Here is a 72089-nt window from a genome sequence, read left to right as displayed (position 1 = left end):
TATTCTACTGGGGCTATTAATTTAATTTCTTTTTAACTTTTGTATTATTGTATTTTATTGTTGTTAGCCGCCCTGAGTCCTTCGGGAGATAGGGCAGCATATAAGTCCCAATAATAAATAAATAAATAATTACTCGGATGTCATTACCTGTAGCCCATTCTATACTACTTGCAGGCTACTCCCTTACTACTTCTGATCATGTTTACACTTTTTATGGAGTTGTTACCCTTCCGAACAAAGCACTGGGCTATAATGAAGCATGTTGATTTGTAAATAAATTGTGGAGCTTATTTCAGGTCCAGAGGCATTCCTAGAAATAAGGGTGATACTGGAGGCTACTGTTTTGCTTTTCAGCATGCAAATGTTCGTGTCACTTAAATAGAATAAAAAGGTTCAGTGGGAAAGAGAATTTAATGGGCCCAAATCAGCAGGCATGTGGGTGTCCCTGGGCATTGTGCTGGAAATCTGGAAATGATATGATGCAGCTCAGAGCCAGAATGGTAACTGACCTATTTGTGTCTGTGTGATTGAAGAAATAGAAAAAAGTATACGCCATATATTTCAGTTTATCTAGAAAGACCATTTTTCCTCTTCTTTCTTCTGACTGTACAATTAACAAAGGAAACACTACCAAATTCAAAATGAATGTCTCGGTTAAGGGAACTTTGAGGGCAACCTCTCATACTGTTTTTTCTACCCAAGTAAACAAGAGATATTTGAATGGTTCCTCAGGGGATTGGAGAACGGTGTTGGTTAAGGTGTCCCAAGTGGACCATCCATCTTCTCCTCACCACTTCCCATCAATCTATTCTTCCAGTCAGAAGCTAAGAACTCAGATCTACATGCAAGGATAGCAAAAAGGCAAAAGATCACTAAGAACAAAGGTAAGGAAAAAAAACATAGAGATGTTGCCATTGGTTGTGATCTCCTAAACTCCAAACAGATCATCTGCTTACAAATTATTTCATGAAACATGGGATATTTTTATTTTTATTTTATTTATTTTATTTATTTTAATTCCATTTATATCCCGCCCTTCTCCGAAGACTCAGGGCGGCTTACAAGCTTAGCAGTAGCCTTCATTCTATGTATATGCCTGCTTATTAGGGCTTTCGCCCCCCCCCCCAGCGGCATTATTACAAAGTCAGCTTATTGCCCCCAACAATTTGGGTCCTCATTTTACCTGCCTCCGAAGGATGGAAGGCTGAGTCAACCTTGAGCCTGGTGGGACTCGAACCTGCACTAATTGTAGGCAACTGGTGTTACTTAAGGAGGCATTAGCCCACTGTTCCATCAAGGCTCTTATTTAATATCTCAAAATTATTTCTAAATTCTACATAGATAGGCATTTATTGTTGAATGTAAATTATGTACAAATCATTTTTTACTGGTTTTGTTCTAGTGGTTGTTGTTCATAACTGATTTTTTTTAATGCTCATTCACTATATCTTATCCTTGCAAGTTCATGTGAACTCCAATTCTCCTGGTTCTTTAAGACATATGGAAGAAAGGGAGACTTGTCCTTCCCCATTTGACATTTCTGTGTCCAATAAAAACAGAAGCAATTATATTTGTATTAATTTTTCACAACTCATATGCTGTACTTGAATTTTGTACCCGTGCACCTGGGATGATCATTCTTTTGATGACCAGACAGGGAATGCCTAGTAGCAAAAGTGTTTCAGAGCAGAGAAGGTTGTAAAGAGCATGCCTTTTATTTAGTTTTTATATTTACCCATCCTGCTTCAGACAAAATGGTTGCTGGGATATTTAGAAAGCAGAGAATATTAGGTATCCTCAAGTTGCTTTGGATGGCCTGGAGGTGATGGAAGAAGCTGATCTAGCTGATTAACTTAATGATGCATTAAAACACTTTATGGGGCAAACTATGATCACGGTTAATTTCCATCACAATAAAGTATTACAATACAGTGCAGCACAAAAGAACAAAAATTAGCATTAGGCATTGCAATATACTGAAAATTATTTTGAAATATGCTTATATTTGGTTCTTCCCAGAACCCCATTTGAATGCCTGCTGGTAGCTCAGGATCAGCTCAGGGATGAGAGGCGTTTTCTTTGTTGATTGAATCATAAAAGATTTTGAGCTGCAAAGCAATGACCACTTGGCCAATCTAACTTCCTGTTTTGTTAATCTATCTGCAGTATTGTGCAGTACATTTTTTTCACATTCCATGCTTCTGTCCAGATCTTGAGGTTTAATAACCCTGGAATTCAATGAGTTGTTGATGGTCAAATCTCTGATGTCTTCAATAGTATTAGGCTCCTGCCTTCTAGAGACCTTTCTTTCATTTATCACTGCCATCATTTTTGTATGTGTGGGCCTCCGGTTTTGCTTTTCTGTATGACAGCCTTTTCTAACCTCTTCTTATTTTATATATAACAAACACAATACATTTCATTTCTTCATGTACTTTCTGTGGAATCAAATCTCCCAGGCATTTTTCTTTATATTCTGTACAATTGAATATTGCCTTTACACATTTGGTGATTTGTACAAGGAAGCTTAAAGGACAGTTAAGGCATTTGTTTCAGTTATTCTTCCCTTGTCATTGTCATGTTAGGTGGTTAAAATCTGTAATCTATATGTCTATATGACCCTCCATTGGCTCTCTGATAATTTTGAATGGACGGTAATGTGTATTATAAAACAGAGGTGACAATTAAAATGGAAAAACAAATGACAAGCCAAGAGAATGGTCTAGAAAATAGCTACTTACTGTATTTATAAGAGTTTTGCTAAAGCCTTGGGAAAAAAAATCTTTAAAATGAAAAAGAACTTTTGAAGAGAGATCAAATCCTACAACATCTGAATCAAATAAAGACCAAAAATGTTAAAAGCATTAGGAAGGAGTACAGAGTTGGTTTGTTTGACCAAGGTTAAACTAAGATGTGTTTTCATAAAATTCCAGGAATCCTTTACAGATTTTTTGCTGACACCAGGACTGAAATATGGATTTGCATATTTGCATATGAATAAGGGATGGGCTATGGGAAGAAGAGATACTTACATGTAACCATATGGGGGTGAAGAATGAATAAGTTTGATTGTGCTTCTGAAGACTGAAAAACATTTCTTTAAATATCTTTTTTCTTTTTCTTATACCTTTCTCTTCTTTTTCTCTTTGCATTTTCTATTCCCTGTTTCTTTATTCTTCTTTTTTCCTGACTTTGTTGTTGTTGTTGTTGTTAGCTGCAAAGTCGTGTCCAACCCATCACGACCCCATGGACAACGTTCCTCCAGGCCTTCCTGTCCTCTACCATCTTCTGGAGTCCATTTAAGCTCACGCCTACTGCTTCAGTGACTCCCTCCAGCCACCTCATTCTCTGTCGTCCCCTTCTTCTCTTGCCCTCAATCTTTCCCAACATTAGGCTCTTCTCCAGTGAGTCCTTCCTTCTCATTAGTTGGCCAAAGTATTTGAGTTTCAGCTTCAGGATCTGGCCTTCTAAAGAGCAGTCAGGGTTGATCTCCTCTAGGACTGACCGGTTTGATCGCCTTGCAGTCCAAGGGACTCGCAGGAGTCTTCTCCAGCACCACAGTTCAAAGGCCTTCCTGAGTTTAATTTGCACTAAACTTTACTATTGTTATCACATTTTTCAATAACATTATTTTAAAAAGAGAAATTGTGTCAAATTAAAGTTTTGGCTCTATGATTTTTCCTGCAAAAATGTGTGTCTAGTTCCTATTATTTTATTAAAGATATATATCAGTGCCTATTCAAATACATTCTTGCCCTGCATTTCAAGGAGGCAAGTATTATAGTTTTTTCTTAACTTTTCCTATTATAGACCTTTTTATTTGACAAATGTAGATGCCACCTTGGCCAATTGATTACCAGTCATTCCTGAAATAATGCACCCAGCTTATAATAGATAAATATATGGTTTTCATGATTTTGATAGTATTAGATTCTTAATTGATGTCATGACTTTAACTCAATTAACAAGCACATCCATCTTTGCTATACTTTGGATGTTGAGAAAGTTGATCTGGTGCTTTGGAAGCATGTGAAGTGGCTATTATTATTTTTTATGAGTTCCCCAAATTATTTACTGAATTGATTTTTAACTCAAAATCACACATGATAATCTATTTTAGCCATTACTTTACTTAAAGCTATCTCATTGTACATATTATCTCTTTTTCTTCCTTTGAGTTTGACTTTAGGACTTTTTCCTTGTGTTATTAGACATTCTGATCATTAAGCACAGCAGAGACAGATGATCAGATTCGGCTGCGGGCAAGGTGATATATGTTTCATCAAGTCGGTATTGCCTCTGGTTGCTCAAGAAATTGAGTTGAATGTGATTTGATGTTATTGCATCTGACTAATAATTTTGACAAGGCTGGTGGAGTTGGCTGACTTCTAACTTCTTTCTTTCTCTTTGTATATAAGCGTTCCTAAAAATGTTCTGAACTGCTAACCTGTCCCTGATTTTGATACAAATGAAAAAAGAGAGATAGTCTCAGCTTCTTTTTTCTTTGAGGCATAATAAAGATTTATATTTGTAATAAAGATGAATTCTCAAGTATTGCTGTATTTCTCAAAAGATGTGCATTAGCTCCAAGAAGCCAGGCTACAAACCTCCAACTACTAAATTCTGCCTTGCTTCCCCTTTCCTCCCCTTTATTCAGAAAGACCTTATCTTCAGCGACTTCTTGGTTATGTTTACCTCCAAATACAATTAATCCACATCCAAGACATTTATTGTGTTTACCAGTGCGGAGGCATTTCACATAAAGGAAACCACCATGAATATTTGGCCTTTCAAGACTCATCTGTTTAATTGTTTTCATTCGGTACCAGCCTTCAAACATCTCTTGGATTAAATAGAGTGATCCGAGGTAATCATTTTTAAAATGGGTCATAGCAGAAAGCTATTCCAAGGAATGAGGCAATTTAGGAAAAGCATTAAGGAATGCCAAGCTGCGTTAATAATGGTATTCACAACACTCATGTTTAATGTTGCAGTCATGGTCCAGAATGGAAATATAAACTCTACTTACATGGTTAACTCTAGAGTTTAGGATGTTGATTAATCAAATCCCCAAGACTAAATCTAGAGGTCCCACAAATCCACCCTGAAAAAAAATATTAAAATGGTGTTTGGAAGAGACATGCAAAACCGCATCCAGTTCATATAGTATAATTAGGGGGGAAAGCAGAGATTATAATGCACAAAGGATATTTCAAAAGATTAAAGAATTGAGAATGTAAACAAATGTGTAGCTAACAAGCATGCATAATTCAAACAAAATAAAGATTGTAGTCTGTCTACTATAGCTGTTTGCCAGCTAAATTGGAGAAGCCTCCTGCTTCCTTAAATAGGCTGTCAGAATCAACTATCCATAAGGAAAACCAAGAGGTCCTTCCAGCCTGGAGATGAGGAAGTAATCTGGGCCTTTTGGAAACTCCCATTTCCATCATTCATTCTTTGATTCTTTGATTCTTTGATTCATTCATTCATTCATTCATTCATTCATTCATCCATGCTGCTTATCTCATTCTGAAAAGTGACTCATAGTTGCCTATTATCTGATTAGTGAAATATTAAGAAACAGCGTCTGACTGAAGAGGTTTCACTTTTCCTTCCTTTCATTTTCTTTCAGAGATTTTTAAACTATGGTATGCCAATGTTTTAATTTCTTGGAATGATTTCACCGAGCGCTGTGTGCTTCTCCCTTTTTGTTTACTTTTTGATATAAAAAAGTGGTCAAGACAATGCAATATACCAGGAAAAAATAAGTAGGTAGTATGAAAAGTTCTGACTTAATCAGGTGTTTTCAAAAGGATTAACAAATTGGAGAGGGAAGAAGCGTCGACAGAATTAATATAAACATCACATGAAAAATAAGCTCTTTGTTGATTGCAGGTTATTTCTTTCAAAAAATGCCACCTCTCAAACTTTGTTGTATCAAACAGTAATCCAGTATATTTTTTTGTGCATGTGCCTTTGATTCAGTGTTGACTCATGGCAACTGCCTGGACAAATCCTGGCAATTTTTTTGACTGCTCTTCAGAAATGGTTTGCCCTTGCTTTCTTCCTCAGGGTTTGTGTGTGTGTGCGTGTGTGGTCTCCCAGTTTCTAACCAAATGCTTTAACCACTACACCAAACTGACTCAAACCAGTAAACTAAAGTTTCCTAAACTGTAATGTTGTCACTTTGATTACTTTCAGGAGCAAGACAAAAGGGTCCTTAGAATAAAGAAGAATAATTTCTAATGAGCTGCAAAAAAAGGAAAAGCAATCTTGAGGAAAAGGTGTTGTGAAATTCTGTTACTGTAAATTCTGCACTAAATGTAGTTGTAGCATTCATTCCTTTGGCATTCAAGTCCAGAAGGATGCATCTTAAAAACAAAATTCCTCAGCTGAGTGAGTCATGGGTTTTAGTTTGTACAGATCTACTGAGTAGCTTTAACCTAAAGACTGTGTGATGCTAAACACTGTCAGTAGAGGGCCACAAAAGATAACGCATGCCTCTCAGTCTCAGTAAAAAGGCTTTTACCTAGCATCAAATATAATAGTAAGTTAGAATATAGTGCATGGAATAAAGCCCCCAAAGAAGAATTAAATGAGAGCATTATTAACTGGAAATTCAAAGAACTGGAGGGAAGGTGGCCCACATCTCTCTAGAACGCTTAGAAAAAAACACAACGGAGTCTTAAAATGTAGACAATCATCTGACTTGGCACAAAATCTGAATTAAATGAAGGAAGGGGGAATTGCAAGTGGTTCTTAACTCAAGGTAGAATTGAAATGCCCAAATGGCCCAAACTCTGATTCAAAATCCTCTATGGAGCTCTATCTTAGTTTATCCCCAAAATATCCATGAAATAAGTTGGGAAATAAAAAATTATTCAGTTAGCTCCATGACCAGGTGAAAACCTGAAGCAAGAACTCCCTGCCCCAGGTTCTTTTTTAAAAAAATCCCATTTATATCCCGCCCTTCTCCGAAGACTCAGGGCGGCTTACAGTCTAAGAAGCACAAATCAATGTGCTTAGCAATAGCCTTCATTCTATGTATATGCCTGCTTATTAGGGCTTTCAGCTCCCCCCCCCAAGCGGCATTATTACAAAGTCAGCTTATTGCCCCCAACAATCTAGGTCCTCATTTTACCTACCTCGGAAGGATGGAAGGCTGGGTCAACCTTGAGCCTGGTGGGACTCGAACCTGCACTAATTGCAGGCAGCTGGTGTTACTTAAGGAGGCATTAGCCCACTGCTCCACCAAGGCTCACTGATTTTATAATTCAACTGATTTTATAATTCTTGAATCAATATTGGGAACAAGTAGAGAGAGGTTATCTCTAGGAATAATACAAAGCACTTCCTACTAGTTCCAGGAAGAAGAAGCTGGTCACAAAGTGTCCAGAATAGTCCTAGCTAGAATGCACAGTGAAAAAAGGCGACCAAGTCGGCAGGAACATCTGCATAAATGAGTCAAAAAAACTATTACAGCAAAAAGACATGTTTCACACTATAAATGTTCTGCCAAAAAAGGACTGGCAATTTATTATAAACTGATTATAATGATTGCAAGAGACAGAGGGAGAGAGAGGGAGAGAGGGAGAGAATAATAATGAAATATTAAAATATTAGAAGTAGAAAACTAGTCTCAGGAGAACTCAGTGACCATTGCATGAGAATATAGAACACGGGTCGGCAACCCGTGGCTCCAGAGCCACATGCGGCTCTTTCAGCCCTCTCCTGCGGCTCCCAGTCCTCCGGCATGTGCAGTCCCCCCCAAAAAAAAGTGGGACTAAAAAAGTTCAACCAATCAATTCAAACTTCTCACAAAAAAAAAACTCGCGAAGTTTGAATTGATTGGTTGAACTTCTTTGGTTTGTGGGACTGCCCACAAACCTTTCTTTTTCAGACTCCACATGGCGGCAGCGGAGGAAGACACTGGAGGACTGCTGGAAAGGTGAGTGGGCCAATTTTCCATCTGCTGCGCCTTCCTCGGGCTCCCCTCCTCTGAACACACCAGATTCTCTTTCCACCCCACTCTTTTGCAGCAGGGCCGTTCGCCCGTTTTTCCACCTGCTGCGCCTTCCACAGGCTCCCCTCCTCCAAACACCACTGCCGTCTCACCCAACTCTCTCCTGACCTCACTGGGCAAAACAGTGGAGCCCAACGAAGTTGCAGCAGGTGGAAAAACGCCTGAACGGCCCTGCTGCGAAAGATTGGGGTGGAAAGAGAGTCGGGCGAGATGGCAGTGGTGTGTTTGGAAGAGGGGAGACCAACGAAGTTGCAGCAGGTGGAAAAACGCCTGAACGGCCCTGCCACGAAAGAGTGGGGTAGAAAGAGAGTCAGGTGAGACTGCAGTGGTGTGTTTGGAAGAGGGGAGACCAATGAAGTTGCAGCAGGTGGGAAAACACCCGAACGGCCCTGCCATGAAAGAGTGGGGTGGAAAGAGTCGGGCAAGACGGCAGCGGTGTGTTTGGGGGAGGGGAGCCCAACAAAGTTGCAGCAGGTGGAAAAAGGGCCGGACGGCCCTGCTGTGAAAGAGAGGGGTGGGGAGGGAGTTGGGCGACACAGCAGCAGTGTGGTCGGAAGAGGGGAGCCCGAGGAAGGCACAGCAGGTGGAAAAAGGGCCGGATGGCCCTGCTGCGAAAGAGTGGAGTGGGGAGGGAGTTGGGCGAGTCGGCAGCAGCCCTTTTTCCACCTGCTGCGCCTTCCTCGGGCTCCCCTCCTGCGAAAACGCTGCTGCCGTCTCTCATACCTTTCATTATTTTTTATGATGATGAGGGAATTGCAGGAAAAAGAGAGGGCCGGCGAGCTTGAAGCTTGCAGGAGGGAGGAGCCCTGCGATTGGATGGCTGGAGAGAAGCCGAGCAGGCAAACTTAAACAATGAAAGCAGAAGAGAGGAAGAGAAACAGCGGGTGGGGGGGAAGCTCCCCGTTTCATCTGGCACAAACTCTGTGCTCAAGCCAGAATGGGGACGGGGAGGAGGAGGAGGAAGAGCGGTGATTGACAAACTGCCAGCCAAACTGTTTGGGAGAGGGAGCGCAGGATGGAGAGGAGGGCAGCTTGCCTTGGAGAGGGAGGGAGGAGCCTTCCTCATCTGCCTTTTGTTCTCTCTTTCTCTGCCCTATTCCCCTCACTGCTCCGCCCTTCCTCCTCCTCCTCCCCCCCAAGTAAACTGCATGCAAAAATCCCACAAAAACCTTCAAATCCCGCAGCAAGCTGAGATAGGCAAGTCCGAGCAGCAGCCTCGGAAGATTTGCTGCAGCAGCTCCTTCTCCCCGTTGGCCTCTTCCTCCGCTTCCTCGGAGCAGTCTTTTCTAAGGGGAGGAGAAGCCAGGACGGCAGAGCCGTCCATACCAGAGCTGGATGGGGGCAGGGCCGGTGCATGTCTCACCTTAGGGCGGCTCTACTCTTCAAACAAGCCCTCTGTTGTGCACATGTGCGCACACATTTTGCAGCTCCCCAGGTTGTTGTTTTTTGAGGGAACTGGTTCTGAGTGGCTCTTTCACTGTTTCAGGTTGCCGACCCCTGATATAGAAGATATAAATAAACTCCAAAAATTATTCAAATTTATATTCTGAGGATTTTTACATTTATATTCTGAGGACATACATTGTAAATTTATTGCAGTGCTACTTGCCACTTATTATTATTATTTAAATTTACACACTATCCAACTTTCAACATTAATAAAACATTAAAAACAAGAAAGAATACCCATTTACAAAAAGGAGGAGTGAAGAGGGAAGTTGTTATGTACTGATATTGATCGTTAATGTGTTTTGGTTTAAATGAGTCTACAACTCATATATTTGAGCGGGAAAACCAGCTTTATATCTGATTGGTCGCCGCCTAGTGGTGGCATGTATAAATATCTGTCAGTCTGTCAGTTGAGTTCAGTTCTGTTATTCTTGCAATAAAACATGTTGCATTAGATCGGTCTGGTGAATGCCTTCAAGAACTCACTACGCAACAAAAAGAGTGACAAAAAACAGAACGAAACAAACCCACATATTGCTTTCTCAAACCATGACCACAAAATTTTGAGCCCAAAATTTCTGTTGCTAAGCAAGACGGTTGTTTAGTGAAATTTGCCCTATTTTATGACTTTTCTTGCCACAGCCGTTAAGCAAATCACTACACGGATTAGCTTACTAACATGGTTGTTAAGTGAATCTGGCTTCTCCATTGGCAAGAACATCGGATGTTCTTGATTTACATCAGGTCACAAAAGGCAATCACATAACCCTGGGACACTGCAACCGTCATAAATATGAGCCAGTTGCCAAGCATCCGAATTTTGTTCATGGGACCATGGGAGGCTGCAATGGTCATTAAGTGTGAAAAAACACTTTTTTATGTCACTTTTTCAGCGCTGTAACTTCGAATGGTCACTAAATGAATAGTTGTAAGTTGAGGACTACTTGAAATCCAAAGAGTGGCCTCACTTACTCATGTCAAAGGCCTGAGCAAGCAACTTGGTCTTCAACGACCTTTGAAACATAAGCAGGATGTGGACTATACGGATACTTGTGGAAACCTCATTCCAGAGAGCAGCCACTGCTACAGATGGTGTTTTTTAATCACAGGAATTAGCCAGGGAAATACTGTGGATGACATATGGTCCCTCAAACAGCTGGGCCTTATGCAATGTAGGACTTTATAAATAATGGCCAGTATCTTATCTGTCATCCAGAAGCAAACTGGACACCAGTATAGCTAGGGAATCAGAGGTGTTATATAATCATACTCCTTCATGGATTACTGCTTTGTCATGGCGAAGGGGCTTGCGTAATTCAATGAAGCTATGAGCTATGCCGTGCAGGGCCACCCAAGACGGACAGGTCATAGCAGAGAGTTCTGACAAAACGTGATCCACTGGAGAAGGAAATGGCAACCCACTCCAGTATCTTTGCCATGAAAACCCTATGGACAGTACCAAAAGGCAAAACGATATGACGCTGGAAGATGAGCCCCTCAGGTCGGAAGGCGTCCAATATGCTACTGGGGAAGAGCAGAGGGCTAGTACTAGTAGCGCCAGAAAGAATGAAGCGACTGGGCCAAAGCCGAAAGGACGCTCAGCTGTGGATGTGTCTGGTGGTGAAAGGAAAGTCCGATGCTGTAAAGATTTTCTCTCCATAGGAACCTGGAATGTAAGATCCATGAATCAAGGCAAGCTGGACGTGCTCAAACAAGAGATGACAAGACTGAACATCGACATCTTAGGAATCAGCGAACTAAAATGGACAGGAATGGGTGAATTTAATTCAGATGACCATCAGGTATACTACTGCGGGCAAGAATCCCTCAGAAGAAATGGAGTAGCCTTCATAGTCAATAAAAAAGTAGGAAAAGCAATACTGGGATACAATCCTCAAAATGACAGAATGATCTCAGTTCGAATCCAAGGCAAACCATTCAATATCACTGTAGTCCAAGTTTATGCCCCAACCACCAGTGCTGAAGAGGATGAAATTAACCGGTTCTATGAAGCCCTACAGCACCTTATAGAAGTAACACCCAAAAATGATGTCCTTATCATCATGGGAGATTGGAATGCTAAAGTAGGAAGCCAAAAGATAACTGGAATAACAGGCAAGTTTGGCCTTGGAGTACAAAATGAAGCTGGGCACAGGCTGATAGAATTTTGTCAAGAGAATACGATGGTCATAGCAAACACTCTTTTCCAACAACCCAAGAGACGGCTTTACACATGGACATCACCAGACGGTCAACACAAAAATCAGATTGACTATATGCTCTGCAGCCAAAGATGGAGAAGCTCTATACAGTCAGTAAAAACAAGACCAGGAGCTGACTGTGGCTCAGACCATGAGCTTCTTGTTGCAAAGTTTAGGCTTAAATTAAAGAAAGTAGGGAAAAGCGCTAGGCCAGTCAGGTATGAATTAAATCATATCCCTGTTGAATATACAGTAGAGTTGACAAATAGATTTAAAGAATTAGATCTGATAGACAGAGTGCCTGAAGAACTATGGACAGAGGTTCGCAACATTGTACAACAGGTAGCAACCAAAACCATCCCAAAGAAAAAGAAATGCAAGAAAGCAAAATGGCTGTCTGAGGAAGCTTTGCAAATAGCTGAGGAAAGGAGGGAAGCGAAAGGCAAGGGAGAAAAAGAAAGATATGCCCAATTAAATGCAGAATTCCAAAGAATAGCTAGAAGAGATAAGAATGCCTTCTTAAATGAACAATGCAAAGAAATAGAAGAAAACAATAGAATAGGGAGGACCAGAGATCTTTTCAAGAAAATTGGAGAGATGAAGGGAACGTTTCATGCAAAAATGGGCATGATAAAGGACCAAAATGGCAGGGACCTAACAGAGGCAGAAGAGATTAAGAAGAGGTGGCAAAATTACACAGAAGAACTATACAAGAATGAGCTTAATGTCCCTGATAATCACAGTGAGGTGGTCACTGACCTCGAGCCAGACATCCTAGAATGTGAAGTGAAGTGGGCCTTAGAAAAGCTGAGCAACAACAAAGCTAGTGGAGGTGACAGTATTCCAGCTGAGCTATTCAAAATCTTAAAAGACGATGCAGTAAAAGTGCTACACTCAATTTGCCAGCAAATTTGGAAAACTCAACAGTGGCCACAGGACTGGAAAAGATCAGTTTACATTCCAATTCCAAAGAAAGGCAGTGCCAAAGAATGTTCAAACTATCGCACCATTGCACTCATTTCTCATGCTAGTAAAGTTATGCTTAAAATTCTACAAGCTAGACTCCAGCAGTATGTGGATCGAGAATTACCAGAAGTACAGGCAGGATTTCGAAGAGGCAGAGGAACTAGAGATCAAATTGCTAACATACGCTGGATCATGGAGAAAGCTAGAGAGTTCCAGAAAAACATCTACTTCTGCTTCATTGACTATGCTAAAGCCTTTGATTGTGTGGATCATAACAAACTGTGGCAAGTCCTTAAAGAGATGGGCATACCAGACCATCTTATTTGTCTCTTGAGAAACCTATATGTGGGCCAAGAAGCAACAGTGAGAACTGGACACGGAACCACTGATTGGTTCAAAATTGGGAAAGGAGTCCGGCAAGGCTGTATACTGTCGCCTTGCCTATTTAACTTATATGCAGAGCACATCATGAGAAAGGCAGGGCTAGATGAATCAAAAGTTGGAATTAAGATTGCCGGAAGAAACATCAACAACCTAAGATATGCAGATGATACCACTCTAATGGCAGAAAGTGAAGAGGAACTAAAGAGCCTCTTGTTGCGAGTGAAGAAGGAGAGTGCAAAACTTGGGTTGAAACTAAACATTAAGAAAACCAAGATCATGGCATCTGGCCCTCTCAATTCCTGGCAAATAGATGGGGAAGAAATGGAGGTAGTGACAGATTTTATTTTCCTGGGCTCCAAGATCACTGCAGATGGGGACTGTAGCCAAGAAATTAAAAGACGCTTGCTCCTGGGGAGGAAAGCCATGGCAAATCTAGACAGCACACTAAAAAGCAGAGACATCACCCTGTCAACAAAAGTGCGTATAGTCAAGGCTATGGTCTTCCCAGTTGCAATGTATGGCAGTGAAAGCTGGACCATACAAAAGGCTGAGCGCCAAAGAATTGATGCCTTTGAACTATGGTGCTGTAGAAGACTCCTGCGAGTCCCTTGGACTGCAAGGCGATCAAACCGGTCAGTCCTAGAGGAGATCAATCCTGACTGCTCTTTAGAAGGCCAGATCCTGAAGCTAAAACTCAAATACTTTGGCCACCTAATGAGAAGGAAGGACTCACTGGAGAAGAGCCTAATGCTGGGAAAGATTGAGGGCAATAGAAGAAGGGGACGACAGAGAATGAGGTGGCTGGATGGAGTCACTGAAGCATTAGGTGTGAGCTTAAATGGACTCCAGAAGATGGTAGAGGACAGGAAGGCCTGGAGGAACATTGTCCATAGGGTCGCGATGGGTCGGACACGACTTCGCAGCTAACAACAACAACAACAATATAATCATACTGAGAGCATGCTCTTCACTGCCCACTGCTGCATTCTGGGGTCCATTTTGGGTGGTCTTCAAGAGCAGGTCCACTGAGAGCATAGTGTAATAGTTAAGCCTTTAGTCTTTTCTTTTTGTAGAATGTTTCTTACTCCTTACCCCCACCCTAAGCTTTGCTTCCCCCCCCCCCCGGTAACTGGGCTGCAGCCTTCCATCATTTTTATTTTCTAACAACGCATATGGGATCATCTGGATTGTAGAGGAATTCTTAGAAATCAAGATAATGCTTATTGGGGTCCCTAGGTTTAGTAGGAAGATCCAGTACACATAAGTATGTTCAGTTGGGGGCCAGCATAAACAGTGTTTGTGGCACTCTTGTCTTACTCAGAACAGAGCATGAAGATAGATTAAGGTGGGGATTTGGAAACTATAGCCCTCTGATGTTCAGTTTCAGCAGGGATCTTCAAACTTGGCCCTTTTATGACTTGTGGACTTCAACTCCCAGAATTCCTCAGCCAGGCACGCTGGCTGAGGAATTCTAGGAGTTGAAGTCCACAAGTCATAAAAGGGCCAAGTTTGAAGACCCCTGAATTACAGTAATATGGCCTGAAAAATTAGAAATAGTAGCTCAGCAGCAGCTGGTTGGCTGTGGGTTATTCACATCTCATTTAAAAGACTAATAATGATAAAATAATAATAATAATAATAATAATAATAATAATAATAATAATAATAATAATAATAATAATAATAATAATAATAATAATAATGTTGGAAGGGACCTTGGAGGTCATCTAGTCCAACCCCCTGCTCAGGCAGGAAACCTTATACCATTTCAGGCAAATGGCTGTCCAGTCTCTTCTTAAAAACCTCCAGTGTTGGAGCATTCACCTTCTCCACATATGATTTGATTGAGATCCCAGTTTTATGGTTTAGATCAGGGGTCCGCAACCCTTGATCTGTGGCCCGATGAGTGGCCACAGCCCGTTTGGAACCGGGTCACAGAAGTAGTGAACGAGTGTGTGTGCACGCAAAACCATCCCTTCTCCCCCACCCCCCACCCCCATGCCACCTCTGCTGGTCCACCGAGCAAGAAAGATTGGAGACTGCTGGTTTAGACCAGTGTTTTTCAACCACTGTTCCGCGGCACACTAGTGTGCCGCGAGATGTTGCCTGGTGTGCCGTGGGAAAAATTGAAAAGTAATTATAAAATACTTTCTTTGTGTTTATTTGATTCCTATTCAAGAGAATTACTTTATATATAGTCAATATAGGCACAGAGTTAAATTTTTTAACATTTTCTAATGGTGGAGTGCCTCGTGATTTTTTTCATGAAACAAGTGTGCCTTTGCCCAAAAAAGGTTGAAAAACACTGGTTTAGACAACAGTCCTTTTATTTTAGGCTAAAACAAAGGCTGATCAATTCCACTCAGCAACTAGGTGGGAAGCTTAAAGATTTCACACCATGCTACTTTATGCATGTGACTCTTTTTCTTTCCCTTTCTCCCCAATTGATTCTTTCTATATATTAAGGTCAAGTATTGTTATGAACAATATATGTGCTACTTTTGCAGATAGGACAAATAAAAGGGACCTAAAATGTTAAAACTGCAAAAACTGTTAAAATACAAAACCCATCAATGAATGAATGAACCTTTATTGTCAAAGTACAACCATGTATACATTGAGATTGGCTGAGCCTCCCTTTGTACCCCCACCCCTCAACTCACAGTGACAACAAACCCTCCATCTTATTACACCATGTGAACTAATTGCACAACACACCGGCCTCGCAAGTCAATTCTGCATAAAGTTTATTAAAAAAAAATCCCATTCAAAAGCCTAACAGCCCATGGATAAAAGCTATTTTTCAGCCTGTTGGTGCGGCTGGCTATACTCCTATATCTCTTACCCGATGGTAGGAGAGTAAAGAGATACCGTCCAGGGTGTGAGTCATCCCTGAGAATTTCCCTCACTCTTCCAAGGCAGTGAGCCCTGGCAATGTCATCCAGGTGGTGTCAGGGAACAGCCCACAATGTCTTGTGCTGTGCTCACCACCCTCTGTAATACTTTCCTATCCGCGGCTGTCAGACCAGCATACCAAACCACAATACCATACGAGAGGACGCTCTCTATAGTAGACTGGTAAAAGAGAGTCCTTAGCCATTGTTCTATCCTGTTCTTCTGCAAGACCCTGAGAAAGTGAAGCCTTTGTTGGGCCTTTCTAGCCACCTGGGTTGTATTAACTTTCCAGGTCAGATCTTCACAGAGGTAGACTCCCAGAAATTTAAAGGAGGAAACTCTCTCCACACAGTCCTCCCCGATGTAAAGTGGGGCAGGTTCCTCCTTTTTCCTCCGGAAGTCTAGCACCATCTCTTTCGTCTTGCCAATGTTCAGGTGCAAGTTGTTGTTACAACACCATATGGATAGTTTTTGTACCTCCGCCCTGTATGCTGTCTCATCCCCACCTGTAATAAGACCCACCACGGTCGTATCATCTGCGAACTTAATTATCGCAGTGGATGGGTCAGATGATACACAGTCAAATGTGTACAAAGAGTACAGGTAGAAGCTAAGCACACAGCCCTGTGGTGAGCCGGTGCAAAGCTTCAGTGGGGTAGACAAAGCAGACCCGACCCTCACTGTTCGTAACCGGTCCCTAAGAAAGTCTTGAATCCAATTGCAGATGGCGGGGGAGAATTTCAAGTCAGTCAGCCTCTCGATGAGAATGCTCAGCAAAATGGTGTTGAAAGCCGAGCTATAATCAACAAAAAGCATCCTGACATAACTTCCAGGTTTCTCAAGATGACTTGCTACAGAGTGTAAAGCAGTAGCTATGGCATCGTCTGTCGACCTATTCCCCCTATAGGCAAATTGATGTTTATCAAAATCCAGTGGGAGGCATGTCCTGAGATGTTGGAGAACCAATCTTTTGAAGCATTTCATGACTACAGACGTTAATGCAACAGGTCTGTAGTCATTCAGGCACTCAACTGCAGTTTTCTTTGGGACTGGGACAATGGTAGCTGCTTTCAAGCACGATGGTATACATGCCGTTTGCAAGGAGATGTTAAAAATCCTTGTCAGGATCCCTGCTAATTGGTCGGCACAATTCCTAACCACTATCCCCAGCACCCCATCTGGGCCTGTGGCTTTGCTGGGATTCACAGCCTTCAATACAGTTCTCACTTGGTCTTCAGATAGGGTGAGTTGCTGAAAATCAGAAGGCTGGCCAGCAGAGGCTACGGGGTCTGGTCTTTTTACCTCGTAGCGAGCGAAGAAGATATTCAGCTCCTCAGCCAACGAGGCATCGGTGTTAGCCATGCTCCTCGTACTGCCCTCGTAGTTGGTTAAGTGCTGCAGTCCCTGCCGTACTTGCCTCAGATTGTTGTCTGCTAGGTGGTTCTCCACCTTGTGTTTATATTGCTGTTTCGCCATCCTAATGCCTCTTCTAAGATTTGCCCTGGCCTCTCTGTATGTGTCCCTGTCCCCTGCCTTAAAGGCAGAATCCCGGGCTCTCAGGAGTGTTTGTATCTCTGAAGTCACCCAGGGTTTACACTTCCCGCACACTCTAATGCACTTTTCTGTCATTACAGTATCAGTGCATGATCTAATATAAGAGAGTACGGCATCTGTGTATGTATTCAGGTCTTGGTCTTCGAATACACTCCAGTCAGTGGTTTCAAAGCAGTCCTGCAACTGGCTGAGAGCACCCACTGGCCAGGTTTTGACCCTTTTTTTTTTATTGAAAAGTTTTAAAATACAATTTTCCTTTAAGAATCCCCCCTTCCCCCTCCCTCCTCCCCCCCTACCTCCCCCCCTCCCCCCTCCCCCCCCCGACTTCCCAGAGCTAAATACAAGGTATATATATAAAAAGCAATCATAAACAATCATATACTAACAACTATAAACTCTAAAATCCATCACTCTCTAGCTTATAGAGGATAAAACAAGCCTTAATAATATTGAATATGTATAAAAAGAAACTAAGATAAGAAAAGAAAAAAAAACGAAAGAAGACTTATTCAAATGCTACATAAAACTTCTTAACCCTATACTTGTTCTGGATAAACTCAATCCATTTTGCCCATTCCATAATATAGCGTTCTTGCGAATGATCTTTCAAATAGGCCGAAATCTTCGCCATCTCTGCCAGGTCTGAAACCTTTAAAGTCCACTCTTCTATAGTCGGCAATTCCTCTTTCTTCCAATATTGGCCTATCAAAAGTCTTGCCGCCGTGATTAAGTTCAACATTAACTTGGTGTCCACAACTGTAGCGTCTGCAATTATTCCCAACAAAAAAAGTTGCGGACAAAACTTTATCCTCTGTTTAAAAATCTTCTGCATATTCCACCAGACTTTTATCCAAAAAGCCTTAACCTTCTTACATGTCCACCATATGTGAAAATATGTTGCATCATCATCACCACACCTCCAACATTTAGGCTGATAGTTCGGATACATACTTGCAAGCTTTTTAGGATCTACCGTAAATGCCATCTATAAAACATTTTGTAAAAGTTCTCTCTTAAATTTTGAGCTTGAGTAAATTTCACGTTCCTCACCCAAATCTTTTCCCACGTGTCCATTGTGATAACTTCCTGGATGTTTTGGGCCCATTTTATCATACAGTCCTTAACAAGCTCTGTTTCTGAGTCAATCTCTATCAATGCAAGATATATCCGTTTGATATGTGCTGGTCCCTGGTTTCTAATTTGCTTTATCAAATTTTCATCAGTCATTGTAAATCCATTTTTCTGGTCTTCTTTCCACCTGGCCCGTAACTGAGTATATTGAAACCAATTTTGAACAACCTTCTCTTCTCGCAAGAGGCTATATGATTTCAAACACCAAACATTTCTTTCCAAGCTGAGGATCTCCTTGTACGTAGTCACATCATGTTTAAAGCCAGCATGTATATTTTCTATTGCGTGTTTTGGAATTGCCCACAATGGTATCTTGCAACTTAACTTATGTCTATACTTCTTCCAAACTCTCAGCAATGCCTGCCTTAAAATATGCACCCTAAACACATTGTCTACCTTCTTATCATACAACAAATATGCATGCCAGCCAAACAACAAATCATGGCCCTCAAGATTTAATAACCTCCCTTGCGTCAAATTAATCCAGTCACTTATTCCTACTAATGCAGCAGCTTCATAATATAATTTAAAATTAGGCAATTTAAGGCCACCTCTCTCACGAGTATCCTGCATAATCTTAAGTTTAACTCGTGGTTTTTTCCCTGTCCACACAAATTTATTGATACCTCGCTGCCATTCCTCCAGATTAGAATCTTTCTTAAGAATCGGTATCATTTGAAACAAAAATAAAAATTTAGGCAGGACATTCATTTTTACTGCTGCAATCCGTCCCAACAAAGACAATTGCAATTTTCCCCAACTCTCCAATTCTTTTTGAATTTTCCCCCATAGCTTTTCATAATTATTTTTATATAACTTTGTATTAGAGGGCGACAAAATCACCCCCAGATATTTAACCCTTTTAACAATCTCAAATCCAGTTAATCCTTCTAAGAGGGCCTTTTGCGGTGATGTCATATTTTTGGCCAAGATTTTTGTTTTTTGTACATTAACCTTAAATCCAGAAACCTTCCCATATTGTGTTATTATCTCCATCAGGTCCACAACAGAGTTCTCTGGCTGGGTCACTGTAACAACCAGATCGTCTGCGAATGCTCTCAATCTGTAGTCCTGATCTCCAATTTGAATCCCCTTAATTTTTTCCGAATTCCGAATTTTAACCAATAATATCTCTAATGTCAACACAAATAACAAGGGCGATAACGGACACCCTTGCCTTGTGCCCTTCTCAATATTACATGCTTCTGTCAAGCTATTATTAACTATAATTCGGGCAGTTTGTTTTTGATATAATGCCCTAATCGGTTGTAAAAAATTTTCCCCAAAATCCATTTTTTCTAAAACTTTCAACAAAAATTTCCAATTCAATTGATCAAAAGCTTTTTCAGCATCTAAAAAAATTAGCACCGCAGCAATCTGGTTGTTCCTTTCCAAAAACTCTAACACATCAACTATATGCCTCACATTATTTTTCATTTGCCTACCACTAATAAACCCCGTTTGATCCCCATGAATCACCTGTTGCAGAACCCTCATCAGTCTATTAGCCAAAACCTTAGCAAATATCTTGTAATCTGTGTTTAAAAGCGATATCGGTCTATAATTTTTAACTTGAGTAGCATCTTGGTCTTCCTTCGGAATCAAAGAAATAAAAGCTGTTCTCCAAGACGGTGGCACCTTTCCCCCCCTCTGAATTGTCTGGAACAGTTCCTTTAACGGTTTTATCATTTCTAATTGTAAATTTTTGTAATAGGCCGCAGTCAAGCCATCCGTACCTGGTGCTTTATCCACCTTCAATTCCTTAATTGCTGTAAAAATTTCCTCTTCTGTAATCAGTTGGTTAATCCCTTCTTTTTGTACTTGCGTAAGAGCCGGGATGCTAGCATTTTCCAGATATATATCAATGTCTTTTTCATTAATTTTCTCCTTAGCATATAATTTAGAATAAAAATCCACAAAAGCGTCCTTGATAAGGTCCTGTTGAAACACAACCCTTCCTTTGTGCTCAATCTTATCTATATTAGAAGCCCTTTGTTTTTTCCTCAATCTGTAAGCTAACCATCTACCTGGTTTATTTGCGTTGCAAAAAGTATTATGCCTGGCAAACCGCATATTGGTTGCCACTTGGTCAGCCATTAATTTATCAAATTGTCCTCTTAACAATTTAATAGCCTCCTTAATCTTCACATCCTCTAAGTTCAAAATCAAAGCCTTTTCTTTTTCCTTTATTTCGTTCTCCAGTTCTTTCCTCCTGGCTTCCACAACACGTCTATGTCTGTTATTCATATATATCAACACCCCTCTCATGTATGCCTTGCTAGCATCCCACACCATATCCATAGAGGTACCTTTGTTCATATTAGTTACAAAAAAATCCTTCATCCGCTGTTTGCATTCTTCCACATTTCTCTGATTTCTAAACAAATTCTCATTTACGCGCCACGAGCACCTATCTCTTTTCTCCTTATCAATCTCTAACCAAACTGGACTATGATCAGAGATAGTTCTTGCACAAATCTTCACCTTTTTAGTCCTCAAAAAAAAGTCATTAGTCACCAAAATAAAATCAATCCTCGAAAAAGGTTGATGTCTATCAGAATAAAAAGTATAATCCTTTTCCCGCAAGTATCTCTCACGCCAAATATCTCGCAATTCCAAGTCATCCTTCATTTCAAAAAAAGATTTAGGCAGTCTAGCATGACTTGGAATGCGCTTAAAAGCTCCAGCCTTATCCATCTGTACATCCAAAACACCATTCCAGTCCCCCATAAAAATAAAAGATTTGTAATCCAACTGAGTAAGTTTTGTATGAAGTAAACTAAAAAAGTCAGCCTGTTGTTGTTGTTGATTAGGGGCATACAGTCCAACTAAAAGCGTCTTTTTGCCTTCTAGCAACAAATCTATCAATACGTATCTTCCATGCTTGTCTGCTTCAATTAAGTCCGCTGTTATGGCACTTTTAACATAAACAACCACTCCATTTTTCTTATTCATTGCAGAGGCAACAAAGTGCGTGCCCAGTCTTGAGTTCAATAAAAACTTTTGGTCCATAACCCTAATATGCGTTTCTTACAAACATATAACATCTATCTTAAATTGTTTTAAATATTGAAAAACTTTCTTTCTCTTCTGTGGTGAATTTAGTCCATTAACATTCCAAGTCAAAAATTTAGTTGCCATGCATATCCTCCCAAAGCTCTTGAAGCACTGCTTTGATAGGACTATCTTCTTTAGGCCGTGCTCCTCCCACTGCTTGGCTATGAGTACGTTGTGAAGATTCTGAAGACTTTTGCTGGTCTTGTTCTTTTATTTTCTTTGCTCTTTTTAAAGCAGCACGCGTTACCCTTTGCTCTCTAGGATCATCCAAAGAAGTTATAGCTTGATCTCCTCCAGCACCGTTTTCCTCTGTTTCCTCCTCTTGATGTTCTCCTTCACCTTCTCCAGATCCCTTTGCAGCTTCCAGAAGTGTTAATGGGGTTGCTTTTAAAACAGTATTGTAGAAATCACGCGCTTGCTTCACAGTAATCAACCGATACCTTTTGCCTTCATACATCACCATCAGCCCATCTGGAATCTCCCATCTGAACCTTATATCTCGTTGCTTGAGCTCTTGAACAAGAAATGTGAAGTCTTTCCTTCTCCTTAAAATCTTTGGAGGGATTTCTTTTAAAACCAAGACTTCTTGATCAGCAATCACAACTTTAGCATCATAGGCAGCTTGTATAACTTCATCTCTAATTTCTCTTTTTGTAAAGTAAACCACATCTCTAGGCAACTTTCTCTGTCTGGCAATCCATGAGTTAACACGGAACACTTTATCCATAGCTGCTCTTATTTCAGATGCTGGCTGGTTCAACACCACTTCAAAAGCCTCAGAAACCAGCTGCTTTAAATCTTCCTTAATGTTCTCTTTTAAACCTCTGATTCTAACAGCAAACTGCATCTGGTAATATTGAGCAAGGCTTAACTCCCTTTCCATTTTGTCTCTTAAATTTTCATTCTCCCGTACTTTAACTTCTAATATTGCATTCTTTTGAGTCAGATCATCCACTTTTTCATCTAAATCCTCCACGCATTCCGCCACTTTATGCACTGAGGACAAAATGTCTACCTTCATCACGCTGCACTTCTGTTCCATCCTCTCTTCTAATCTCTCCTCCAGTTTCTCCAATTTCTCCTCCATCTGTGCAAATTTATCAGCCATTGATTGGTTAATTGATTCCAGAGTTACCTGGGCATGTTTATCCAGCGCATCTCGTAAATCCTTCGGTGTCAGTACATCAGGAGGATGCAGCGCCTGTAACGATGATTGTTGCACCGGAGAAGATCCACCACTCCGGAGAGTTTTAGGGGGAGGTTTAGCCGCCATCTTTTACTTTTCAATTGTGACGCACTTTCACTTAAAGTTTAAAAAGTCCATCAAGCTCGAGAGTATAATAAAATAATCCTCTTCACCTTTGCCTCTTGTACCGCTCTGCCTGCTCCTTTAATCCATAGTCCTTTCTTCAGGCAGGGGTGGTCGCAGACGGCTGGCTCTGCTCCAAGAAATCCGGAGCAGAGACGCTGGCCAGCTGGGAGCAACCCAGGCTTCGGGGGAGTTCAATCCTTCAGCCGCCCAAGCTCCAAGCTCAGGCGGCCCCGGAGAACTCTACCCCTACCTGGGGCCTCACCCCCTCCTCTTCTCCCGAGGAGGGGGCTTCTAATTCGCCCGAACAGCTGATCGGCGCTGTTTCGGGCGAAAAAACAACAGCTGAGCCGCGGGCAGCCCGGGAAGGCTGTCTCCGTCGCCGCGGAGCCACCGGAAGTCAGGTTTTGACCCTTTTTGTGACTGCCTGAGTTCTTTTCCTGAGAGGAACATACTTTGGGCACAACAGGAGTGAAAGATGGTCGGATGTACCTAGGTGAGGGAGAGGGAAAGCTCTGTATGCCTGTTTCAGATTGGAATACACATGGTCCAAAGTGTTCTTCCCTCTGGTGGAAACTTGCACATACTGTAGTTTTTTTGTTTTGTTTTTTAAATGCATTGTTTTTTTACTACTTGCTCTTGAAAGTACCATGCTTAGATTTTCTATCCTGCTGGGAAGCACAAAATTTGAAATTTGCTCCATCTGTTGACCTGGACTTTCCCATAAGGAACTTACTTTTGGGTTAGCTTTTACTGTTCATTCTTTGTCCCAGATAAATATATAGTCAAAACAAACCTTCTATTCATTGCTATGGCTTTGTGAATATTTGTTTTTCTGTGTGACTAAACACTACCAGCAAAGAAACTTTCCAGGTTCACAAAGTTTGCGCTTATTGAAACTTGATAGAAGTTTCATATGTTAATTATTTCTTTCTGAGCTTTTTTCTTAATTATTTCCTCCAGGGGTTTTTTTGCATTCATTGTCTACAATGTAATGCTTTTCTGCTAAGCTTTGAGTTGTCTTATGGAACTTATATAGACAAAACATTTACAGTTGTGGACAAATATTCTTTGCTGAAACTAATTCCTAATTCCTACTGATTCTTGTGGATTTGCATTGTCATTTTGTACATTTCCTCTGTTTAAAACATGTAGGAGTAAATGTTATTCATATATATTTGAATAATATAAATGTAATTTATTTATATTTGAAAAATACAGCATAGACTATACCATTTTGATATACCTTATGCTCAGTTTTAAGTCATGAGCAAAGCATGGTACTTTAAAAAGGTAAAGGTAAAGGTTCCCCCGCATATGCATGCTAGTCGTTTCCAACTCTAGAGGCTGGTGCTCATCTCCGTTTCAAAGCCGAAGAGCCAGCGCTTGTCCGAGAACGTCTCCGTGGTCATGTGGCCAGCATGACTAGACGCCCAAGGCGCACGGAACGCTGTTACCTTCCCACCATAGTGGTCCCTATTTTTCTACTTGCATTTTTACGTGCTTTCGAAAAAACAAAACATAAATACTAACACTGAGTGTATTGACTAGCTTTTTGAAGTTTAATTTAGAAAACCCTACATTTTCTCAAGGTTTAGGGTCCTTGCAATGACTCAGCAGTTAAAGACACTAAGTTTGTCAGCTGGAAAGCTGACAGTCTGGGTTTGAGACCGGAGTGCCACGTGATGGGGTGAGCTCCCGTTTCTTACCCAGCGCTAGCCCACCTAGCAGTTTGAAAGCATGCAAATGCAAGTAAATTAATAGGTACCACTTTGATAGAAAGGTAACGGAACTTCATGTGCCTTTGACGTACAACCATGCTGCCACATGACCACGGAAATTATCTTGAGACAATGATGACTTCCTCGGTCAAAAAACAGACATGAGCATCACCTCCTAGAGTCACACATGACTGACAGGGAAACCTTTACATTTTTACCTATGTCCTCAATTATCTCTTGTTGGAATCTTCCCCATTTATTCAAGACTTTCATGGCTTTGAAAACAGAGGCTTCTCATCCGTTTTGGTTCGAAAAGATCACAATGTGACAAAATTTTGTAAAACAACATGTTTGATAATTGGAATACATATTTCAAATTTATAGAATTGCAAATGAACAATGATTCAGAGTAGATATTAACTGAGCTACAAATATTCACAATAAAAATGCATACATAATTTTTCTTTGATCTGGGTGAGATGAGTGATATGGAAATGTGTTAAGTTGCTAACCTTACACAATTGCAATGTTTTATATAACGTTGTTATTCCTTTTGATGTAGTGTTTTTGTTTTTGTTTTAATCTCAGAAAAACAATTAGAATCATTTTGGAGTTGGGCAGTCCAGAAAACCGATAAACAGACTTTATACTTGAAATTGATAAACAATATAAATTTCAGATAGTGCAAAAAGCAAAAGATAAATGTGATTTAGTTCCTTTATTTGATCAAGAAATATGGGTTAAATTGACTGGAGCTAAAGTGACAACTATTTTTCATTTATTGCTTTGATCAATGTGTTTATGACACAGGAAATAAATATGAAGTAATTAAAGAATGTCAATAATGTTATGATGAAATGAGACTGGTAAGTCTATGTCTGGCACAGTCTTTGTCATTGACTCTTATATCACTGTTATATCGGAGCCAAAGATGATCTTATTTAGGAGTCTTGGAGCAACTGTCATTACAAACTGCTATTTTTTTGGGGGGGGGGTTGTAATTTAGGAGTTTCCCAGGTGCCTGAGTTGTGGGATTCTTTTTACCCTGAAACCTTAATTTTCCATTGCACAAACCAAATCATCATATAAGTTCCTTGCTTCCAATGCTTCCCACTGTTGACTGTCACGATTGTTTAAAAATGCCCGTTATAGATGCCAGAAAACAGAAGAATATTGAAAATAATCTCTCATGCGCAGTCATCTTTTTGCAGTTGTCCAAACTGCAACCTACTGAGCAGTCTTCTCTCTGCATCCTTATATTCAATGACTGCAACAGCTTGTGGTTTCAAAACTACGTTCCTGCTGTTACTGTCTTCAGCGTTTGAGAGTGTTTTATCTCAAAATGGAACAAGCTGGACTTAACAGCCTTAGCTAAGCAAAACTATGAGCGGGAGGAAGGAAAAGAAATGATAGTCCTACCTCTTTGTGTCTGGAAGAGAGCCAGACCATCTGCTTAATCCATGATCATATTAGCCAACAACTTCCTTTTTTACCTAGTAGTTGCTAGTAACATGCCCTATCAGGAATGAGGTATGTAGTACTCTGGGAGATTATCTTGTTTCTTCATGGCAGAGTTTCATGAAAAATTGCCAGTCTTCAGATTACATTTGGAGGAAGGGAAAGCAGATGATTTATTTGCAATAGGAATAGGAAGAGAGGAAAAGGCTAATACCACCCACCCCCCAAACCCACACACATCATAACTGGATTTCTCTCATAGTTCCAATATTTTTCCTCCTTTCTTTTTAAGAAAGCCCTTTCTTTTGCCTAATCATTTGACCTAGCTCCTTCTACATTCCTGAGCAGTAGCATGAAGAGTTCTGCCCATCCGTGAGAGGCAGGAGCAGAGAGCAAAACCAGTGTAAAAAACAGCAGACAGCAAAACCAAGTGTATGCATGCTTTGTCTGGGTTTTAAACATTAAAAAGCTCTCCTGAATATTCTTGCGCGGGGGGGGGGGGAGAGGGGAAACCAGGCGGAAAGTCTGTTTATCCCCAAAAGACAAAACTCTTCTGATCAATGATAAAAGGGCTGGAAATCCAACAGAACCTTGTAGGATTCTATAGTAATAGCCCAGATCCCAAGGCATGCAGAAAACCCAGTGCTGGGGAGAGTCTCAAGATCAGTTTACACTCCTTGTTTGGGGGGAAGAGGGAGGAGGCTAATCAGAGAAGACAGCCTGAAATTAGTCAGAAGGGCTGCTCATCCTGCCTCCCACGTACTGTTACAGAGAAAGTGCTTTCCTTGGAGGGAGAAGTGCAAGATAATTTCACAGGAAGGCCATCATCATGCTTTGAACCGGAAGCTCTGCTGTTGATCCTTGCCAGGCGACTCCTTGGAATCCCAAAGTTTCTGCAGAGTATAAAAGAGCAACTTCGGAGCTGTGTGTTTAGATTCCCATCCCATCCCACTCCACTCCCCGCCAGTTTGTCTATTGACAACTCTGGCAATAAAATCAAGATTGTATTTCTGATTTTGCCTTTTTTTTCTTCCCCTCCACCTCCACCACCCCACCCCAGGCCCTGCCTTCTGGAGCTGAGGAAGAAACAAAACAACGAAGTCTTCCTGGAATCTTGGCATACTTTGGGGACGGGTTTTTTTTCCCCCAGCACTGCAAGCAACTCGGTGGTAAGAAAATAGCAATGTTCTTTTCATGTTATTTCTCTGGCTGGGGATGCGTTTTTGCCAGATGAGTGTCAGATGTCAGATGTATTGATGTTGTTGGAAGTCTGCTTCTGTGTACTGAGTGCAAAAATTAAAATGGCAATGTATGCATTTAGCTGGAAGGATACCTCAGCAAGGACAGTGAGTAGTACCTTCATGGAAACCAACTTAAAGCAACTAAATACAAACTGTTAGCAGTGTAAAGAGGCATATATTTCTATAGCGAGCTTGAGTAAAAATAAATGTTTTTATAGTTTAGATTTAGAATGTTTATTTTCTTGGCTCTGCACATCCACAATTGTCTGCAAGACCATTTACAAGAAAATTACTTTGAGATTTCCTCTCATGCATGCATGTTAATACAGAATTCCATCCCAAGTAAGGGTGTGATTTTATGAATATTTTATGTATTGAAGAAGCTGTTTCAAAGAAAGCCAGGAAAGGAAAAGAGATTTATTCACTTTACATAGATGTATGAATTGGGAAGCAAGGAAGAATGCAATAGTTAATCGCCCACTATTTTCTTGAAACAAGTTTTGGTATAGTTGGTGATAAGCTTTGTCTATACTATTGGATAAAAGAGAGCTGGTGATAAATAAACCTTTCTCAATTAAACTGGAGGGAAAAGAGTGGGTTTTACTGTATATTGCGATTCTCTTGGGTATAATTCTCATAGAGTTCAATGAAATGTACTTGACAGTATGAGAGGGAAGAAGTTACACTTGGTGGAAAATGCAGTATTTTAGTTAAGTGCAAGGAAAAGGGAAGAGATGATGACAATATTGAAAGATGAGTACTAATTTATCAGGCACATATTAAGAAGTTGGTTTTGACTAATAAAACTCAAAAGGGCTTAGGGTTATGTGAAGTCATCTCTCCTGTTTTACATCTGTCCTGGTGATACGATTGGCAGAGGACGCTCTCTTGCTTCTGAGGTCAGAGACTTGGTTTTTTTGCATGCAGGAGAAGATCTTGTCCTCATTGCTCCTAGCTACAGAAGACCCTGTTCCCTTCGGAGTTGGGTTTGCCCTTCTTAGTATTTGGAATCCTATATAGGTATAGCTCTTTGCCAAGTTTGGAACTGTTAGATCATTTTATTACTATTATAATTTTCTATTAATGATAATTTTAATCTATAATCTTAACTGTTTTTATGCATTGCTTTGGTCTTCAATTGAGCTAGCTGCCTTGAGTGCTTCACACTCGGAAGAAAAAGTAATTATACAACCTTAATAAATGTAAACACATCTTCTCACTAGCCAAAAGGTTGCTATCCCATTTAATCAGCCATTGATTTTGAATGCCTTCAGGTTAATAGTCTTGAATTTACTTATTAGAAATACAGAGTTGCCTTTCTGCCTAGCATCCTCTTCGTTATCTTCTTCATCTCTTCTATTATTTATCTCTAGGAAGAAGCAGAAGCTAGTTTGATATACTGGTGAATAGCAGTATAGACTTATATACCCATTCACAGTGCTTTACAGCCCTCTCTAAGCAGTTTGCAGAGTCAGCATATTGCCCCCAACAATCTGGGTCCTCATTTTACCAAGGCTGAGTCAACCTTGAGCTGGTGAGATTCGAACTGCTGAATTGCTGGAAATTGGCAGTCAGCAGAAACAGCCTGCAATACTGCATTCTAACCACTGCGCCACCACGGCTCTGGTACTGAAGGTACTAATCCAGAAACCAGGACCTTCTGAGTTTAGTTCTGCCTTAAGCATGAAAGCCAGCTAGGTGACTTTGGATCAGTCCTTCTCTCTCAGCCCAACCCACCTCACAGTATTGTTGTTTTGGGCAAAATAGCAGAATGGAGTATGAGTTATTGATAAAAATTAGTGCAGGTTCGAGTCCCACCAGGCTCAAGGTTGACTCAGCCTTCCATCCTTCCGAGGTAGGTAAAATGAGGACCCAGATTGTTGGGGGCAATAAGTTGACTTTGTAATAATGCCACTTGGGGGCCCCCAAAAGCCCTAATAAGCAGGCATATACATAGAATGAAGGCTATTGCTAAGCACATTGGTTTGTGCTTAAATTGTAAGCCGCCCTGAGTCTTCGGAGAAGGGCGGGATATAAATGGGATTAAAAAAAATAAAATAAAATAAATAACTGTAAATAACTAAAAGAAATAAAACTAGGACAGCTTGGGGTTGTGCCTAGGGAAGGAAAAAGCTGATGCAAGTATGTAAATCAGGCATGTCAAACTGGCGGATGCGTCATGACGAAACCACGCCCACCCCATTGCCGGCAATGGGGAAGAAGTCGTGATACGTCGCGCGGCATCACGTGATGTCGCGAGTTTGACATGCCTGATGTAAATCATGGCAGTTGCATAGTGATGTCACACACATACATGGATGGCCATTAAGTTACTCCTAAGTTTTAACATGTATGGCATATGAAAGTTGCTTTCTCAAACAGTGTTGAACATAGCATGCAATATCCTTTGGGTAGCAAATTTCCGTTATTTGATTAAAAAAAGGATTTCCTTTGGTTCAAAGAATTATTCTCAGTAATTTTTTTTAGTAAGGGCTAAGAAATACAAAGGGACGTGGTGGCTCAGTGGGTTAGGACGCTGAGCTTGTCGATCAGAAGATCGGCAGTTTGGCGGGTCGAATACTGAGTGCCGCGTAACAGAGTGAGTGCCTGTTACTCGTCCCAGCTTCTGCCAACCTAGCAGTTTGAAAGCACGTAAAAATGCAAGTAGAAAAATAGGGACCACTACAGTGGGAAGGTAACAGCGCTCCGTGTGCCTTTGGCATCTAGTCATGCTGGCCACATTACCACGGAGACGTCCTCGGACAAGCGCTGGCTCTTCGGCTTTGAAACGGAGATGAGCACCAGCCTCTAGAGTTGGAAACAACTAGCACGCATGTGCGGGGGAACCTTTACCTTTTAAGAAATACTAATCTTTGAAACTTTAAAGATGTCATGCACATGGGGAACATGAGCTATGTAATTTCCTGTGACATTTCTACACAAAATAGAAAGTATACAGAATTATAATATGATCCATTCAAATCTAAAGCTAATTCTCACTCCTGGTTTTCTTTACCTCATTCTAGAGTTGGATTTAAAATTGCCAACAGAATTCTCTTTTATAATTGTCTACGGTATCCTATCAAAAACCTCTCTTAAGAATCACCATCTGCATGCAATTTTCCTAACTTCTTTAGAGAGAGACGATATTCCTTTAAAACTATATCTCTCTAGAGAAAAGAAACTCTTGCACAAATACTGCTCTCCAGCGTTCAAATATTTGTCCTGCACTGAAATGAAAACTCCCTAAGGATGCTGCCATTTTTAAAGTCAGTCTAATATTTAACCAGTCTTAATGCAAGATCCATTGCTAGCCAAGTCACATTTTAAATCAAAGACTTTTTCTCCTTGTTTTATTTTGGAAAATGTAGTGGTACCTTATCTGTGTGATTGGGTCACCGCTGATAAGTCTGATTGTTCCACAAAATAAAGATAGTTTCATATTACTAATTAGTTATTTTTTCATGTGCCATTATACCTTATCCTGTGTTATGATACAGTGTTCATCTATGGCAGGGGTGTCCAAACTTTTTTCAAAGAGGGCCAGATTGGATGAAGTGAACATGCTGGAGGGCCGAACATTTTTCCGAACATTATAACAACCTCAAAATTCAGAGCTGTTTTCGAACAGGTACAAAATTCTTGCATGAAAATACCCTTGGGCATATGTGTGTGGGGGGGGTTGCTCCCAGGAGGCCCCCTAAGCACGGCCGTCTGGAGGTGCGTCCTCCCTCCCCTCCAAAGCACACAGCAGCCCCCCGCCCTTCCCCGGACGTCGCCTTCGCCCAGGGGAGCCAGAGGGCTTCGGAGCCGGGGCAACTCCGGCGGCGAAGAAAGCGCGCCCTGATTCTCCCGGGCCAGGCCTGCCCCGCTGCTCCCTCACCTTCCTCCCTGCCGAGGAGGAAAGAACCAGCGTCGCACGCCCCAACCCGCTAGCCGTACCCCGGTAGCCTCCGCTGCCCGCACCGGGCTCAGCGCCTCGCTGGGAAGGAGGGGCGCTCCTGCCCCGCCCAGTGGAGCCGCGGCTTACCTGGGCCGCGACTGGAAGGCATTCTGCACATGCCCAGAGGCGCCACGCCCCTCCGCCAATGCGGGCGGCCCCTCTCTTGAAACCAAAAAGCAGCTCTCCCCAATTTCTGTAAGCCCCCCTCCCCCCACTGCCTTTCCCCTAAAGAACGCCACAGCCAGCTTTCCGTGCAGGAGCCTTGCGCCCCCCGCGCGCCGGCTCCCTCGCCCGGTCAACCCCTCCAGTCTTTCGCAGAAGAAATTGGCTGATAGATTTTGGTGGAAAGGACCCCCCACCCCTTGCCTCGCCTTGAGGCTGCTGAAGAGCCTCCAGCAATGACCCGACCTACTTCCCTCGCTTGCCTTCTCCAACTCCAAACTCGCTTGTCCTACGCTCGTCTTCCAAGTTTGGGCGGTGACGTCAGGATCGGGCTTCTGATGTGGCCCTCTCACCGCCCTCCCTCCTGTGGCAGATAGTCTTCTGCTTGCCGCCCTCAATCAGAAGGGAGGGCCGCATTTACACAGAGCAGGGAGGGCTGTTAGAGGGCCATATTAAACCACCCCCCGGGCCGCAAATGGCCCCCGGGCCGGACTTTGGACATGCCTGATCTATGGACTATCATAGAAATTTACGTGAACTGTCAATAAAAAATATACTGTAAATATAGCTATGGATATATGGATATAGCTACTGTATACTGTATATACTGTATTGCCAACCTAGCAGTTCGAAAGCACGTAAAAAATGCAAGTAGAAAAAAAGGGACCACTACGGTGGGAAGGTAACAGCATTCCGTGCGCCTTTGGCGTCTAGTCATGCCGGCCACATGACCACGGAGACGTCCTCGGACAAGCGCTGGCTCTTCGGCTTTGAAACAGAGATGAGCACCAGCCCCTAGAGTCGGAAACGACTAGCACACATGTGCGGGGGAACCTTTACCTTTACCTTTATAGCTACTGTATACATATAGATCAGGGGTCTTCAAACTCGGCCCTTTTATGACTCATGGACTTCAACTCCCAGAATTCCTCAGCCAGCATGCCTGGCTGAGAAATTCTGGGAGTTGAAGTCCATGAGTCATAAAAGGGCCGAGTTTGAAGACCCATGATATAGATGATATTGATACAGATGTAGATATATATCAGGGGTCTTCAAACGTGGCCCTTTTATGACTTGTGGACTTCAACTCCCAGAATTCCTCAGCCAGGCACGCTGCACATGGGAACAGTGGGGCACAATCCCAATTTATATCCCAAATTTGCATTCAGTTAGGTCATGCATATGGTCTTCATAGGACTTATCTCTTGTGACTAATGAACACATCTGTATTAAAATAGAGGGGGAACTTTTGCTGAACCACAGAAACATTTTTTTTGTAATAATAAAAGATTACCACTGAAGTTATGACATCTTCTTTGACAGCTATCTTTGCAGACCTTTAAAAATCTTTCATTTAAATTGTATTCTTAATAACCTCAGGCTTTTATCTCTCTTCTGTTTTCCTTTCTATCCTTCCTGTTGTTCCATAGCCACAAAAGTGACTCATTCAAAGTGACAGCACAGGAAATTGAACAGGGGAAAAAAAAAAACATAAGGCTTTTGAAGCTCAAAATCAACATAGGGACTTTTCCTTGTTTTTTATTCTATCCAACAGAAACGCCCATAGTTAAAATAACTAAGGATGTACTTATGCAAACAAGTAAACAAAATTATTTTAAGGATCTGAGCAAAGTTGAAAGAAAAGATTGTTAAAAGGTTTGAGAAAGCAAAATAACAAAGGAGTATTTATTACTAAAATAGATGGAGTTCATGCGTGTCTATGTTGAATGTATCTGTAAATGTACTGTATGTATGAATCACTCGTCTGTTTCACTTTTTTTGTGTCTTCAACACAGATTGCAATGAGCAGTGTGTCCGTACCTGGTAAATTTGAAAGGAGTTGGGTGAAAAGTGTATTTGCTTTATGTTTCCAAATGCCTATAGCCAAATACATATGTAGGTAGTCCTCGACCTACACCTGCAATTGAGCCCAAGATTTCTGTTGCTAAGTGAAACAGCTGTTAAGTAAATTTTTCCCCATTTTATGACCTTCCTTGCCATAGCTGTTAAGTGAATTAGTGCGGTTGTTAGTAGCACGGTGGTTAAGTGAATCTGGCTTCCCCATTGATTTTGCTTGTCAGTAAGTCATGAAAGGTGATCACATGACCCCGGGACACTGCAACCGTCATAAATATGAGTCAGATGCCAAGCATCTGAATTTTGATCACGTGACCCTGGGGCTGCTGCAACAGTTGTAAGTGTGAACAACTGTTATAAGTCACTTTTTCAGTGCCTTCTAACTTCGAACGGTCACTCAGTGAATGTTGTAAATTGAGGACTACTTGTATTAACTCCTTCAGAATTTAGCACACCATTCCAAAACAGCCAGGCAGGTATAATCTGATAAGTCACAACCATATTAACATTTGGGTAGTCTACTTATTTATCTGTGCTTTTAAAAAATGGCAAACTTGTGTTGTTTTACCTGAATAGCTTGTGTTTTGCTCTCCCTGTTTTGTAATTCAAGCTCAGACAACATTGATGCCTAGCAATTTTATTTTCTAAAAAGAACATGGATAAAAATATGCTGAAATTCTACCATAAAGGACCCAGAAGTCAACTGCAACAAATGCAGAAGGTGTTCAGGATTAAGGTCTAAAACTGTGGCCCGCTTATTAAATATTTCTTTTTTTCCAAAAAAATTATTAATTTTCTATTATTACATTTGATTAGTGTTTAATAAACATCATGTTGTCTGGGTTGATTTGTTTGCTCAATAAAGCAAGTTGCATTCTTAGTCTCTACCCCCCTTTTTCCAACCATGCTTGAAAATATTCTGTATCTTCTTTCTCTTTGATCCTCAATGTAAGTCTGTCCATTTCAGCACAGTCCAATATCTTCTTGATTATCTCTTCGTCTAGTGGTGTTTCTTCATTCTTCCAGTGCTAAGCAAATACAATCCTGCTGTTTATTAAATATTTCTAAAGAGAGCATTGCAGATAATTATTTCCCCAATTTGTTTTTAAATTGGATCAAGACATGCAGTTCACAGCGCAGATTGACTTGCTATTCTTTATCATGATTCTGTCCTTTGAAGATATTAGCAGGATAAGATAATCTGAAATGGGTAATGGGTTTGTGAAATCAAAGCACCAGAAAAGCTAGTTTGGGTAGAGCTTGGTTTCGTGTGAGCAAAGCCACGGTCCTAATCTCCCACTCGACTCTTCCTCTCAATGCATTTTCCCCACTCCTTATAGCAAATCTGTATCCTGAAACTGGACTGTGAACTGCAAAGTGCATAAATCATCTGCAAACAAGATTTGTAATTCAAAACAAAGCCAGCAACCATCTGCGAAGGTTCTCAGCCATCCAGATCATGGTTGCTCCAAAGGGCCCGGGAAAGGATAATATTTCTCATATCCTTTCTGGATTTTAAAAGAGCGTAAGATCTGCAGAGCACATTAATCTTAATTCAGTTGGAGGTCTGAACTCACGAGTCCCTTTGTCAGTTTTTCAGCATTGCCAGGTTGTAATACAGGTGGTCCTCAACTTACAACACTTTGTTGAGTGACTGTTCGAAGTTACAATGGTGTTGAAAAAAGGGACTTAAGACCATTTTTCACACTTACGAACATTGCAGTATCCCCATGGTCACGTGATTTACATTCGGATGATTGACAACTGGTTCATATTGATGACGGTTGCAGTGCCCCGGGATCACGTGATCCCCTTTTGTGATCTTCTGATAAAGCAAAGTCAATGGGGAAGCCAGATTCACTTAACAAACACATTATTGACTTAACAACTGCGGTGATTCACTTAACATTTGTGGCAAGCAGAGTCGTAAAATGAGGCAAAACTCACTTAACAAATGTCTCACTTAGCAACATAAATTCTGGGCTCAATTGTGGTCCTAAATCGAGGATTGCCTGTGGTTCATGCGAAGGCAGAAAACTACTAGAGGAAAACTGGCTTCCACTTTTGTTTTCATAAAGCACAGATGTGAAAAAGGCATGTGTTTTAAAATTATTCAAGGAATGTTCAGCACAAGTTTTATTTTTAACAATGGATTACACAAGACAAGGAAGAAGGGAACCACAAAGAGTAATTAATCTTGGGAGGCTTCAGTCCCTGCTTCTGCATTTCCCAGGTGGTTCAATAGATCAAATAGCTGAGATTGGGAAACAAATGGAAGATTTAAAACAAAATGTAGGCCCTCTGCAAACTGAAACAGGTGATTCTAAAATACTACATTTCAGGAATTCCCATTCCCCCGCCCCATTTCCTTTTGCTCCATTTCCCATAATAAGATTGCATTTAAAAGTGTTTCATTTATTACTCAACTTTTACATAAAGAGTGATTTTTTTCTTTTTCTTTTTTATGAAAGAAGCCTTCCATGAAACCTAGTTTCAGGTTGAATCTACCGCATTAATATTGCGTAAGCACTTCACAGTCTTTGCTGCTTACTAATGTCTTATAATTATATACTACTGGTTTCTATGATGCAGGCTAATGATGATCACTGCAGTCTTTCTTTCATAATCCTGAGTCTTCCAGGGCATCTTTTGCAATACAGATTGAAGCTATGATTTAATATTAGGCTGCTATAAAATAATAAGGTATTGCATTAATAATTGGCTTGAACTATTTCCAGATTAAGTGCTTAGGAATGCTTGTTACAGAGCGTTTTCTTGCGGAAATTTTCCCCAACTCCCTTGAAACCAACTGATTTCTATGAAATGGGAAAGGATTTCACATTACAGTCTGGCTTGTGAGGTGTAGACATTTGATCAAAACATTAATTGTGTGACTAGACTCAATTTTCAGGAAACAATGAGCAGATTTAAGATGATAAAACGTTTGAAGAAAAAAAGATGGCAATGTTTTCATAAAAGTTAATATTATAATTTCACCGGGGGCCAAACTGCCTTTCGTGATGATTTTACTTTCTCTTCTGGAGCTATTCCTTCCCATGCCCCTGTTTCTCAAACACATGGAACAGATTTTGAAGACATACTTTCAAGAAAAAAAGCGGGGGGGAATGTACCTTTTTGGGCAATTTCACTTCTAGGCATTTGTCAAAAAGAATTTCATCTACACATTAACAGTCTACCGATTTGCAGATAGTGCAGTTCTAATAACCTTTCAAAATCTCCATGTTATGCCATCAAACAGTGTAGAGTTCTGCAAATTATGGATAAAACCCATTCAGCATGATAATTTGATCAAAGCTGGGCAAAAATAAGTGCAATTGAATATGTAAGAGTTGCATTTAGTGAGATGGGCGGCTATATAAATGTGATTAATAAACGCACAATATGTGTTATTATGGGTAATATGTTATTGAACATAATAACATAGTCATATTAAAGTTCCAAAGATATAAAAACCTTAGTATGCTTCTAGCAAATTTGCAAAAATACCCAACTAAAAAAGGATACTCTCAATCTAATAACTAATAATATTGGATTCCTTGGAAAAAAAAGAAATGTTCCATTGCTCTCCTTCCAAACTGGGCTTAATTCTTTCTATTAGAAAATGTATTCATAGAGCACACCAATATCTCAGAAATGTTTGAGTTGATTCTAAACTTCTTTATTATCAAATAGATTGTTTTGATTTATTTATTTTTTTGTTTAAGCATACAGGAGACAGACAGATAGTGTCTCCATTATTTAAGAATAATTATTTTTTGTCTCTTGACATTTGGCCAAGGTTACAGATACAGGTTTCATGAGGACAAATGGAAAGTACTAGGAAAGTAATCCTGGTTAAAGATAAGCATTTTTTTGTCCTGTTGATGGGTGGAAAAAGGAGAAAAAGCAGCAGACACTTTTCCTCACATACTTTTGTGGAACAGATTTCTGAAGTACTAATATCATATGAAAGTACGTCAGATTCCTAGCAACGCATATTTTATGTCAGAGACTTTCACAGACCTCTAGAGCAGGGGTCCCCGATCCTTGGTCCACAGCCCAGTGCCAGGCGGTTAAGCGCACGAAACTGCATTTGTGCAAGTGGTGCATGCATGCAAAACCATCCCTCTCCCCCCCCCCATCGCCACCACTGCTGGTGCCGCAGGACCACAGACCACGAAATGATGGAGACCACTACCCTTGATATTCCTAATGTGAGATGGTTATTTGATTATTTATTTATTTAGATTTATGTACCACTCATCTCATCTAGAGATGATCATGAGATGGTAGTAATTTTGTTATAGTGAGTTTCCCCAGTCAGTAGCCTGGTTGTTGCATTCTGGACCAACTGGAGGTTCTGAGTCATTTTCAAAACCCAACCGCATCAAGCGTGTTGCAGTAGTGATCAAAAACAGCTTCCCCAATCCAGACTCTTCTTGCTTCTAGCCCATGAGTGTGGTAGTCCTATATTGCCTCTGATTGATTGATTGATTATTGATTCTGTGCCATCAAGTCAGTGTCAGCTCTAGCAACCACATAGATAGATCTTCTCCAGAATTGTCTTTCCTAATCTGACCTTTCACGTCTTTCTGGATGGAAGCAAGGGTGCACTCATTACTACTGTAATTGCCAATTGCTGCTGGTTGTCCTCTTCTTCTCTTTCCTTCCCGCTTTTCTAGCATCATGGATTTATCCAAAGAGCTATGTCTGCACAGAACATATCCAAAATTGGACCATTTGTGCCTCAAGTGAGGATTCTGAATTGACTTGTTTGTTGATTCATTTGTTGTTATCTCAGTTGTCTATGGTATGCTAAGGAGTCTTCTCCAACACCGAAGTCTTAAAGCTTAATACTCTTTCTGTTCTGCTTCTTCAAAGTCTTTTTGACTGAATCTCACAGGGAAAAACATTGCCTGCACAATTCTGATCTTTGCAAGTATAGAGGCATCCCTGAATCTTTTCCCAGGCCTGTTTTATGAAGTGCTAGTCTGGGCTATATTTCATAACTGCTGATTCCTTTATACTTGATAGTTGACCCTAAAAGAAAAAGAAAAAGCTGTCCATGCTGTCTTCATTACCAATTAAGATGTATATGGCTGCCCATATTAAGCAACTCTGGTGACTTACAATAATCATAGCACTAATAAATAACAATAAAAACAATGATAAGTCTGGCTGCTGTACCTGTAGTCATTAATTTGGTCTTTTTTTTTACATTTAAACTTAATCTCATTTTCTCCCCCCCCCCTTAAATTGGGCTCCTTATACAACTCTTAACTGGTATTAAATAAGTATATCTCCCCCTTTATTCAGGGAAGATGTAAATGCATTAAAATGTATTTAAACAATAGACTATGTTATGCATTACTTTGGAGGGAAGGGACTGGGGGAATTAAAACAGAGGTACCACATAGGTACAATAGGAATTAGCAGTGAGGAGAGGAATTTTCATGCCAATATAATGCTTTGCCAACTCCAGGACAAATGGAGAGCACCCAGCAGAGGGGAAGGGCCCACAGGAAAGAGGGCAAAGATTTCTCTCAAATGCTGCAAGTATAATGGGACTTTTGCATAGTCCAGGGGTAGGCAACCTCGGCTCTTTTATGACTCATGGACTCATGCTGACTCAGGAACTCTGGGAGTTGAAGTCCATGAGTCATAAAAGAGCCGAGGTTGCCTACCCCTGGCATAGTCATATTAGTGCAAATAAATAAATAAACAAACAAATGCATAATTCATCACAAATTATCAACAATCGATCAGGCCAAATATAATGAAGAAAAATGATCTTTTATAGTCATGAGTCACATTAGGAAAGATAAGAAAATTCAGCATAAACAGAGAAACTGATGCTAATTCAACCCATTCAATTTGTCAAGAGTTACCTTACCATAACCCATTTCTATAGGTTCGGTACAGAAGTTTTTCAACTTCCCCTCAGAATGAGCAATATTTTGGAGTTAAGCTTCAACAACTCTTGCGTTCAGGCCTCTGCATTAACACAGGCATTGTAATAGAGTCTTTGTATCCAGGCCCTTTTTTCTCTTTGCCTGGTGCAGGGGTAGGCAACCTCTGCTCTTTTATGACTCATGGACTTCAACTCCCAGAATTCTTGAGTCAGCATAGCTGACTCAGGAATTCTGGGAGTTGAAGTCCATGAGTCATAAAAGAACCGAGGTTGCCTACCCCTGGCCTGGTGGATGATGACGATGTGAATTGAACTGTAATACCTATAAGATTTTTTTTCTTGGCAGTGCAGGGAAGGATGCTTCAAAGCTCTCTTCTTCCTTGTCTTCTGTACTGAAGTTTATTTTCTTTTGCTTGTTTAGAAAAGATGAGCAGAAGGAGGATCCATATGTTTGTAGCTGCCATCTTGTATCTTCTCTCCCAATTTGTCCCTTGTGATGGGACTGCAGCTTCAGAGAATGAAGAATATGCAGAGATTATTGGTAAGTGCTCTTTTATTTATTCTCACAAAGCTACAGTGCAGAGAAATAAAATGTCTTGGTTTAACAGGGCATATTTAATTGCTAATTGTTGTATGTGTTTTCAAGATAAATGGGCAATAATATTTCCAGCCCCAATTGAATTCCACTGGTCATCATTAATGAGCCTGTTCTGTCTTAATTTGCAATTAGTCTGCAATTTCATCCATTTATAGGTATGATTTCGAATGTACTTTTCACCAAATACCCTTTTTAGAAGCAAACCTAATTTCAAAACATATTTTATCTAAATTAAAAGTGTAAATTCATTATGGCAATTTATTTAACGTATGAAATTCAAAGAGGATGTAAATACAGAGGAAATGTTTTAAAAAGGCAATGCAGTTAAAAACAAAAGAGTTCTCATCTTTGGCATTAAAATATAATCCTGCTCACTATTTCAATATTTGGAGTTGCCTAGACCGTTACTTTTACTGTCAAATTTTGTTTGACCGAAAAAAGAAAGAACATTATGCAAGCTGTGAAAAGAAAATCGCTGTCATGTATATATACCAGGGGTCCAAAGAGTATCTGAAAAAGGTATTACTTGTTACTTTACTATTTATTAGTTACAAAGCAAATACGACAAAAAATAAGAGGCCTACTACTCAATTGCTCTGAGAATAAATCTACCGGTATATAAGCCCCAATACCTTGTATGGAATATAAACTTTAAAAAAATTCCTAGGAATACACAGATTTGAATAGTAAGGAAGATCCTGATGTATTAATTACGTCCAGTAACCTTTCTCTTGAAAGACGCATTTCCTGAATGGAATGAGTCATAGCCATTGAAATACCCCTTTCTTGTAAAGGGTGAAAGTCAATAACTTATTAGTATTACTGCTTGGGGATTCAGCTTGTCTAGCAGGAAAAGCTTTTCGCAGGCGTGGGTGGGTGGGTGGGTGGGTGGCAAGTTGTCAAATCCAGCTTACGATAGGGACAAAAAAGAGAGTCATTTTCTCTCAATGCGACAAGCTGTTTTGCCTTGATAATGCTCATCAACAAGAATAATTTGAATAAAGCCTCGTGACAAACTGTATAAATAGAATATATAGACGTGAAGCATTTCACTTGGGAGACAACAGAACAATCATCCATAGGAAAGAGTACTGAATATTCTCCCTTGTCGAGCCAGCTTATCATAAATAGGTGATTGTTTAGTTAAAATTGTAGAATTAGAGAGTTGTCATATTCTGCAAAGACATTTGATTGGGGTGATGGAAAAAATACACTGTGCGAAACGTATGTGCACAAGGCTCATTTTAGCAGGAGTAAGAAATAAGGAGAGTCACTTTGGTGCAGTGGGGAAGGTATTGGCCTAGAAACCAGGAGACTGTGAGTTCTAGTCCTGTCTTAGACATAAAACTTGGCTGGGTGACCTTGGACTATTCATTCTCTCTCAGCCCAACCCCTCAACCCGGGTTTGCAGTTGTTGGAGAAATAGAAGGAAGGAGTAGTAGGTATGTTCACCACCTTGAATTATTTGTAAAAATAATACAAGTGGGATATAAACAAACACACATACTATAAGTTTCAGTCTTCCTTATGCCAAAGTCAGTTAGGTGATGTTGGATCATCCCCATCTCTCAGTTCAAGGAAAAAGCAATAACAAACCACTTTAAAAATAAGATGACAACTATCCTGACTGATTTGAAGACATAGACATAGTAAGGTAAAGGTAAAGGTTCCCCCGCACATGCGTGCTAGTCGTTTCTGACTCTAGGGGCCGGTGCTCATCTCCGTTTCAAAGCCGAAGAGCCAGCGCTTGTCCGAGGACGTCTCCGTGGTCATGTGGCCAGCATGACTAGACGCCAGAGGCGCACGGAACGCTGTTACCTTCCCACCGTAGTGGTCCCTATTTTTCTACTTGCATTTTTACGTGCTTTCGAACTGCTAGGTTGGCAGAAGCTGGGACGAGTAGAAGAATGCAATTTTCAAGGGTAATAAATTCCTTTAATTCATATTTCAATGAAAAAAATACTGAACCTCTTAAGTGAAACATCATTTTTTAAAATATATTCTTCTCCATATTCTATTTAACTTTCTTTAAATATTTCTGTATATTTAAAAAAAACTCAGCCCAGTGCAAAAATGGGATAAGCACAAGATGGAAAAAATGAGGAGCAAAAATTGAGTGATTTAGCCCTCAATTGAATAGAATTTTCTGGGATAAATATCCCAATATTTAGGTTAAGTTAGGTTAGGTTTTGTTGTGCTATGCTATGCTATGCTATGCTATGCTATGCTATGCTATGCTATGCTATGCTATGCTATGCTATGCTATGCTATGCTATACACTGGTATCTGTATTGCTCTTTTGCAATAAACTTAACTTGGCTTAGCCTAAGTTTTACCAGAACTTTATCTAGCTTCAATGGACAATTAGTAAAATGATCCAAATTACTTTTCTCGTTGAATTACACATCTCTTGGAAAAGGTTAAGAACACAGGAGTATTAAAAAAATAAACAAACTTTAAATATAATACACTTTACATTTAGTGTAAATTAAATCACATTTAATATTTTGCCTTGCTAGTTCTCAGTTCTTTGTTCTTGTCATACCTATATATCGGTGTCTGATCCTTGCCATGCCACTTAAAACCAAGGCACAAGTTCAGTCTTATAGAAACAAATGAAATCTGGTTTTATGCATTGGGGGGGGGACTGGAACCAAAACATTTTTCAGTTCTTCAGAAAATATTGTATGAAATTTTTATTCCCCACTTTTCCCAGAATTGTGGGAAATGATAAGAGGAGTTTATTCCATTATATCCAGTTTATGGCTGTTATTCTAGTTTCTACTGAAATCAGAGGACAAGTTGGGCATTCATTTCAACAGCAGGAACATTCAACAAGCATAGGCTGTATTCTGGATTTCTTAGAAAGTGTATCATTCTGAGTGTGGCTTCCACAATTGCTCCTCCATTAGAATTCTTGGTGTGCCCCTATTCCATTCTGGAAAATCATTCTGGAAGAATGGGAACAAGAGAAGAGACACATGTGTAAAAAAAGATCTCATCTCCCTTTCACAAATTGAATCCTTTCTTGGATTTCCACCTAATCATGAATAACAGGGACCTTTCTCTTAATGGCCACAGGTTAATTTCCAAGGCACTGGAGGCATTAACAAACCCACATAAATATAAAAATATGATTTTTATGCTATCAGTAACTTCCTTATTTTTGCTTTTTGTGTTTACTTTTTGTTTATTTTTGCAACCCTTTTCCTATTAGCCATAGGTCCGCTGTAAGAGAAAAGCAAATAGGAATTGAAACAAGCTAGTGTAACATGTAACCACGGGTTTACTTTAAACTCCTACTGAAGAGCAAGACGTGAATGCCATTTGTACTTGGCTGAAAGTACCATCTATCTTGGCAACTCCATCTTTCAAGATTGGGGTTTTTAAAAGAAATTTGCAGGCAATGAAGAGGCTGACCTACCAATTTTAACTCTAGTTAGCCAGAGGTTTTTGTGGATAGTCTGTTCCCAGGCTGCTGTTTCTTTCAATTGTCTGCTTTTGTCCATCTCCCCCACATTTTTGTCTCTGCCTTACTTTCTTCTTGCCATATTCACTGCAAACATTTTGTATTGCAATCCTGTGGTTGCTGATGAGGCATCCCAAGCAGCGCAGGATATGTTGTGTGTTCCTCTCCAAGGACCACAAGGGCAGTCTGACTTTATTACTACCTCCCAGCTGCTGTGGAAATCTCCTTAGGAGAAGGGTGTGTGTGCATATTGTCCTCTTGTTGAAACTAATGTAGTTGAGCTCATGATGGGGAAGTGTCACGTATAGAGGAAAAAGTTCAAATATACACCCTCACTTCTATCCTGTTTGAATGAGCCCAGCAAAGTATGAGATGCAGTGGTGTGTTTCCTGTGGAATTTCTGCAACTCAACAAATATCTTTACTAGAGAGAAGAAGTCCAATCTCGGTATATTTTTATTACCAAGGAAATACTGACCTCTTGAATCTCCCATGTCTTTAGAAGTCTTTGATTCCAAAAAGGAAATCTTTAATGTTTGAAATAGAAACAAAGACAGCTGCACTTCACACAGTATATAAATAATGACCAACACAATGGGAAAACTAGGATGTTGGGTTTTTGGTGTGTTTTTTTTGTTGTTGTTTTTTTGTCATTCCCAGAGCTGCTAAGATAAGATCTATTCTTTATGCCTTAGGGTGCCAACAAACTAGTCTAAATATAGTTTTGGATGAAAGATTGGGACAGCTTCTATCAAAATGGTAAAATTAAACTCCAGTGTTTTGACATATTTGTTCCATTATATTACCACAGAGTTACGCTTCTGAATTCTTTGAGAAAAAATACAACACCGGGAAATTAAAAGAAAAAGTCTAATTTGTACGCACAGTTTTTACTATCTGAAGATACCTTAGTGAGGCAGAGGGAAGCTGCTTTTTCCATTTTTTTTCTTTCCCTGAACATAAAGCAGAAGGAAAATAAGATGCCAAGATATGCCAAGAATCAAACAAAAGAACAAATTCTCAGATGAAAAGAACGGTTAATTCTCTTCCTTCTGTGTAAACTATTATGCTCGTAAAAGTGAATGGAAGCTTCCGAATGTGTTAACTATTGAAAACACCAAATGTCGTAGGAAATGCAATATATTTCTAAGAGGCCACAAAAGCTCTTGAGAATAAAATAACTTGTTTTTGATTTGAGTTCATTCGGCTCAGGTTGGGCTGTCTGCTAAACTACAAATAGCCTTTTGATGTATAGAAAACAAATTTTCCACTAGAGAACAGTATCGTTGGATTCCACTCTGAGAGTTATAAAAATGCGGCATGTTTTGCAGTAGTAATGATGTAAAATCAATGACTTTGCCAGACTGATAGGGCAGGTTCCCACGACTTAAGACATACGGGAACCCATCCAATGTGTCTTGCCCATTGCCATGTCATTAAAATAATAAGTGTCATAAGGGACAAACCCAAGCTAACTGGGGTAAGCCACAAAAAGTTGATTCAACAATCCTACTCAATATGCAAAACAGATGCAACATCCACTCACCCCATATGCACACACAGGCATTTTCACAGGAATATAGTGAATCCAGATTTAATTGTGCTTTCGGGTTTTTAATGTCATTGCTGAGATTTTTTTAAAGAATAAGACACTCCTTTTTCCCAATTATACATGATAGATATCGCTAAGCTCCCATTGTTCTTGACTTCCTTCTCCCTGCCCTTCTTCTCTTTGGGGCACTGAAATGCATCCCATTCTTTCTACTAAACAATTGATACTCTTTTTCTCCTGATCAGAGAAGAGGGAGGCATTGCAGCCACAGACGAAGCACCAGCTTTAGGCCTTCCCGATCTGGCCTGGCCCTTTTTTATGTATATTCTTTTATTTTCTGGTTCTATCCTCATGGCCAGACAGGAATGATCTAAATTGATGGCAACTGTGCAAGGAAGAAAATAATTAGAATGAACTGCTGGGGACCGTCCTAGGATGGGATCGGGGGGGGGGGAATAATTTAAGAGGAACTTGTTTGGCAAAAGCAACAATATTTGGTTTGCATCCAAGATCAGATTAGTCTTGCCCTGAAATATGCAGAGCCCTGATTAAGGCTCCTATCTTATTGGGAGGGTGTGCAGTCTGAATTCAGCATTGTCCAGGCATAATAATGCAAGTAATTCAAAGGACTTTGCTATAAAAAAAGAGCAACAGCCATAAGACTTAGATTGTATACCCTCCATAGTGCTTTACAGTGGTTTACATTACAGTGTCAGCCTATTGCCCCCAACAATCTGCTCCTCATGTTACCGCCCTCAAAAGGATGGAAGGTTGAGTCAACCTTGAGCCCTGTCAGGATCAAACTCCAGGCTGTGGGCAGAGTTACGGTATTTTTTATTTATTTTATTTTAATTCCATTTATATCCCGCCCTTCTCCGAAGACTCAGGGCGGCTTACAAGCTTAGCAGTAGCCTTCATTCTATGTATATGCCTGCTTATTAGGGCTTTCGCGCCCCCCCAAGCGGCATTATTACAAAGTCAGCTTATTGCCCCCAACAATCTGGATCCTCATTTTACCTACCTCGGAAGGATGGAAGGCTGAGTCAATCTTGAGCCTGGTGGGATGCGAACCTGCACTAATTGCAGGCAGCTGGTGTTACTTAAGGAGGCATTAGCCCACTGCTCCACCAAGGCTCTGTTAGCTTGCAATACTGCATTCCAACCACTGCGCCAATAGGGCTTCTCCTATACGGCAACACCAAATTAAAAACCATTGAGATGCCTCACACAACCATTGAACAGCATGTCTTGTTTCTAAAATCCTGGTCTTATCCCCTGTGGAAAAAGTCAGTTTGAGAGAGTCAGGACCATCTGGATCTCAGATGCCACAACACAGGTTTTCCCGAATTTTACTAAATCACATTGTTTCACAAAGGTGACCCAGAGTATGCCGACACTAATAGGACAGAAAGAAGCGATGGCTTTATGGGTGTTCTTTGGGGATTGGGAAGCCTAGCCGATGAAATTTCAGCTTGGATCCTGCTCGGGGGAAATCCCTGATATCAAAGTTTGGCAGAGTTCCTAGCTTATTCCACTGTCTGATTTCTGGACTTTCCCCCATTTCACCAGCTGGCAAAGGCTACCACACCTCACTGCTCTTTCCCTGGACTCCTCAGCTGCTAGCTGCCAATTTTATCTTTCTCACATGGGCCACATGGAGCTCCTACGCCCACATTCTCCCATGGTGAGTTGATTCATTGACTCCAGGAGAGGGAAAAGAGAAGAAAGACCGTTGCAGGATTTTGAGCACTGGGTGCAAAATGCCACTTGGGAACAGTTAACTTCAAAAAACTGGGGAAGATTTCTTGCTCTTAAACTTCATAGGAAAAGAACCAAAAAACTAAAATATTTCTGTCCACAGATGTGCACACATGAATATCTTTTCCAGATTTTGCATTTGCACTAAAAGGCTGCTAAGCAGTTTGAAGAAAGAAAGAAAAAAGGTGACTTCAATGATATCCTTTAAAAGAATAGGATCTTTAAACACTGATTACATCTTATGTCATCTTAAAAAAAATCTGTATCATACGTATTAAGATGTGGTAATTTATCATTTGTAATCTTCAAAGGAAATGAATAAATGAACAGTGTGTCTCACACTACAGTTTTGCAACTTCCAGGGAATTAATGGCTCTTTGATGTGCAATTTCTAGGCAGATGCTGCCCCCTAGTGATTAATTATGCTTCTTTAAGGCTCAATAATACATACTCAAATAGTTGAATGAAGCTATTTGTCTATATAGGGATGTATAGTTAAAATACTGTATTTTAATGTTAAGAGTTTAATATTGAACTTCATAATTTACTACATTTATTTAATTTCATTGTGAGTTACAGAGTGACAGTAAAGATATTCTATTCCATAATAATATAATATGAATTTATATAGATAATGCATGCTATATGTAATATAAGTATAAGGTCTTTTTTCATGCTAACTTGCAAGTGAAAAATTATTGTACCAATGAACCTACTTTTCAGCAGTTTGTTCGTGGTCAGTGATATTTTTGTTTCTTTTTATAATTACTGTACATCCTACGGTAATAAGCATAGTAATTATACTTTCAGCAGAGAGGAAAATAAGTATTTTTTTTTTAAAATAAACAAGGTTGAAAGGAGTACATGTTCCTTGAATTGACAAAAGAAAAAGCTTATAGTGCACACAATAGTTATATAAAGAAACCATAGTAAGAAGAATTGCCTTGGTGGAGCAGTGGGCTAATGCCTCCTTAAGTAACACCAGCTGCCTGCAATTAGTGCAGGTTCGAGTCTCACCAGGCTCAAGGTTGACTCAGCCTTCCATCCTTCCGAGGTAGGTAAAATGAGGACCCAGATTGTTGGGGGCAATTAAGCTGACTTTGTAATAATGCCGCTTGGGGGGGGGGGAAAGCCCTAATAAGCAGGCATATACATAGAATGAAGGCTATTGCTAAGCTCATTGTGCTTTAGATTGTAAGCCACCCTGAGTCTTAGGAGAAGGGCGGGATATAAATGGGATTTAAAAAAAATAGACCTGCCATCCAGGCAAAGAGGCTTTAGGCTCAAAAAGCTTACATCTCTCCCAGTGTATGGCCAGCAGTTTTAAGCAAATAAAGATAAGGTATCTTTATTTTTCCAGTGTTCTTGAAAAACTATATTGGAACTAGCAACTAATATATGTATTTATGGGATAGGCCAGGGGTCGGCAACCTAAAAAAGAAAAAGAGCCACTGGGAACCGGTTCCATCACAAATTAAAAAAAGAGGGAGCCGCGTGCGTGTGTCCATGCACGCGCATGCGCAAAAAGGTTTTTTGCGCATGCGCGGACGCACGCGGCTGCCATTTTTTTAAAAATGAGATGGAACCGGTTCCCGGTTGCCCGATGGCGACGGCCCGTCTGCAAAGCGGCAGCTTTCTGAAAGAGCTTCCTGAAAGAGCGGCACCGCTGCCCGTTCGCGCGGAGGTACGCGCGCACCTCCCCAAAGGTTTGGGGAGGTGCGCGCGCACCTCCGGTCGTTCAGAGAGGTGCGCGCGCACCTCTCGGAATGGGCAGGGGCGCCGCTCTTTGCGGAAGCTGCCGCGGCCCGTCTGCTAAGCTGCCGCTTTCGGCAGCTTCACAGACGGGCCGCGGCGGGCTTCCTGAAAGAGCGGCACCGCTGCCCATTCGCGCGGAGGTGCGCGTGCACCTCCGGTCGTTCAGAGAGGTGCGCGCGCACCTCTCGGAATGGGCAGGGGCGCCGCTCTTTGCGGAAGCTGCCGCGGCCCGTCTGCTAAGCTGCCGCTTTCGGCAGCTTCACAGACGGGCCGCGGCGGGCTTCCTGAAAGAGCGGCACCGCTGCCCATTCGCGCGGAGGTACGCGCGCACCTCCGGTCGTTCGGAGAGGTGCGCGCGCACCTCTCGGAATGGGCAGGGGCGCCGCTCTTTGCGGAAGCTGCCGCGGTCCGTCTGCTAAGCTGCCGCTTTCGGCAGCTTCACAGACGGGCCGCGGCGGGCTTCCTGAAAGAGCGGCACCGCTGCCCATTCGCGCGGAGGTACGCGCGCACCTCTCCAAAGGTTTGGGGAGGTGCGCGCGCACCTCCGCCCATTCGGGGAGGTGCGCGTGCACCTCTCCAAACGGGCGGTGCCACTCTCCATTTGGAGAGGTGCGCGCGCACCACTGCCCGTTGGAAGAGGTGCGCGCGCACCGGGCGGCTGGGAGCCGCAAGAGACGGCTCAAAGAGCCGCATGCGGCTCCGGAGCCGCAGGTTGCCGACCTGTGGGATAGGCATAGTGAAGGACTTTGCAAACTCTAGCATATGCAGCCTCCCTCAACAGCTAATATAAGTGCTGTTACAAATTGGGGTGAGGAGGGCTTCTACATGCAAGACTGACTGGCTGATAGTACTGTTCTCTACTTTATCCTGCAAGTAAGCTGGCAACTGGCTGGTCCAGGCAAAGCCCAGAGTGAATTTTTACTCGGTTCTTACTTTAGATGGGTAATCTTGTGGCATTTTTTTTAAAAAAGCTGGAGTATTATCAGAATGGGTTTCTAGTTTGTCTGGACAAAGGGGCAGAAGGTCAGGATTTTCATCTGCTTCTATCAAGAGCAAATTCTGTTCTAAAGTAAATGTGGAGGAAGGAATAAATAAAATTCAGATTGCAGACAAAATGCCAGACTAAGCAAGTGCTTTCTTTCCACTAAATAAACTTAAATCTAGATTTTAGAAAATTCAAGAGTTTATACATCCAGTGGAAAAGTTTTACTTTATGAAGCCTCAAGTTTCTATATGAAGTACAGTTATAAGTTAATTATTTATGGTTGTTTTATTCCCAGGGTGATCACTAATTTGATTTTAGGGCATAATGGTACTCCATACATAAAGAATGAAAACCAGTTTGATGCAGTGGTTAGGGTACCAAGTTATAAACTAGGAGGCATCCAATCCTACCGTAGAAATGAAACCAAATGGGTCACTTTGGGTCAATCACTCTCTTTTAGATCCAAGAAGGAGGCAAGGATAAATAAAATTTTACTAAACAAAAATAGAAAGAGGAAGGAGTACTGTGTTGTTCAGGTATTATTTATCAAAATAATAAATGGATTTTTAAAAAATCTACAGTGTCTAGTCCAGGCAGTCATCAGAAGTCAACACTGACTTGAAGATGCACACACACAAACACAAACTGAAATGTAGTGTTGGACCAAGCAGGAATATTTTACAGATATTTTCATTCTACCTCTTGGAAACAGAACTGAATATATATGATACATAATGTTTAGATTCCTTCAAATACCTTTGCCTGTTACATTGTTCAATTTATATCAGGGTACACAGTATGCGAACTACTGTTATCTGCCTTCTTTCAGGTCTCAATTCATCCCCACTCATACTAGGCATGTCGATCTGTGCCTTGAAAGCTGATTCTGGTCCCTGCAAAGCCCTGCACACCCGCTATCATTTCAACATTCTTACCCGCCACTGTGAAAGTTTTAACTTTGGTGGATGTCAAGGCAATGAAAACAACTTTCTAACCTTAGAAGAATGTCAAGAAGCATGTGTCATAAAAGGTCAGTATATACCTTGCTACAATTCTTTGTTGTCTTTTTTTTCAAAAGAAACACTTCTTTTTAAGACTCACACAAAAGCCAGTTCTTTGGATAACTTATCAGATTGTTATCCTGTGTACTACCTGCAGAGTATACAAATATATACAGTACATGATCGGGAGGGAAGTATTTATGACCTAGTGTAGAATTTTAACAAAGTGAGAAAGGTTTTACTTGTGTGTGTGTGTTGATTATACAGTCCCAGTCACAATCATTACTTTTTGACTGTCCCCTCTTCCTTATACGGACCTCTGGGTGCAGAAGAATAAGTCATATAATATATATATAATAATAATATATAATTATCTGTCCGTCTTTCTATCTAGAATAGAATAGAAACTTTATTGTCACTTTGCATGTACACTAATTGGTATACATTAAAATGAAATTTCATTGCATTCAATTCTCAAAGGGTAACCACCTCCGTTACACACTACATAAATATGACAAAAATAAATAAATAAATACAGAATTATGCCTATACCCCCATATATTATATGACACAGAGAAACAACACAATCTAGTTCGGGTTATGTATACATGTGCATGGTGAGAAAAACGAATCTTGCGAGTTTACCAGACGGATGGCATAGGGAACAAAGCTGTTACAGAATTAATTGGGTAGTCCTGCTAGAAATACTTCGAAACCTCCTCCCAGAAGGCAGCAACAGAAACAGGGTGTGTGGGGTCTCTAACAATGCTTTGAGCTCTAAGCACATAGTGCTTATAAGCAGCATCCTGACTACCAGGGAGCGAGCTTCCTATGATCTTCTTGGCTGTCCTTACCAATCTCTGTATGGACTTTCTAGCTGAGACTCTGCTGCCACCAAACCTGACAGTGATGCAGTTTGTTAAAATGCTCTCAATTGTGCCTCTGTAAAAAGTGGCCAGGGTAGTAGGAGAGAGATGTGCTCTCCTCATCCCACGCAGGAAATGCACACACTGGTTTGCGCTCTTCACTAAGGATGAGGTGTGGAGAGACCAATTCAGATTGTTAGTTATCTGCACCCCCAGGTACTTAATACTGTGGACCACCTCGACAGCTGCGTCCTTGATACTGAGTGGAGTATGACTATCCCAGCTCTTTCTAAAATCTACAATGATCTCCATTGTTTTATCAACATTTAGAACCAGGTTACTTTTATTGCACCAGTCCACCAGAGCATTCACCTCTTCCCTATAAGCATCTTCACTGTCATCCCGGATTCTTTCTTTCTTTCTTTCTTTCTTTCTTTCTTTCTTTCTTTCTTTCTTTCTTTCTTTCTTTCTTTCTTTCTTTCTTTCTTTCTTTCTTTCTTTCTTTCTTTCTTTCTTTCTTTCTTTCTTTCTTTTTATTCTTCAACATCCAGAGGTCTGTATAAGGCAGAGGGGGCATGAAAAAAGTAATGATTGTGACTGGGACCTTATAGTCAACACCTTGCCACATTTTTACATGCATTGTACGATCACAGAAGCCAGATTGACTTTTTTGACCCCAGAAAACATGTTCATGATATCCCCAAGGAAACATAAAACATTGACTGCACATTGGAATAAAAATTATTTCAGACATTTCCAAAAGGTGAAAAATGAAGGAAATTCAAGTGTTTAGGTGTTATCGTGGAAAAAAAGTATTTCCCTCTAACAGTAGATTCAAGAATAGTTACCGCTATATTATTGTCAGATTGTATTTTTGAAATTAAGTTTTAAAAAAAAACAGAACTACAAAGCAGGCAAGGATAGTGTCATTTTAAAAAAAACTTGTTATGATTTAGGGTAGATATATTTCATCCTGTTCTGTATATGCAGCAGTAGGGGCAGGGAATCTTGCAATGAGGAGCTGGATATTGCTTATTGCTTGTATTGGGGGCTGTATATCTGTTCTAGGGTAGTCTTAGGAAACATAAGACTCTAGGAAACAGCCTTGCACCAAATTAGATCAATGATCCAACTTGCCCTATTCTTGTAGTTTCCCAAAGTATCAGTGATTACAGCCGTCCCTGGAGACATCACAAATTAAATTTGGTGCCATGTGCATGTGAAACACCCTTGTACACCTGAACTCTGGTACCTCTTGGAATTAAAAATAGATCAAAGATAAACATAAAACTTTGAAAAAGTATTTTGAATAGTAAGCTCCATATCTCATTTTCACAGGCAAAATCAACATTAACTCCTATGTATCCATCACCCTACCCCACATTACCACAGATATACATTTGGTGCTGTAGACCAGGCATGTCACACTCGCAACGTCACGTGACATATCACGACTTTTTCCCCATTGCCAACAATGGGGTGGGCACGGTTTCGGTGTGACATATCCGGCCTGCAGGCCGGCAGTTTGACATGCCTGCTGGTAGGCAATTTCCATGTTTTAAATTTCAGTCAGTACTAACACTACACACATAAAGCAGATGTTATCCAAGTTTAGTAATACAAGCCTTCCTCAGATATATTGTAGGTTTGGTTCCATAATGAAGCAAATATTGCAATAAAGCAAATCACAAATGTTTTGGTTTCTCAGTGTATATAAATGTGATGTTTACATTGTACTATGGTCTATTAAGTGTGCAAAAGAAAGCCAATATACATAGTTTAATTAAAAAATACTTCATTGCTAAAAAATGCTAATCATCTGAGCCTTCAGCAAGTCGCAATCTTTTTGCTGGTGAAGGGTCTTGTAAAAAAAAAAGTGCACTAACTGTGTAATAAAGTTATGCCCGTATATACTAAAAGTCCAAGTGGGAAATATACCTTATAACCAAGAAGTTAATTCAGCGCGGGGGTTTAGTTATTCCACAGTTTCCAGCAGAGAAAAGTCCTATCAAATAGCTGGCTGATTCAGAGAATCCCAAGGAGCAACTTTTAATAAATTTTTCTGCCAGAAAAAACAAATCTTACTTATTCAGTCAAGGCAAGTGAAAGCACAGCAGTGGGCAAGTATAATAAACATCCTGAATTTATATGCTGATCTAGAGAAGCTAAACCAGTCAGGGCCCCAGGTGCATGTTTAAGGGTGCGTAGTAGATGCAGCATAAGGTGAAGTGTTTAATTCAAACATAACAAAAGCCAGATGAAGAAATAAGATCCCGGTCTCCAAGGGAGAAAGGATTGCCCCTTAACCTTAATCTCCAAGAAAATTCAAAGTCCTCTTAACATGAGAAGGAAGGTTACATCATGCAAACGAGGAAGTTATGTTACAGAACCTTTCATTTAAAGAATTTTGACTGGTGGGGTCCAGAAAAAGGGCCTTCTCTTTCATTGTCCCCATATTCTGGAATATTCTCCCTTTAGAAGTGAGGTGGGCCGTCAGTCTCCTGGCATTTTGAAGGAGTTTGAAGACCTGGCTCGGCCAACTCGAATGCGGCTCACTGACAGCAAGCAATCCTGGGGATGATTGGCACCTTGACATCTCCGCCCCCCCCCCACACACACACCTTTTAACGTCTAACTCAGGGGTCCCCAACCTTGGCGACTTTAAGACTTGTGGACTTCAATTCCCAGAATTCCTCAGCCAGCAAATCCACAAGTCTTAAAATTGCCAAGGTTAGGGACCCCTGGTCTAACTTATTTTATTCTTTTTTTTTTAATTTGGCTCTTCTTATTGATGCACTGTATTTTTATGCGGCTTTTATGCTTTTAACTATATACCGCCCAGAGTCACCCTGTAAGATGGGCAGTACCTAAACTTGACAGATAATAAATAAAAATACCCATGGAAAACAAAACTGCATGGAGCCCCTCTGAATTTGGAACTGAAAAAGGATGCCATAGTAACATTTTCTGATGCATCTGTAAAATGAATAATTGTACACTTATAAGGTTTGAAAAAGAATCATGATTATAAGGTGTTCTGCAACATGTACAATTTGTAATCTCTTTCGAGTTTGTTTGGTTACTAGAACCCAGGGTATTGCCTCTTGCTTGTCTAGTTGCTGAAATTAGTTTAGATGCTTTGTGTACATTTCTTATATCAGGCTTCATCATTTTCAGCCAAGTTTGTTGCTACTATCTTTCAATCATCTCAGCCTGCCCAACCAGATTGAACTGAGTTGACATGTTACAAGTGTCATCTATTAAAGAGTTTTATTTTATAGAACCCAGGAACTCCGTGGCTGTGGCTGTCCTGTTGAACAGCATTTCCTCCCAATCGCTGAGATTCAGATGGCTCTGATCCTCCTGGCCTTTAGACCTAGTTCTTCCTCCTGGTACTGAGCTAGGATGTTGCACAGGCCATTGATATGTGATTTGTGAATTATTGTCCCCAGCACTATACATGTGTCTTTCTTTCTTGATTTTTATTCTGATTTTTTAAAAAAATCGTAATAATAATAATAATAATAATAATAACAACAACAACAAGAGAATTGGAAGGGACCTTGGAGGTCATCTAGTCCAACCCCCTGCTCAGGCAGGAAACCCTATACCATTTCAGACAAATGGTTGTCCAGTCTCTTCTTAAAAACTTCCAGTGTTGGAGCTCTCACCGCTTCTGGAGCCAAGTTGTTAAACTATGTTAAAGTATATTAACTGCTCAGTGGTCAGCTCGCACTGCGAGATGAGTAGCATATATATTTGATAAATTACATAAAATTAATGTATTCAGAAGAACACATGCATAGTCTAACAATGACACTAATGCTTTAGCATTTTCACTTTTTATATTTCTGAAAGAATGGGGTTCTACATAAATGCAGCAGTGACAAAAGTATACATTTTTAAGTAACTGTGATGTGCAGTTATATAAAGGAGAGAAAGAGAAAGACTATACCCATGTGAGGATTTTTACCCATTTCTAGATCCAGTTTAAAATTACTTTTTCAATTACAGATGTGCGAGAGAAGACAAAGAAAACAAGACTTAAGAATGGTAACTTACTGTTTTATTGTGTTTTGTCATCTCTCAGTATTAAGAAATAATTAACCAACAGAAATATGGCTGGGTTAAGTTACTATACAGATTTTATTCAAATGTCTCAAGTTCTTATTAACTTATAAGATCGCTGTACTTATCATAGGAAACAATAATTACGATTTTTTTATATATCTTTCATCTGTAAGAAGTAGAGGGGCTCAAGAATGAGATCACTTTTATTTATGTTGTTTGATTTTGGAGGGCTTCATATTAACAGTACAATGCAATACAATAATTTTAACTTACAATTTACAATGTATAATGTAATATAATTGTATTGCAATTAAGTTTGTATTGTAAAATGAATAATGAATGAGAAATGAAAATTGCCAAGGTAAATTATTAGTGTTCATATCACATCAACTCAATTATCCTTAGTTAATTAGATTTTAAGTGGCTATCTTCTTTGCCTTAAAGATGAATATCTTGATTGTAAAGGTACCATTATCTTGAATCCCATTGAAACCAATCAAAGTACTAGGAAAGCAGTGACATGAGAGTTAGAATCAGTATGTTGCAAGACAGATATTCTTTTTTTAAAAAAATATTATTCAGAAGGATATTTTTACCCATAAGAATCCACAGTTTTGGAAGAATTGCATTAAAGTTGATTTCATTTCAGACCTCAATTTCTGGAACCAAAAACTGACAGAGGACAGTACTATGTATTCTTAGGAGATATAGGGATCAAGCAGAAAGACCTCTGAATACCACTAACAATTAGTTTGGTTCATCCTTAAATAAACTAATTTCTTCCCATATCACCAAAATTTAAGTTTGGCCCCTTAGGTTTAAAGTTTGAGTTTAAAATGAAATGATGGAGAGCATTTCTCTGTAATTAGACTAACATAGATATAGTGTGTAAACTGATACATTAAAAGTGGGATAACCAAGTTCAGATCTACCCCCAGATGTATATTTTGTAACTTTGGACCAATTGTTCCCTCAGCCCAACCTGATTCACAGCACTGTTGTTGGTATAAAAAGTGAGACGAGGGAGTGGTATGTGTATATGCCACCTGGAGCTCCTGAAAGAAAGGCAGGATATACATTTTGTAAATAAATAACAGAATGAGAAGTCTGATACCTAATTGACAAATTTAGCCGAGTTATCTTTATGCTGTCTTTTCGAGCATGTTTTTGAAACTATTGTCCATTTTCCAGCTGTATTAGAAGTTGTATCAGCTGTTCTTACTTTCAGCAGTTTGTGGTGAGATGATTTTTGTAGCCTACCTTTGAAGACTGTGTAAATATAGCTGAGTTTAAGCCTGACAACTGAGTATAAGGAAGAAAGAAAAAAGATACATATCTCATAGTTTTGTGAGAGAGATTTTCTATCGTAGCTCACCTTTTTGAAAAAGTGGGGCCATCTGGACTCTGAAATTAAATATTAAATATTATGGCAGCATCAAAGGTTTACCACTCTCTTGAGGGCTATTGACTAACTGTGGCTCGAAACATACCAGAATAAACCAGGCTTGTGAAACTCATCACGTTCCGTCTCTGTTATGTCTATCCTGGAAACTGAACCAGCCATATTATTTGCAAACCAAAGCAGAGTATATAGCAAGTCCTTAGCCAGCTGCGGTGGATTAATACACCACAATTACATTAGGTGTCACATTCTGAATATGTTAAAATCTTCCACCTATAAAACTAGAGTGCTGAAGGATTTCCTACATCTTCCCTCCTGAAGTCAAAGGGACTGAGATTTTTAAGAGAAAGATAAAGTTTTCTCCGCAATTGTTTTTATTGGGTATTATTGTAGATTGTGATGTTAAAGAAATTAATTTGATGTTGAATATGATAACAGCAGCACGGTTACTGGTGGGACAATATTGGAAGAAGGATAGTTTGCCTACTATAGAAGAATGGGTGTTTAAAGTTTCGAATATTGCAGAGATGTCTAAGATTTCTGCTTATTTGAAAGATCATTCGCAGGAAAGATATATTTCAGTTTGGAGGAGATGGATAGATTATATTCAGAACAAATATGGGACTAAAAAGTTCCATTTAGCTTACGAGTAGATTTTAGTGGGATATTGTTATTGGTACTTTGATTGTAGTTATGTTAAAGGGGAGTTAAAGCACATTATGAATTTGGTTAATTGTATATTTGCATAATTTTTATTTAGAATATGATTATTATAACTATAATCCTGTATTTAGCTCTGGGAAGTGGGGGGGGAAGTGGGCGGGTTTGGGGTGGGGGGGGATTTGGGGATATATTGTAAAACTTTGTTTTTGTAAAACTTTTTAATTAAAAAAAAAGGGACTGAGCAGCATTTAACTTTAGTTAGAACCGAATGATTTGGTCATGAAATTAAGAGGGTTCAGTAGCAATAACAGTGGAAAAGAATGACATGATTTTCTTCTCTGAAACAATCCTAATTCACAGAAAAGCCTGCCTTCTGCCTTTTGGAGAATGACCCTGGTGTCTGCCGAGGATTAATTACCAGGTATTTCTACAACAAAGAGTCACAGCAATGTGAAAAATTCCAATATGGTGGTTGCCTGGGAAACCAAAACAACTTTAAATCTTTGCAAGAATGCCAAAATACCTGCCATGACAGGGGTAAGTAGAGCTGCTTCATGGGTTCTTAACCGCATCTTTCAGTGCCTGTTAGTGTAATGTAAGAATGGAGAGGCTCTGACCTTCCAGATCTTTTTATAAAGCAACTATCACCAGCTTTTATTGGCTGAACTACCAATAGCTGATGGGTCTTGGAATTTATAGAATTCGAAGCGTGTGGGAAGAGGCGTGTGTGTGCTAAGCTACAATAGAAATTCATTCCCATGCTCAGTTTGAAGGTTGCTTCTATGGGTGGTTGCTATCATGTGCCTTTATAATTGGGGACAAAAAGCAAAGACAGTAAGGAATCAGAAAAGTCTCCAGTGAAAGAACTGCCTAAATTATGCATTAGCAAGCTAGTATGGTGCAGAACAGAAGGTCGGAATAAACTCCTGCTTCAGTTTTACGTAAACAAATGTAAAAGAAGTGAAAATTGCTTCTTACCTTTAAGTAAGTTCAAATGAAAAGAGGATTTCAGGAAGCTACAACCTTTGGGTATTAAATAAATGTTAATCACCATTTTCTCTGTCCCGATATACCATTTTGATCAGACTTTTTTTTTTAAATTTCAGTCCCCTCAGCCAATTCGCTACAAATAGATGATGGCCACATGGTTTTTAGTACCATTAGTAATAATAGTGCTCCACTTATTAAACAAGGTATGTATTAATAATTTATTCCTGAGTAAGAATTAGGCTCGCTCTACATTTCTAATCTGAATTTTCCCCGGTCGTGTTTCTACTTTGCCTCTAGTGATTCTGAAGGGCATTCAGTTTATTTAACTAAGGGGGGGGGGGTTGTGCAAAGCTTGGTGACTGATTACTCCATTTTTTTAAAATTTCCTCTGTATTCCATCATCTGTATACTTGCTTTTTAAAAGTCAGGTGTTTGTGCCTGCCCTCCATGGAAAAGCTGCTTCTCGGTGCATTCTCCTAAAAGATAGTAAAGTTCCTTTTTATCACTCTCATATATAAGGCCTAAATAATAATAATAATAATAATAATAATAATAATAATAATAATAATAATAATAATAATAATAATAATAATTTTATTTATATTATTTATATAGAAAGGAACATATGAAGTTTCCTTAACCAGGATCACATGGTGCATATTATATTATTTATTCTGACTGGTAACAACCAAAAACACGCTCAGCCCTGCTAACTAGTACTGGGAGAAAGTTCTGGGAATTTCTGTTTTGACTGTGCCACTGCAAAACTATAGTTTACAGAGGAGATCTCAAATTTCTAACATGCCATTGCAACATGGGAATAGTCACACAATGCATTGTAGCACCTAGCATGTTATCTGACAGATTATTCCTTCTGAATGTGCTGGATTTATATTTTACTGCTTTCTGCCTGAAGGAGTCAGTGCCACTACTGTGTTCACATCAGGAATATGCACTTGGTCTTTAGACTAATGACTCTCCCTCCAAATATCACTGAGGAAAAATAGATGAGTCCAGGGAAGCCAAAACAAAAAAATAGACTATAAAATCCTCATTAATAAATGAAATCAGAGTTTCATTCATTTCATTTCATTTTTAATTTTTACCTAACTGTCCTGCATATCTCCTAGAGTCTTGAGACTTGGGATATATAAATATAGGGAAAGAAATAATAAATACTAACATTTCTGAGGTAATTGTTAGTGGCAAAAATAAATCCCTTTTGTTGTTTTTGCTCTTCTTTTATTTTTATTGCTCCTGATTTTTTTTTATCTGAGAACTCTCTTTGAAAGGTTTATTGCCATTGTTTTTCCACGAGAGTACGCCATATTGGAGAGTGAGACTTCTCATTTTTATGATCCACAGTTATACGTCAGGGAGAAAGGAACAGCTGGAAAAAGACTGATCACGGTTGCTATATTTTTCTGCTGGCCATCTGCACTTGCATTCGGATGTGGGAACTGGCTGGTAGTTTGTGGATTATGCATGCTGGCTAGAAAACTGGAGTGCCTGTAAGAGAAGTCCAGGGAGATCTTCTTAATGAACTTTGGGACTGCCTATGATGGGAAAGTGCTGTGTGGTTTTTCTATATCTTGGCTTCATTCGTGACAGAACATAGAACTTTGCTTGGGCTATAATCACCTAATCCAGCAATGGGATGGAGGAAAGGCTCTCTTGTGTCACCCAAAATCCAATCAAGATGAAGGATGGCACAGAAATGTTCTGAGTAGATAAATAAAGAAAGCGTTAAAACTGTTTCAAGAGTAACTAACAGTACTTTTTTGGTGCTTGCCTTGATTGAGCAGCTAAACACATCTCATGTTTTTATGCCTTTCGGTTGATTCTTCTTCCTTGCGTAGGCAAGGACCTGCTGTTGAATTTGGACAATCCACTCAAAACGTAAACCTATGCAGTCAGGGGTACATATCATTGGGAAAGCATGGTAGCTTAGAAGTTCTCAGTTCTAATTCTGAGAATTTAGGAGTGCTATCTTCTAAGAATACCTTGGCACTCCTATAGAGCCACAGTGAGGAACAGTCTGACAGAATTACAAAATCCTGATGAGATCACATTACAGGTAGTCCTCTACTCATGACTGTAATGGAACTTGTCCATTACAGTCAGACATCATGATGGTCATTAAGTGAAGTACCCATGTGATCATCCCTGCTCTTCCCAATGAGGTTGTTTAATGAACATACAGATCATTAAGGAAAGCATGGGGTGGCTTGGGCTCTGGAGGAGACCCTGGCCACGGCCTGCCAAAGCCTTCCCCACCTTTAAGGCATCCCATGGTCCACTTCCTGCTCCTCAGGAGGCCCACAGGCCTTGGGCCTGCTTTCCATCCCACTGGGCCCAATACCCTGTGTTTTCTAAATCCAAACTCCAGAATTCTTCGAAAGGCAAGTGTGCAGTGGGTGATGGGAAAGGAAGAGAGAGTGGGGCCTGATGGGGAAAATGGGGGGAGGGTGAGATAGGCTGGGGGGGATGTGCTGTAGCATCCCTGTGATTGGTCATAAGGGCAAACAACTATGGGGTATTTTTTGCTGGGGGGGGGAGTGTCTGTTGTAACTTCAAACATTTGCTAAATGACCAGCCAAGAAATACTTCTATATTACTCAGATACACACAAATAAACACACATTCATGCACACGCACCAATGTATCTTCCTCTAAATGCCTAACAAGATATAAAGCCAACTTGCAGGGCTTAATGGAAACAATTTAATTTGCCCTTTTTGCTTGCGCACCAATCTTCTTGGTAAGTGGCAAAAGTAATCAGACAATCATATAGAAAAGAACTAGATAAAATTTCACTCTAATGAAAGAGATTTGAAGATGCCCTTAATTTATGAACTGTTTTCAAATGGCTTTAGCAAGGCATGAAATGTTGCTATTATCTCTGAGTTTAGATACCGGTCTGCTGAACTATTATTCTTTTTGGGTCAACTGACTCCTATAGTATCATTCCTTGACAAAACAGACAGCTACCAAGTATTCTTTGTGGTAGTTAAATAATATCAGCAATTTATTACTGCTCTGTTGTTAATTGTATATTTTAATGGAAAATAGTATTTCATAATTAGCTATCATAATCCTTACAGCAGGGGTATGAAACACACACACACACACACACACACAAACACACATGCGCACACATACACAAAGAGAAAGACTACAGACACACAGACTTTTGAAATTTGGAAAAAGTGTCTTGGACAGCAGAGAGAGTTTTATGGAGAGGGAATCAATAAAGGCAAGATGGTGGCCACAGCAATATGACTGACGTTCCACCCCTTCTTATATGTGTTGATGTCACGGGCATATGCAAAGAGGCAGGGCTTCAGTCACGTTGCCACAACTGTCATTGTGCTGTTTTTGAATGGTCAAAAGGCAATAGACAATGTTCTAATATTTCTCTTTATAGATATTCATAGATAGGAAAATTTTATGGACAGAATTTCATCCACCTACTTAGCTACTTTCTTCAACTTCATGCTGTTTCTTTTTGTGGGTATGTGTGTGAGTCCATTCATATGTCTGCATGTCTCCATTTGGCCATCTTCACAGAAGAGGCAAAAGAATAAATTCAAAATGCGAGATTAAGGGGATTAAGAAACACCTCACGATGTTCTAGGAAATGGCTCTGCTAACATAATATAGAACATAGAATAACAGTTGGAAGGGACCTTGGAGGTCTTCTAGCTCAACCCTCTTTTCGAGCAGGAGACTCTTATAACATTCCAGACAAGTGGCGGTCCAGTCTCTTCTTAAAAGCACCCACAACTTCTGGAAGCAAGCCATTCCACTGGTTAATTGTTCTCACTGTTAGGAAATTTCTCCTTAGTTTTAGGTTGCTTCTCTCCTTCTTTAGTTTCCATCCATTGTTTCTTGTCTTCCTAAAGGAAGGGGCTTTGATGTGCAAAGTTGTATCATCTGCCCAGTGTAGAATTAAGCACCTCGTTCACTTTCTCTTGACACCAAAAATGCCTTCAGTCAACCACTGTGATAAACCGAAAGTGAGTTTAAATTAAAAATCCTGCATGTTCTGTGCAAGGAGCACGAAAGACACTGAAGAAAAGCTTGTTCAATAGTTTCATAGAAAAGGACCCCCTCAGAATCACAAGATGAATCTGTTGCTTTCTATTCAATGAAAAGACGTGTTCTCTATGTTTAGTTTGAGTCTAAACTGACTGAGGGAGAGATTTCTTTCCTGGCATTTTATAAGCAAATTGCTATTTCCCCTTTTTCCCCATGGGTTGTTTTTTTTCCTGTAACCTAGCAGCACATACATATAATTTAAGACTTTACTTAGTTTTGTAAAATAATTTAAGCTTCAGCTTTTTAATTGCTTTTTTTATAAGCTATGAACCTGGGCAGGTTTGGATGCCATAATACTATATCATTATTTCTCATCTAGAAAATCAAGGCCCTTAAAGCCTCCAATAACCAGTCCTTGCTTTGCTTAAGTTTCATAAAACCCTCTTGATTTTTCACACAAATCACTGGTATCTTTGCACCAAATAGACTTATTGCTGTTTCTCTTTCGTGGTTGTTTCATAAGACAACATTCTTTACTCCTTAGTCTCACAATGACAGTAACTCTTTTATTGTTGTTTTCTGCTTGTCCATTTGTTTTAATGCTTGAGTACACTTCTGAAGGTATCTAGGATCAAATGCTAGAAAGGACTATGAATCTAGTTGTAAAACACCCCTTAAACTGCATTTTGGTTTCATTTCCAGGCACAAGCGGAGAAGTACAATTATCTTTCAGCAGGAATACTATAGGCTTTGCGTAACATGCTGTGGCCAGTGTCAGACGCCTGAGATTCTTTGGCTGCTCCAGAAACCTGACATTTGTTGGGATTGTTGCTGAATACTGCTAACATAACATATAATTGACACTGTGTGTGTGTGTGTGTGTGTGTGTGTGTGTGTGTGTGTGTGTGTATGTGCGTGTGTTTGATAATACCCTAATATAATATCAGTTTGCAGCAATATAATAAGAAATTAAAATGACTACTAGCTTCACTGGCCAGTGCTGCTTCTAGTTCTTGGTGCTCAGTCCTAGTTCTTGGTGCTTGGTCCTAAGGCTATGGCAAGGGTCTTCAAACTTGGCCCTTTTATGACTTGTGGACTGGCTGAGGAATTCTGGGAGTTGAAGTCCACAAGTCATAAAAGGGTCAAGTTTGAAGACCCCTGGGCTATGGAGTCAGAACTGTAGTCTCTGACTTGGCCAGGGAAGTCCCACTAGCAGAAATCACTTTATCTAGCTCTCCCCAAACTTTCAAGTCAGAGCTGCAGTGTACCTTCTATGAGCTTCTCATACCATCATATCTCTGGGTTATCTCTTTTCTTCTTTGTTTGATTATCTCTCTTAAAAACATGTGCCGTTTTTCAGTCTTCCTTCCTTGTCTTCAAACAGACAGCATTGTTCCAAAGTGGACAAGTCTCAGAAGTGCTGAATGTCATGGTGTCTCGTAGTTTCTTGAAACATCAAGTTTTTAGAGAACAATTTTAGCTGCTAGAATGCGTTTTTCACAAACATGTGAAAGCAGCAGCTTACAAAAGGAGCGACCTTGTAAATAGTGGGATGTGATGCTTAAATACAATTTCACAATGGTTTTAATGAGATAATGATATTGGGGGGAAAACAACCATTCATGTTGAGCTTGGTTAAACCTAGAAACTATGTACCTAATTGGAACAGTGGCTAGAACATTGCACATTTTAAACAAATTCAATCAAGGGTTGATTTATTTATGATTTATGATTTATCTTGGAAGTCACATTTATTAGTGCAGCATGACATTGCCACAAACTGTTAATCTAGGCATGCTCGACTGAGAATTCCCATCATCCACAGCCTTCATGTCCATTGGCCTCATTGGGTGGGAAAGGGGGTGTTGATCCACCACATTTGGAGAGCGTGAGATTGGTATAGTCTGGGATAAAATACCTGTGATTTTATCGTGAAAATTCAGTTCTTTTTCATGATTTATTTTACTGTTCGCTTGTATTCATGCCACTATGGATTTCACTTCTATTTTTATTTATTTTTAAATGGTCTATTTATATTGTATGACAATTATAATATTAAGTGTGTGTATTTCACTGTTTTATGCTTTTATGCATGTACAATCACATTCAATTTTGATACTTTCCTTTGACTTAAAAACCTCCCCAACAATACACATGCGCGCACACATACCACAGAGACACCCATTTTAAATTATGAGAACTTCAGTGCAATACAGGAGAAATAGGTATTTATCATAGAACCAAAAATACAAGAATACAGGATTCTTCTATTTCTCACCATGTTTTCTTACTTATTATGCCTAGACTTATTTCTGCTCCCTTCTCTTTGTGTGATGCCCATGGACAGAGGACTTTGCAAAGCAAATGAGAAACGGTTCTTCTTTAATCAAACTACTGGAAGATGCCGTCCATTCAGCTACACTGGATGTGGTGGGAATGAAAATAATTTTACCTCTAGGAAGGCCTGTGTGCAAATGTGTAAGAAAGGTACAGTCGCAAGCTTGAATTGAAGTATTCTTTGTTAAAGTATTACTTCAAAATCCAATCTGGGTCTGTCACCATGACCAGAGGTTTAAACTCTTCCGAGCTTTTGGACTCATGCTTGAGTTCATGTTCAGGGAACTTCTCTTTATTGGAATACATATTGGAATAGTAGAGAGAGGTTCTCTGAAGATGGGCTCCAGCACAAGTCTGAAGGCTCAGAAGACTAAATCTCTGGTCCTGGTGACTGACCCAGATTGGATTTTGCCACATTATCCTGGGACACGTATATTTGCCTTCATTTGTAAAGTATTACTACTGAGTACACAAGTCAAGACCCTTGCTCCTGGGGAGGAAAGCCATGGCAAATCTAGACAGCACACTAAAAAGCAGAGACATCACCCTGTCAACAAAAGTGCATATAGTCAAGGCTATGGTCTTCCCAGTTGCAATGTATGGCAGTGAAAGCTGGACCATAAGAAAGGCCAAGCGCCAAAGAATCGAGGCCTTTGAGCTATGGTGCTGGAGAAGACTCCTGCAAGTCCATTGGACTGCAAGATGATCAAACCGGTCAGTCCTAGAGGAGATCAACCCTGACTGCTCTTTAGAAGGCCAGATCCTGAAGCTAAAACTCAAATACTTTGGCCACCTAATGAGAAGGAAGGACTCACTGGAGAAGAGCCTAATGCTGGGAAAGATTGAGGGCAAGAGAAGAAGGGGATGACAGAGAGTGAGGTGGCTGGATGGAGTCACTGAAGCAGCAGGCGTGAGCCTAGATCAGACATGTCAAACACAAGGCCCGGGGGCCAGATCCGGCCCGCGAAGTGGTTTCATGTGGCCCACGAAGCCATCCTGGAAACAGTGAGGGAATGGCCCCCACTGCCTTGGCCCTGGCCCAGAGACCCTCCTTCTGCCAGAGACCCTCAGATCTGTCCCACTCCTGCCCAGGCCCCCATAGGCACCCTTGATGCGAACGTTGTAGAGCTGGCCACGCCCACCCAGTAGGCCATACGCACTCTAGCCACGCCCACCCAGTAGGTCACGCCCACCTAGGCCATACCCACCCGGCCCCCTGAGGGAAACCGCAATGCTGATGCGGCCCTCAATGAAATTGAGTTTGACACCCCTGGCCTAGATGGACTCCAAAAGATGGTAGAGGACAGGAAGGCCTGGAGGACTTCGCAGCTAACAACAACACCACAAGTCAAAGAAGTCTGTCCTATTACTCCCCTTTAAGAACCATCTACAGATTGTATCTTCTGGAAGCCCTAAACACAGCCATTAGCACAGCTAAATAGAAAAGATTCAGACTGTCTCCTGTTCGGAGTTTGAGTGCAATACACAAGCTTTTAACGTTTGCGATAGCAACCAATCGGTATGCTTCGCCAATCTAATGGGGCTGGAAACCTCATCAGGGGTTGCTGAATTTTCACCCTCTCTCCCTATGAGTGATGCTGGCTGCAGCTCTTAGGATTGTACTTCAACACACTCACAAGGCCCCCTTCCCTGTTCTGTTTTGAAGCATCTCTTTTGAATGCTGCACTGTGAGGCAGTCGAGAATACTGGAATAAGTACCTAACTAGGACCATAGAAGCCCGATATTCTGTTGATGTCATTAACTGTTACTCCAATAACCTACTTCACACTAACTTGTAGGACTATGGAATATTTGCAAAATGGGGGAGGAGGGGGAACATGTACAATGCACTGATCTCCATACAGAAAGAGTGGAATACACCTGTAACAAATAAAGAGAGCCAGTTTGATGTGATAAAGATGCTAGCCTGGAAACCAGGAGACAGTGAGTTATAGACCCACCTTAGGCATGAAAGCCAGCTGGGTGACTTTGGGCCAATCCCTCGCTCTCTCTCATCCCAACCCCTCACAGGGTTGTTGTAGGGAAAATAGAAGGAGGAAGAGTATTAGGTACAGTACATTCACCACCCTGAGTTATAATAAAGGCAGGATAAAAAAAATAAGAATCATCTGAAGGAATTCCTGGTTAGAAATAGATCTGACTTTTATTTTTTCCGCAGGGCTGGAGATTATTCCAAAGAGAATTGTCTCCTTGCGTTTTTGATACCAGTTTCCATTCATTCGTTCATAGGCTACCCTATTTTTTATTTTTATTTTTTTTTTACAATTCTGGGCAGGTCGCAAAATAAAACAAAAGGTATGAGTGTATGAAACCTTAAGGAGACGAATTTGGAAAAACAACACCAAAACGCCACACAGTTGCTCTACCATCTACTGTAACTCAACACTTGGGGGGGGCAGGTCTTGAGGTCAAGTTAAGGTCGGGATGGCGATCATACAAATCTCAGGGGGAATATTATTCCAGAGGGCAGAAGTCATGACAAAAAAGGGCCACTTCCTGGGTTTCCCCTCCCAGAAGACCACACCTGTGCCTTTCATAAACAAGCTTTTGGTTTGTTAATCTTTTATTTGTCCTAATGAAATAGAAGTGTGTAGGTAAACCCAAAGGTGTCAATATCTCTTATCGTAATGCTTTCAGCTATGGAACAATTGCTGTATATTGTCAGTCCAAAATTGTGACAGCTGTTGGTTTTTTTTAAATGTTCCCACTTTAAGGAGTTTGCAATATATAATTAGACAAAAGGGAAACAACAAAAAGAAGGGCGGGAAATTGAGGTGGAGAAAGAAAGAGAAAAATATGGCATGCTGTTTAGTATATTTTGTCATTTCTTTTTTTTTTTTCCCCACCCAGGTTTCATTTCAAAGAAGGGACAAAAAGGTGTCATGAGAATACGTCGGAAAAGAAAGAAACAAATAGTCAAGCTGGTGGATGGGGCAATTGTTATTGAAAGGATTTGAGCACTGTATGATGTTTCATTTTAAGATCTACTATTCTTATATTACCCACATTATTTAACACTATAGCATACAAGTTATTTATCAAAGTTTTCTATAGCAACCTTTAGGTCTCTCTATTCCCCTGGGGATTTGCCAGTCAGGAGCCAGACTTTTTACTGTAAAATTAATGCTGTGATTTTATCCCCCTATGATTATTACATAGAATTGCAGGAAAAAAAGGCTGTGATCCAGAACTAGCTCACTTTATCTTCTCAATCTGACATTATCCAATCACTCTGACTTGTATACAGAATTTGCTGAATATACAGCATTGTGACTGCAGATCACTTTGTTTTATTCTCATAGGTAATTGACAAGACCGAGTGGCTGTGCGTACCGGCATCTTGGGTTGTCCATTCTATTCCATCTTTATCTATAGGGGGTGGGGTGTTACCCACCGTAGATAGGGCTTGCAACTTGGGTGTCCTCCTTGATTCACAGCTCAATTTTGAAGATCATATAGGAGCTGTGACTAGGGGGGCTTTTGCCCAGGTTTGCCTGTTGCGCCAGTTGCGGCCCTATTTGGACCGGGATGCCCTACGCACAGTCACTCATGCGCTCGTGACCTCTCGGATAGACTACTGCAACGCTCTCTACATGGGGCTGCCCTTGAATACCACTCGGAGGCTCCAGCTGGTGCAGAATGCGGCCGTGCGAGTTGTGATGGGGGTCTCCCGATACTCCCATGTAACACCTCTGCTCCGCGAGCTGCATTGGCTTCCAGTTGTCTTCCGGGTGAGATTCAAGGTGCTGGTGATGACCTATAAAGCCCTAAATGGCATGGGTCTGGGTTATTTATGGGAGCACCTTTTGCCGGCGTTAACTTCCCATCGCCCTGTGCGCTCCCACAGAGAGGGCCTCCTCAGGGTGCCGTCGGTCAGGGAATGTCGACTGGCGGCCCCCAGGGGGAGAGCATTCTCTGTGGGTGCGCCTGCCCTCTGGAATCAGCTTCCGGTTGAGCTCCGGATGGCTCCCGACCTTCGCTCGTTTCGCTGCGACCTGAAGACTTGGCTATTTGAACTTGCCGGCCTGGACTGAGGGACTGGGATTTTAGATCTTAAATTTTAAAAATTTTAAATTTTAGAATGTCTTTTTTTGGGGGCTATTTGATTTAATTACATTTTAATTTTTATACATTATGTGTTGTTTATAGTGTTTTAATTGCCCTGTACACCGCCCCGAGTCCCTTCGGAGAGGGGCGGTATATAAATCCAAATAAATAAATAAATAAATAAATTTGCCTGAAGACTGATTCCTTGCTATATGGATCCTTAGGCAACAGAATATTATTGGACTCCTTTGGATATAATTGTTGAACCTGTATGACAATACACAGTTTAGAATAATTATTTCAATTATTAGATACTCTGGAATCTAGAAATTTAGAAAAAGAAGTTTAATCCTCCACTCTGCAGAGCAATATTATATCAGCTTATTGCAACTGTAATAAACCTTGAAAATAAGGAGGACAATGTTTTGTAACAAAAATGTAGAGGAAGAAATAAATTAGTGCTTTCCATGTCACAAGACTTCAATTTCATTTAAATTTCTATTTTAAAAGCCAAAGGTTTAAATTAATACAAGCTTTAGTACGGCTGTGCAAAAATCTGGATTCAAATCAATCAATGTGATTCAGTGCAAATGGGTGCACAATTATCACCTTCTTAGGCTCCTTAAAGCAGTATTATCAAAACTAAATCATTGACTGGTTTTTTATTATAAATATATAGTCAAAAGCTATATATAAAGCCCTGCTAGTTAGGCATTTCTAAATTTTACTGCAGGTTTTTAAACTAATTGCTTCCTGAGCATTTTTAAATAATAAACCAGATTCTTTCTTTTTATATTCTGTAAATATGTAGTACCATATTTTATATTTAGCATATATTTTTGAATTTATTTTATCCTTTTATAATAATATCTAGGGACGCGGTGGCTCAGTGGGTTAGGACGCTGAGCTTGTCGATCAGAAGGTCAGCGGTTTGGTGGGTCGAATCCTGAGTGCCGCATAACAGAGTGAGCGCCTGTTACTCTTCCCAGCTTCTGCCAACCTAGCAGTTCGAAAGCATGTAAAAAATGCAAGTAGAAAAATAGGGACCACTACGGTGGGAAGGTAACAGCGCTCCGTACGCCTTTGGCGTCTAGTCATGCCGGCCACATGACCACGGAGACGTCCTCGGACAAGCGCTGGCTCTTCGGCTTTGAAACGGAGATGAGCACCGGCCCCTAGAGTTGGAAACAACTAGCACGCATGTGCGGGGGAACCTTTACCTTTACCTGTAATAATATCTAAGAATTGTCGAGCTAAATGCTGTTTTTTTAAAAAAAAAAATCTGCTATATAAATACATAATGTAGGAGACCATACTGTAATGCTATATTTCTTTTGTAGCATGTCAGTGTCTTCAGATGTATATAAACCCTTTTCAGTCTCTATCAAATCACTGTTTTTAATTAAACTTCGGTTGAATTAGGGTTGGAGGGCTCTAACAAATCTTTGCACCCAGAAAGGAAGTAAAGCATGGTTGTGTATGGAAAAGAAGAGAACCTCTCTCAGTGGAACAACCTGCTTCCAGAGGTGGTGAAAGCTCCAACACTGGAAGTTTTTAACAAGAGACTGGACAACCGTTTCTCTGAAATGGTATAGGGTTTCCTACATGAGCAGGGGGTTGGACTAGATGACCTCCAAGGTCCCTTCCAACTCTACTACTACTACTACTACTACTACTACTAACCTGAAAGAAGACTTGAGGATTGGTATTTATGGGGGATTTCTGATGAAATGATCATTTTACTCCAAGAAGGCACAAGAAAATGCTGAGCCATTACAGTAAAGATGTTTGAGTCCTGGTGAGATAACAAGCAGAAAACATAAAGAAATTCAAAGCAGCAGCTTGAAGTAGGGGGCCTTGGACAGGCCTTCAACGTTCTGTTAACATATTGAAACCGCATTAAAACTTTATTCCAAAATTTTGTAGTAACTTCTGCGCCTTTATTTATTTCAATTTACAGACTGCCCAACTCCTCAGTGACTGTGGGCAGCCAACTTTAAACAAAACTGAAGTGAATAGAAGGGAATAAATCTAAGGTAATTTAATCTACGTCCTAGGACAGGGGTAGGCAACCTTGGCTCTGTTATGAGTCGTGGACTTCAACTCCCAGAATTCCAGAGCCGAAGTTCAGGAGTTATAAAAGAGCCAAGGTTGCCTACCTCTGTCCTAGGAGAACAACCAGGTTTGGGGTAAATTGCAGAACAATAGAAGGGTGGGAGGTTATGATGGTAGAGGAGCATCCCAGAAGACAGGTGTTGCAATCAAGTAACTGTCTCCCAGATCTTGCAAGTTGGTGAGCTAGATATGTCTAGTCCAATGAAGAGAACTACAGGTGATACAATAGCAGTCTTCCAGTATTTGAGGGGCTACCACAGAAAAGGGGTTGATCCATTCTCCAAAGCACCTGAGGGCAAGACAAAGTATCAAAGATAATCCTAGGAAATCCAAGTTCCTATAATTAAGGAGAAATTTCCTGACAGAACAATTAAATCAGTTGAACAATTAACCTCTGGAAGTTGGAGTTAGTCCATCACTGAAGGTTTTCAAGAAGAGACAGGACAGCTATCTGTCCAGAATGCCATAGGGCAGTGATGGCGAACCTATGGCATGTGTGCCAGAGGCAGGACTCAGAGCCCTCTCTGTGGGCTCACACACTGTCACCCCAACAGAGTTCACCAGAGTAGTGAGAACGTGGCGTTTGGAAGCGACGGGGCAGAAAATGAGCGAGCAAGCGGCATTGGCCCCCTGTGGATGCCCCGGAGATGGTGAGGGACTGGTCCCTGCCACTCTGGTCCTGACCCACCCACCCTGGCCATGCCCATCCAGTCTGCCGTGACCAGTGCAGCTGTGCCCACCAGAGGCCATGCCCACCCAGCAGTCATAGCCACCCAGTGGGCCATGCCCCCCCACTCCCTTTGAGACTACCACAATGCTGATGCGGCCCTGGCACTTTGCAATAAATAAGTGGGTTTTGGGGGTTGCAGTTTGGGCACATGGTCTCTAAAAGGTTTGCCATCACTGCCATAGGGCTTGAGCAGGGGGTTAGACTAGGAGACCTCCAAGCTAGCTTCCAGTTCTGTTACTCTATGTTGATTAATAACATGGGACCTGGCATGCCTTTGTCCTGATCTATCTGACCAGACAGGCATAAACATTTGGAGATAAACAGTCCACTATCACTTCCCATTATCGCTTCCTTTAGCAGCTGCAACACACTGCTGATTTATACTTAATCTGTCATCTACCCAGGCGCAAGACTCCTTCTCACAAA

The 72089-nt window shown here is 40.5% G+C and overlaps 1 protein-coding gene across 7 annotated transcripts; it reads left to right on the top strand.

Moving 5' to 3' along the window:
- Positions 1-26885: 26885 nt before the first annotated feature.
- TFPI (tissue factor pathway inhibitor) lies at positions 26886-68973 on the top strand. Of its 7 annotated transcripts, none has more exons than XM_081324609.1 (9): positions 26886-27072; positions 27209-27317; positions 39684-39803; positions 50208-50408; positions 55260-55298; positions 57742-57918; positions 58488-58574; positions 64717-64899; positions 67622-68973. In XM_081324609.1, the coding sequence occupies exons 3-9, from the start codon at positions 39689-39691 to the stop codon at positions 67726-67728; spliced, it is 909 nt and encodes a 302-aa protein (XP_081180735.1). In that variant the 5' UTR covers positions 26886-27072; positions 27209-27317; positions 39684-39688; the 3' UTR covers positions 67729-68973. The 7 variants fall into 7 exon arrangements, with proteins under 7 accessions (XP_081180735.1, XP_081180741.1, XP_081180736.1 ...); XM_081324610.1 differs by adding an exon at positions 30906-31020 and having other exon boundaries at positions 26919-27317; XM_081324611.1 differs by having other exon boundaries at positions 26945-27048.
- Positions 68974-72089: the final 3116 nt, after the last annotated feature.

Source organism: Vipera berus (genome assembly GCF_964194415.1).
Source record: "Vipera berus genome assembly, chromosome: 1".
Taxonomy (NCBI): domain Eukaryota; kingdom Metazoa; phylum Chordata; class Lepidosauria; order Squamata; family Viperidae; genus Vipera; species Vipera berus.
The sequence above is the reverse complement of the archived record's forward strand: the minus strand, read 5'-3'. Positions and strand labels throughout refer to the sequence as shown.

Excerpts from the sequence above, each read along its gene's own strand:
- TFPI (XM_081324609.1), top strand. The coding sequence starts at position 39,689 with ATGAGCAGAAGGAGGATCCATATGTTTGTAGCTGCCATCTTGTATCTT. Across the intron at positions 58,575-64,716 it reads TGCTCCACTTATTAAACAAG|ACTTATTTCTGCTCCCTTCT; the intron begins GTATGTATTAAT and ends TATTATGCCTAG. Across the intron at positions 64,900-67,621 it reads TGTGCAAATGTGTAAGAAAG|GTTTCATTTCAAAGAAGGGA; the intron begins GTACAGTCGCAA and ends TTCCCCACCCAG.